The following is a 72,089-nucleotide window of genomic DNA, read 5'->3' on the forward strand; positions in this document are numbered from 1 at the left end:
TGTGACTGTGGTCGCTGGAAACAGCTCAAACCATTGAAAAAAAGCCCTTGCACGTGCAAAGTTATCATTTTTCACATCATTGTTTCGTTGGAAACATGAAGATGCCAGGAGCTTTATTAAGAATCAGTGCAAGATTGGCAGGTGAGTATGTTTTAGATAAAAAGCACACACATATCCTGTGGACATTTAGTGAAAATTTGTCATCTGCTCAGCAAAATTGTCATGTGTGAGCAAATACTTTGTGGCAAATATTTTAATAGAAACAGACAGGTCTAGAACAGTATCCGTAATTGGTGTCTTCAATAGTCATGGGATAATGGAAATTCAGAGGTCGACGAGGTTAAGTGCGCTAAGGTGCTCCTGAATGAACTTTACGTGGGCCAAATCCTTTCCTATGAGTCCTCTTCCTGTGGGTGAGGGTGATGGTGAGAAACAAATCTCTGGCAAGGTTGAAACCAGATATGAGGGATGTGAGAGAGGAGAGCACAAACCGCAATCGAAAAGGGATGAGGATCAGCTGCAGTGATGGTGGGGTAAATGATTGGAGATGGGCTCAACAAGTTGGGGCTATAAAAGTTGTTCAGAAGTTTACCTGAAGGAGAGTTTAATTGTTCTTCAGGGTCCAGTGGAGTGTGGGATGGGACACTGTGATTTTCAGTTTCTGGCAAGCATTATGAAGTTGAAGGATTCCTTTTATCTGTCAGAATGGGATTCAGCAGTCAAACACAAAGATGATAAGCTCTGGGGTTTTTTTTTTTGTTTTTTTGGAAAGCAGAATCAGCAGGGAGTGAAACCCGTAAGGCTGCAGATGCCGTGATTGTTGTAAAAACACAGTAATATATCCTTACCTCCTGTGGATGCTGTGAGACCATTTTACTCGATGGTCTCACAGCATCCATAGGAAATAAAAAGATATTACTGATGTTTCAGACCTGAGACCTTCATTAAGGTATGATTGGAAAGGAAAATTAATGGGAGGTGGTTGGATAACAGGCACACGCTGGGGGCACATAGAAGACTGCAGACGGGATTTGAAGCTGCACAATCTTCTGAAGGCATTTCGTGGGTGGGGCAGCATCATTTGGACAACATTGGCACAATAGAGTGGGCCAGAACCCTTTATCAGGAAATAAGGCTTGGTACCTTGAAGTGATGTGGGAAGGTGAGTCAAAGAAGTAAATTACTGAAAGTTGACTTACCTGCATTAAGTTTCTGTCAGCACCCTATGGCCTTATTAGGGAGTTAATTGACAAGAAATTATGCTTTGCACAGATCTATACTGTTGGTGCTGTGGAAGCCCACATTCATAACTGGCTTGTGGAACATACACGCACAATTGAAGATCTGATTAGTGACATCCAGATGTACATAACATGTGGTTTGATGGTACTGTTTTCAATTGTAATGTATAGGAAGCATAGAGGAAATTTTAACCAGAATTCTAACATGGTAAGTTTGTGAATTTTATGTAAACATTTTCAAAGAAATTACATTTTATTGGTGGACAGAAATACAATTGGAGAGTAAATGTTCACCAGGACACTTCAGAGAGAAACTTAACTTTAAATCTTATGCTTTGATTTTCAAAAGGGATAGTTGTTTCCATTTGACCCGTCATGGAGATGTTCAATTCAATAAAGCAGGGCTAGCTGTAACAGCCATGTATATCAAGGGGGTTATCCAAACAGATATGTGCAACTTGTAGAAAGCTCACAATGTATGTGCCAGTGATGTTCGGTATTTAAACAGCCTCATGGAACCATGGAAAAAAACCAAAAAAAAATCTGTCAACAGCAAGTCATGAAGGATTTGAAGAAGAGAAACAGTGAATGTTTCATGTCAGAAACACAGTCAGAACTGAATTGGAGACAAGCATCTTGTAAAGCTGCTGATACAGGGGAGTTTCTGATAGGGTAAAACAAGGGTGAACATGGGAACAAGGTGTAAACAAAGTTAATCTGGTCAAGGAGTGAATGGGAGCTGCTTGAGGGTGAGAATATGGACAAAAGAACCAAAAGAAAAGAATGGGACATAGGACTGGGCATGTTTTCCACTTGCAGAGAAAGAAAGAGGAAGGGGGGGAAAAAAATTAACTGAGCTCATGTGACAGATGGAGGACTGGTACTGACCAAAATATCGAGTTACTTGAAGTTGTAGACTTCACAGCGTCCCGGCTGGAAAGAGGTGCCTTCTTCACACTAATGTCACTGTGACAATGCAGGAGAGAACAGACACATAGGTAAGAGTGTGAGAGGGAAATGAAGTGGCATATTTCTCTTTACAGTAAAAATATTTATATTTGATTGCAGACTATATTTCTGTATTTTTCTCCTATCTGTATAACTTCTGCAGGGTTGGGGAATTATTTTCCTACCTATTGTCAAAGCTCCAATATCCAGAACCTTGAATCAATGATCATTTGACATACGGCAGACATAACTGAGTTTCTGTGGCCCGAGCTTGACATCAGGTTACCTTACAAACATTTTCCTTTGGCCCTGGGACAAACATCAGTCCCCTCCGGCAACCTGAACAATCAGCAGCTTTGGCTTGGAAAATTGTTTCGGCACTGAGAGAATAAGTAAATAAATTAAACCTTTATACAAAATTCATGCTTTTTCCACCAGGCATGCCACACAATGATGTCCAGATTTTAACATTTCACACAATGCATTTTGAATTTTTTCCAAATTGTCAGTTGTGGGTAATGCATGCTGAGTAATGACACTCACAATGAAATAATTGAGAACTACGGCTCCTCTTTTCACTTGAGAAGCAGCAGATGCTGGAATCTTGACCAGACAGAGAATTGCTGGAGGATCTTCACAGGTCAGACAACATCCATGGACAGAAACATTTCAGGTTTGAACCCAAAGATTAAACAGATGAAATTACAAAAAAAAAGGGGGAAAAAGCTGGGGGAGATGTCCAGAGGTGAAAGGATAAAAGGTGTGAAAGATTAAGAGACAGGTGGAGGAAGTGGGTGGACGGTGGTAAGGGGTGGGGCGGGGAAACGGTAGGGGAGGAAGTTAGAGGAAACCAGTGAGTACAGGAGAAGGTAAAGAAGAGATGAAAAGAGTGGGGTCAGATGGAGGTGGGAATTACAGATAATTAGAAAAATTAATGGTTGCGACATTAGTTTTAAGATTGTCCAAGAGGAATTTGATGTATTTTTCCTCAGATTTACTTTTATAAGTACTGAATGTGAAATAATAGATTAAAAATTCAGTTTTCTTTCAGGCCAGACCCCACAACTATGTTAAATATAACCTGTGTATGTGTACTCGGCACAGACTAGAAGGGCCAAATCGCCTGTTTTCTGTACTAGGGGAGTGCGAACCGCAATGGGTGACACCATCAGGGGGTGTGACACCAAAGTAACTATCTATAAAATTATTGCACAGTTTCAGCAGAAATTTATAATTAAAATATCCCACAAAAACATTTTTTGCAAGCCCAGCTTACATATACCTATAAGGCTAAAACTCTATGCTCATTTTCTTTTTGAACTTTCTAATGCACTCCGGTCAGAGCTGTCATTATTACCCGATTACAATGGTGCTTTGAATCACGTGGCTTCGTCTGCACGCGCTACAAGCATGCGCTGTTGTTTTTGTTGCTGCTAATGTTTTTATGGTTGCCGCTTTTGTCAAATTTTCTGGTGCTTTAGCTACAATATTTTGACAATTAGTATTTGTAAACCTCTATCAATATGTTTTTTGAGAATTAAGTAGTAATTAAAGGAAAAGAAGGAGGAAAATTTAAAAAGGTTTCTGCTCAGTTACTAATCATGTATTCTTACTGAATTTTCACTTTACCCACATGACACTATATAAATGGAAATACATTTAAAATGTGGGTATGACATTGTAATTTAAATGTAATTTTGCTAGATGTTTATCTCACTACTATTGCCATTACATTTAGTGATATATGGGAATTACAATTTACATTAGGATCCTGTATGGTCTGGTACGGGAGGAGGTTCATGGCGGGGGGTGAGGGGGTGACACCATGTGTTTCCACACTAGGTGACACCAACCCTAGCTATGCCACTGCTTGCAGGAATTGTTGGGGGAGCTAAAATCATTGCTGCAGGAAGGTCAAGTTTAGACCCACAAGCAGAGCACAGAATTTGGGCAAAAAACTATTGTATTTGAATATAATTCGGCATATTTGAGAAACTTGAAGACTTAATTCAGAGCATAATCAAAATTCTAAAGCTAATTGAAACAGAGTAAATCACAATTCGAAAAAGAATGAAGCAAAAACACACTCTTGGAAAAAAAATCACAGATAATACTCCCTGCTGGTAATAAATATTAACAATGCAGAAGTTATCATTTCATTCATTTATCTTTAAGAAGGCCACATGCAGGTGTAGACACCATTTGTTTCTCTGCTGTGTATGGGGCTTAAAGAAAGAGTCTGGAAGAGTAAAAGTGCAGACAAAGAAGGAGCCTGTGATTAAATAAAATAAAATTATTTAGTTGTTGTAAAATAAAGCCTAAACTAATCTCTGATTATGTTGGACAACAAAAATTTTGCTTCCTGAACACTTTTGGGTGTATTTTAAGAATTTTGAGTTGCTAGATCATGAAAAGCACCTGAACGATTTCTTATCACATATTGATTTTCAGATATAACATGTCTCTGATTTCCTGTCATACTTTAAGTCTACTAGTATCTTCTTCTGGTTATTCATCCCATAGGATAATGATGGTCCCCTTCAGTCAGTTTGTGGGAGTTTTTGATGTGTGAGTCCTAGAGTGGCTGTACTTGACAGGCACTGCTTGCCACATACTTGACAGGTGAGGCCTGGAGGGGCAGCAGTGGCAGAAACTCCGTTGTGGCGCCTCCTCTGTTGCCCCTTTGAGCTTGTTCTCAGCAGTGTCCACAACGTTTCTGATGGTGTCGCTCCACCGTGAAACATCTTGAGCCAGATCTTTCATGTTGATGGAGCAATCTCAGCATTCTCGAGGCTCTTGTGCTGAACATCTTTGTACCGTCTACTGGTATATTGCCCACAAAGCAAGCTGTTGTATTACTTAATTGTTTGTAAAAATATAACGCTGGAGAAACTCAGCCGGTCAGACAGCGTACAGTATATAGCAAAGATAAAGACGTATACCTAATGTTTTTCATCAAGGTATTAAGCATTGTGTATTTACTTCAATCACTTTGTTTAAGTTTTGCGTTTTGCCCTCCTCCCTTCATAGATCAGGTCATCTGTGTCCTGAGACCACAGCCCATTTGCCCCTCAGCCACATGGTTTGTTGGTGCAGTTGTCCATCAGGGGGACTGGTTCCTGGCTCTTGGATATCACCTTGCAGCATGTGTTTCTGCCTTGGCAGCCAGCTGCACTCACACAATGGCTTCGACAGCCAGCAAAGCTCTACTACCCCAGTCCACCAGCTGTCATTGAACAGTTGAGACCTGCTCTAATGAACGATTGTCCGAATTAGATTTTTACTTTTGATACATCAAGAAAAGATGCTTGCACTAAAAATAAAACAATTGAAAGCAATGAGACTAATGGAAATAAATTGCTTTTAAAATGTAATGGCACAAGTTCAGCAGAGAGGGAGGAGTGAAACACGCAGTGATTGAGTAAAAAAGCAGAAATGCTGGAGAAACTCGAGAGGCTTCTAGATTGAGAGCACCGAGGTCATGGCAGAGTCATAGAGGCTCATAGTATGGAGTCAGGTTATTTAGCCCATACCAACAGTGCATCATCCATTTACACTAACCATAAGTGAATTCCACCTTCCCTTCAATTCCTCCCAGATTCTACCACTCACGGACTAGGGGAAATTCACAGTAGTTAGTAAACCTCCCAAGCTGTAGGTCTCTGGGATGTGGGAGGAAACCAGTACACTTGCCTGACCCCAAAACATTGCAGGTTGTACGAGCAAACTCCACACAGTTAGCACCAGATGTTGGGACTGAACCTGGGTCACTGGAGCTGTGGGGGTCACAGCTCCTTTAGCTGTATTGTTGTAAGGTGTATGTTTTTGAAATGGTGGGAAGAAACCGGAGCACCCGGGGAACACCCACACAGACCCGGGGAGAATGTACAAACTCCAGACAGCACCAGATTTGAACCCCAGTCACTGGCACTGAACCTCTAACCTAACCATGCCCACCCTAACTATGAAATGATCAAATATCATAGAGACATGGACTTCAATGAAAAAGCACGGAGACTTTTTAAAAAATTCCTGATGAACATTCTTATCAATTTGATTTGAAAATACCAGTGGTGCGGAATAAAAGGGTGTTTGACTTCGTCATATCGAGAAAGAGGGTTGTCATCTTTAATAATGAGCAAGTTACGACAGACTCTCCAAACTTTTTCTAGCATTTTATTTGGGGTTTCATGCCACTTACATCGTTCTTCCTTCTGGGATTTCAAGACTTCTTGTCATTTCCTTATTGGTGAATATAATCAGTTCAAGCAGGCCTCTGCTTTTCAGACATAAGGTCATTATTCAAGATTTTGAATTAAGTAAGTACTGTTAATATAACCTGCTCATGGTAATATGTCATTTTATAATTATTTTTACACATTTCATTTAACGTGATAACCATATAGATTCTGTCACAAGTCAAATTGTAGCTAATTCATTTAAATTGTATTTAACATGTGAAGGATGTTGTTTAAATATTGGCATAAACACATGTTCGTGTAAAGTACACCTATTCATAATTCAACATTAGAAGGAAAATGAACCAATGCCAAGCCAAGCTCCCTGGGATGGATGCTCTAATTGCACTCAGATTACTCTTTGGCAGGCCACATTGTTCTCAGGCCCAATACAAGACTATCAAAACAGGCATTCTATTCTGAGCTCCATCGTGGTAATCTATTCCAAGGATAAAGGAAATACTTCAAGGATGGTGTCAAACATCCTTAAGTTTAAAAAAAAAGTGTCAGTCTCTGACTTGCGGAAATCTCTGGCCTGTGACCGCTCAGGTGTAGCCTGAGATACAATGAAACTATTCCAGTGAAAATTGAATGAAAATACTGGAAAAGTACATGACTCACCCATCTCCCCCCCCCCTACCCCCCCCACCCACCCCAATACCTCCTTATCATGTCTGTGCGAAAGGAAAGGTGGGTGGGGGCGTGGAGTTTTAATGAAAGCCAGACAAGTTGATATTAATGCCACCCAGTTGGGGGGTGCCCAGTCGGAAGATGAGGCGTTGCTCCTCCAGTTTGCAGGTGGTCTCAGTTTGACAGCGCATGAGTGCATCAGTGACAGAATGAGGATACCACATCAGCCTTCATAGTCACTAAAGCAGTTCCACAGAACTGGAATCAAAGCAAACAATGGAAAAGAAGAAAGCACCCTGATAAAAGTAAGTTAAATTAAAATAGGATATGCTGCAGAAATGTTGGAGGAACTCAGCCGGTCTTTTCAGCATCTATAGAAGACAAAAGGCACTCTCGTGCAAAGAAAAAGCCCAACTGTAAAGGCAGAGGTTCTCCGCCCTTACGTTGGAAGACTTACCTTCTTGAATGCGCCGTAACCAGCTCCAAGGCGCCGTCTGCAAACTCTCTCGGGGAAGCATAATCTTCACCGCCTCACATGAATGTACAGCCACTGAAATCAGCTGGTTAGGGGCGGGCTGATGATGCCGTCAGCCTGCAACCCATTCCCCCACTCACCCCTCTCCAATCATGACCCACTCAAGGCAGGGGCGGTCGCAGGAGCCGTCAGAGTAGGCGCGGTCGGCAGGAGCCGTCAGAGTAGGCGCGGTCGGCGGGAGCCATCAGGGCAGGGGTGGCCGGTGGGAGCTGTCAGGCGGCGTGGGCCATCAGGGGGCAGCCGGTGCATGCTGTGTCAGCCCTGCTGGCCACAACGGCACCACACTGGGGTGCTTCTGTCTTTGGGGCTGTTGTCTACGGCTCCAAATATGGCAGAGCAATGGCAGTCTTCCCTATGCATAATCCCCCCACACAGCTGGAACTGTTCTGGGAAACACAGAGTGGTTCCGGCTGTGTGGGGGATTATGGATAGGGAAGATGGCCATTGCTTTGCTGCATATTGATGATGGGTGGCGCTATGGCACCAGTTGCCCCACCTCCATCGGCTCTGGAGGGCGCTACGAGGCACCGCTCAACATGAATGCGGCACAGGAGCCACCTATCAGTGCTGCTCCAAGAAAGGCAAGTTTTATGTTTTCCCTCTGCAGTTGTTGGTGGAGGCCAGGCATGAAATGGCCTAAAGATAAATTGTATTCCTGAAATTTCAAGCCTGAGCCCTTCTTCTTTTTTTTTATATATTTTTTATTTTTCACACCATAAATCACGTTAGCCATGATATACACTTTTTCTTTTTCACACATATACAGTGTCTTTTTCTCCCCCCCCCCTCCCTCCTCCCAAGCCACCCCCCCCCACCCCCCCTCTCATCCATTTTAGGTATACAATCTAGGTTGCATTAAGCCAGTCAGACAATGTTGTCATTCAACAAAAATACACCAGAAATTCTACTGAGTCCATTCTTTTCTTTTCTTCTCCTTCCATCAACTTAGGTAATGTTTGTTCCCGGTAGGTTTTCGCTATTGTATTTAATGTAAGGCTCCCATACTTGTTCGAATATTTCAATGTTATTTCTTAAACTATATGTTATTTTTTCTAATGGAATACATTTATTCATTTCTATATACCATTGTTGTATTTTCAAATTATCTTCCAATTTCCAGGTTGACATAATACATTTTTTTGCTACGGCTAGGGCTATCTTAACAAATCTTTTTTGTGCATCCTCCAAGTCAATTCCAAATTCTTTATTTTTTATGTTACTTAGGAGAAAGATCTCTGGATTCTTTGGTATATTGTTTTCTGTTATTTTATTTAATATCTGATTGAGATCATCCCAAAATTTTTCTACTCTCTCACATGTCCAGATTGCATGAATTGTTGTTCCCATTTCTTTTTTACATCGAAAACCTCTATCAGATACTGTTGGGTCGAGCCTGAGCCCTTCTTCAAGGAAAAATCAGCAAAAGCAGGATTCAAACAACAGGGGGGGGGGGGGGGGGGGGGATGGGGTGGGGGAGAGGAATCCAGATCAACAGAAGGATATGATAAGGTGAGAATTTATCATGTCTGTGTGAAAGGAGACAGGGAAAGGAGAGACAACACAGATGGGGGAGGGGGAAGAAGGGGGTGGGGGGTAGAAGGGGGTGGTGGGGGGGTAATGAATGCCAGATATTAATGCCACCCGGTTGGAGGGTGCCCAGTGGGAAGATGAGGTGTTGTTCCTCCAATTTACAGGTGGTTTCAGTCTGAGACTAAGGTTTCAGTCTGTTGGCAAGGGAATGGGATGGAGAAATTGAAATGGGAAATCGATGCTTAAAGAGTTAAAGTTACTTAATTAAGTTAAAGAATGAATGCCACATATGAATTGATCAATTGCTTGATAACTAAAATGTAGGGTTGAAGATGCATGTATTTTTCAATGTACTGAGCAAATTGGATCCAATGAATATGACAACAAAAGTTCCAAGTGAAACACGAAAGTTTGCAGATGCTGTGATTGTCATGGAAGCAGAAACATGCTGGAGGATCTCAGCCAGTCTCGCTGCCCCCATCGGAGGTAAAGAGTCTGAGCCCTTCCTCAAGGTATGAGTGAAATAAAGGACAGCCATCTGTATTAAAAGGCTAATGAAAATGGAAGAATGGGCAGGAGTACAGACCGACAGGCAAGAGGTTTTAATTGGACATGATAAGAGGACAGGAGAGAGGAAAGGTGAAAATTGATTGGGGGGAGAGGGGCTATTTTTAGCATTAAAGGAGATAGAGGGAAAAGGCAAAAGATAGGCACTTTCAGGTGGCCAAAATACCCCGATGTAAAGCCGCATATTATGCCCCTATGAGGCTGTCGGGAGGCCACCTGAAAGTGCAGGAGGTGCCTGTGAGGTGTACTTTGTAAACCTCCTCCAGGAGCAATAAACGGCAGACCACTGAAGTTCCCCCCCTCCCACCCCCGGCACCTGAATGCAGCCGCCTGAAAGCGGCTGCTAAGGGAATGACAATCAGCTGGCGAGCGCCTGACAGCCCCCCTCCCCGCTGCCCTTGCCCCCCAGGGTAGGACGTCAGGGCAGGTGAGGCCGGCGCAGGCTGTCAACACTGGGGCGGCAGGCGTGGAATGCTGGGGTGGCCAGCCGAAGGGACAGGAGCCGGAGTGCGCTCTGAGGCTTTCCCTTTCAGGTGGCCAGCGCTGTGCTTTTAACACTGCCACCTGAACGGCAATTCCACAGGTTCGATTCCGCTTCTGCAGGCGCATTCTTGGTGGAGAATGCACCTGAAAGTGCCTGGAGAGAAAGAGAGAAAGATTGTGGAGGCTGGGGGTGGGGGGTTGTAGGGGAGGTGGGTCTAACAGAAAGCAAAGAAGTTGATGTTAATCCCATCCGGTTGGAGGGTGCCCAGATGGAATATGAGGTATTGTTCCTCCAATTTGCAGGTGGTATCAGTCTGGCGAATTTGGCAGTGTCAAGTAATTAAATTAATGTTTGGGTCAATACGTGAGAAAATACCTCTCTACAGATAAATCTGCAGAAGATGAGGGAAGGAAAGTTTAGGGGAGCTATTAGGGGTATGTTTTTGTGCGTGCCTGGAATGGTGGTGGAAGCTGGTGCAATAGGGAAATTTAAAAGGCTGTTAATAGGCATAAGGATGCAAGAAAATAGAAGGTTATGAGTGTAAGTCGGAAAGGTTTAGATTGTTGAGTAGGTCAACACAACATTGTGGACTGAAGAGTCTGTACTGTGCTGTAATGTTCCATGTTCTAAATTAATGTACTTGTTTTATAATTCATATATTTTATGCATAATTTAGGCTGGTTTTTTACAGACTATTTGGATGTTTACAACACTGATAACAGTCTGAGTGGTCCAGTGAGCCCTTTGACTGTGGCTGGGAGATAACATCCTAGGGCGGCACTGTCAGTGTAGTGGTTAGCGCAATGCTGTTACAGCGCCAGCAATCGGGACAGGGGATTGAATGCCACACTGGTTGTAGAGCTTGTACATTCTTCCTATGTCTGCGTGGATTTTCCCCGGGGCTCCAGTTTCCTGCAACCCTTCAAAACGTAGCGGGGTTGTAATTGGCGGTATGGTCTCGCGGGCCAAAAGGGCCCATTACCCTGCTGCATGTCTAAATGTATTTTTTTATTAGAAATTTAAATTTAAATTTAAAAGAAACATCTGTCATCTACTCTGACTAAGAGGCGCTCTCTCTATATTATACGTAATAGCAAAATTGCAACAGATTACTTCATTGTAAATACTCAAAACGTTCTTTGTTCTTCAATAACAAGCTATCCTTCAAACCTTGGTTAGCATCCACTTTTTTTCCTGGTTACCTCATGAGCAGTTTGTTCAGTCATTCACACAATAGATTATTTGCATATGGGAACAATCACTCCCTTTATGATCAGTAAGAATGCTTCTTCCACATTGTGAGATACAAGAGCCTGATCCAGGTGGAAGAATCAAATATAAAACGAGTAATGCATTTATGTAACAAACTGGGTTTTTTTTATGATTGTAAACATCAATTTAAATCACATAGGATGACATGGAATATGTCATTCAGAAACCAATCATTTGACTGAACTAATCCTTGTTGCTCTTGATCCAGTCATGACATCTAACATTCTCTACTCCATTTTCTCATCTATCAAATATGAATGCTATTTTCCTCAACTGCCCGACATGCTGGAGAATGTGCCTTATTAAAAATAAAGAAACAAAAATCAACTTTCTAACTAAAATATCTCCATATAATGGCCATATGTTAGGCAGTTCTTGGCCATGATCAGACTAGACATGGTAAATGTGCAGGTCAACTTGCTGAGCCTCAATGTTGGCTTTCGAAGAGGGGGGGGGGGGGGGGTTCTTCAGCCAAATTTACAAGGAAGGTTATCTTCCAGGAAATCTCAATAATCTTGACTAATTGTGACCATTAAAATGCGATTTCTGTTTCCTTACACAATCAGAAGAAGCACTTTGGCATAACAATATCCAGGGGTCCACATTTCTTCGTTGATTCACATCAATCCTTCTTTATGAAGAGCTAACAAAGGATTTTTTTTTGAGTGGGTAAAATTATTTTTAGTTTTCTTTTATCCTCTCCGCCACCTCTAATCAGAAAGAACCGTCATTCCTTATGATTGGGCTAAGGATGAATTAAACCATGGTTAACAATGCCAGACTGGTTCCAGTGACAGGATGTTCTGGGACTTGAACTCACAGCCATCTGGTTAGAAGGCAGGTGTTGTACCACCTGTGCTACTGGGCTGCCCAAGGCCAATTTTATTTTTTCCTCTCTTTTTTTTCCTTGTCAAATTGGGGTCAAGCAGCTGGACTATGTGTCATGCTAAATGATGCTTAAGAAGGGTGATCTCTCATATCCGAGATGGAAAAGCAATGAGTGCAATGTTGCTTTCTTAATTTGAGAGTACACTTCCCGTAAGCCTCAATTGGTGAAACATTATACTGACAATACAAAAGGCATTTTCTTCTTTAAACATTTAATTCTGAATAATAGCCAATATTTTGGGGGCTTACTTTGCAAAATATTCTGCGGCAAATTGGCGGAGAGCTTGAGAAGTTCAAGGTTACTTTATTGTCACATAGAACATGTAATATTACACAAAATTACTTTCTCTTACGTAGGGCAAAGAGTAACGATTAGTGTCGCCTGGCGCCCCTTACAATACAAGAGAAAGAAGTAGAAAGGGCAGCACGGTTGGCGAAGCAATTAGCACAATGCTTTGACAGCTCCAGCAACTGGGACCAGTGTTCAAATCCTTTGCTGTCAATAAGGAGTTTGTATGCTCTCCCCATGTTCTTGTTGGTTTTTTCTGGGGGCTCCAGTTTCCTCCCGCCATTCAAAACATACTGTAGGTTCATTGGGTGTAAATTTAGCTGGTGGGTCAAAATGGCCTATTACCTAAATATTAAAAAATTTCACATTAAAAAAAAATTTAAAAATCAAAACTTAGAGACACTTTGGAGTCGCAGAGTTCAGTGGATTCTCCTCCATTGCTCTCGTAGCCTCTGCAGTTGCGCAGACTCCTGTTCAATCCATCGGCCACCCAAGCTCCAGATCCGACCTCTGACACAATCAGAAAGCCTTCAGTGCTCAAGAGCTTACAGAAGCCCTCCTTGTCCTCAGCATCCTCTCAAATTCTGGTTCCGATACCCAGTTGCCACGAGTGAGTGTCCAGCAGCCTGCAACCCATGTGGAACCCCCAATCACGTAACCCATAGTTTGAGTAGGTCCCTCAGCCGCTGAGCCCCTCACTGGCCCGCCACCATGGTCACGATCCTATAAGGTCATCTCCTCTGCCTCTCCTCAAAAGGGGTAGTACTCTCCGATACTGGTGCCCTGATCCAGACCACTGCTTCCCCAAAGTCTGTAACCTCTCATAGCTGCTGCTGAGTACATGCACCACCATCTTGGGCACAGACCAATGGTTGCAGGATTTTGGTTTAAAAACACTATTGGTTCCTCTAACCAGCCAATTAACATGCAGTATCTGGCATGAGGACCAGGCAGTTGAATCCTTTGGAGCAGAGCTCTCTACTCTCTGAGGTTCACACCGGCTACCATTTTCTTCCCCAATACCTTTGTGGTGGCTCCTAATGGGATCCATGTTGTTAGGAGAAGAACTATTTGGAATAATAACCATTGGAGGAAGTCATAGATTGTAAAATTGCATAAATCTCCCTTTAGACATTGTGTATTGGGTGATGGAACAGGAAGGGACACAACTGGAACAGATAAAATATTTGTTGATTTTGTTTTTGAGCTATTGCTAGATATATGTTGCTGGAAATATGACCTAAGATTACAAATTATTTAAATTGATTCATACTTGTGATCATTCTCAACATGGCCCTGATCACTGAATGCTGATTTGGTTAAGGAAGTGTAAATCATTTCATTAAAAGGTTTATCAAGAAATTGTCGTCTACAAATACATGTGGTTCTGCGTTAGTGACTATTTTAGTGGTGGAGCCATGGCTACGATCTTCAGTGGGGGAAGTGGCAATAGCAAGTACAACACTCTGGTCTGTGTTTGCGTCCAGGGAGTTGAGGACAAGGGCCCACGTTTCAGCGATCAGAATTGATCGGTGCTTGCAAGGTCTGGAGGGCAGAGGCCTGATTATGGCCTGAGGTGATAGAACGGTTGGAGAATGGCTGCTTTCAGGAAGCTGGGAGGAAATTGGCCTCAATCAGGGAATTAGAGACTAAGTGAGATGAGGTGGGGGGGTTACAGTCTGATATGATTGTAGATGAGATAAGTTGGCAGGGATGTCCAGACTACTCTCAGGACACCCAAAGGAGAAAATATAAATAGTGTGAATTCAGTCCTGAGCAATACTTTTATTCTGGAGAATCCTAATGTTGGCTGTTTCCACATCACAGATTTTCTGGTAATGTTTGTCACACAGATAATGGCATCATTTAATATGTCAAATATGGGAAAAATAACACCAGATGTGCAATTGCGAATCCAAAGTGAGGTGACTATTTAAATTTCCAGGGGAGTTCAATTTGACCTGGAAATTTTTAAAATGTTTTCCCATCTAGAAAACATGTGATTATAGAATGAGTAGCTCTGAGTAGGTGGAATTCTATTATCATATTTCAAGACCATGATCTATTTCTTGTGACAATATTAATATGTATGGCCTGGAAGTCAGCCTGAAGGAAACTGAGGTCCTCCATCAGCCAGCTCCCCACCATGACTACCAGCCCCCCCACATCTCCATTGGGCACACAAACCTCAAAACGGTCAACCAGTTTACCTATCTCGGCTGCACCATTTCATCGGATGCAAGGATCGACAACGAGATAGACAACAGACTCGCCAAAGCAAATAGCACCTTTGGAAGACTACACAAAAGAGTCTGGAAAAACAACCAACTGAAAAACCTCACAAAAATTAGCGTATACAGAGCCGTTGTCATACCCACACTCCTGTTTGGCTCCGAATCATGGGTCCTCTACCGGCATCACCTACAGCTCCTAGAACGCTTCCACCAGCGTTGTCTCCGCTCCATCCTCAACATTCATTGGAGCGACTTCATCCCTAACATCGAAGTACTCAAGATGGCAGAGGCCGACAGCATCGAATCCACACTGCTGAAGATCCAATTGCGCTGGGTAGGTCACGTCTCCAGAATGGAGGACCATCGCCTTCCCAAGATCGTGTTCTATGGTGAGCTCTCCACTGGCCACCGTGACAGAGGTGCACCAAAGAAGAGGTACAAGGACTGCCTAAAGAAATCTCTTGGTGCCTGCCACATTGACCACCGCCAGTGGGCTGATATCGCCTCCAACTGTGCATCTTGGTGCCTCACAGTTCGGCGGGCAACAACCTCCTTTGAAGAAGACCGCAGAGCCCACCTCACTGACAAAAGACAAAGGAGGAAAAACCCAACACCCAACCCCAGCCCACCAATTTTCCCTTGCAACCGCTGCAACCATGTCTGCCTGTCCCGCATCGGACTTGTCAGCCACAAACGAGCCTGCAGCTGACGTGGACATTACCCTTCCATAAATCTTCGTCCGCGAACCCAAGCCAAAGAAAGAAAGAAGATACAGTAAAACCCCTGTTATCTGGAATGTAAGCAACGTAGCCTCAAGCAACTGGCAAAGAAATTGTGGAAGATAAATAGGTAAAAGAATACAAACGTTTAAAATTGGTGCGCCTCGCCATTAATTTGCCAATCACACAACACGCAATCTCAAGCAATCGGAAAATTCACTTATCCGGCATCTACCAATCCCCACAGGTGCTGAATACCAGGGGCTTTACTGTATTAATTTCAATTGCTAAAGCAAGAACTGCTATCGCGCATGATATACATGTGTGCAATGTTTATTCTCCAAAGCAAAATTGAGTACTTAAAGTATTAAGAAATTAGACTTGGCTGATGATGACACAGCAACTTGAACCCATTAACTAAGGCAAAGGGAATGCCAGAGCAATAAGGCACACAGCAATCTGATTATTTGACAAGCTTTTAAAATGCAGCAGTATTGTTGAACTTTATCCCATGTTGAACTACTTTCCTTCAAGTAATTTAACCTTTCACTTGGTAGTCTTCTACTGCAACCTTTGACCCCTTCCATTTCCAATTTAAGTTCCGTCTTCGACTTTTATTTAGTTATTCAAGAGATGGGGGTTTTGCAGGCTGAGGCAACATTTAATTGCCCTTAGGATTATGTGAGTGAACTATCTTTATGAAGCGTGGCAGTCAAGGAGATGTGACTATCCCCACAATGTTGTCGGCAAGAGAGTTCCAGAATTTTGACCCAGCGACAGTGAAGATAACGACAATATATTTCCTTGCCAAGACAGTTGTGACTTGGAGGGCAACTCAGATTTTCAGATTTATTGTCAGAGTACGTACATGACATTACATACAACCCTGGGATTCCTTGTCCTGTTGGTGAGGCAGAATGATCACATATTGGTGGTGCAAAAATATATTTATATATATATATATATATATATATATATTTTAAAATTTAGACATACAGCATAATTTCGACCCATAAGTCCATAAGTCCATGCCTGGTACATTTTGAATGGTGGAAGGAAACTGGAGCTCCCAGGGAAAACCCATGGCAGATACAGGGAGAACGTACCAACTCCTTACAGACAGCATGAGATTCGAACCTTGGTCCCGATCGCTTGAAAATAAGCAATAAGAGCAGAAGTAGGCCATTGGACCATAAAATCTGCTCCGCTATTCAATGAGATCATGGCTGATCTAATGATGGGCTCATCTCCACCTAACTGTCTTTTCCCCATATTCCTTAATTCCCTTACTATGTAGAAATCTATCCAACCTGCTCCTAAATATATTTACTGGTGACACTTCCACTGCTTCATTAGGCAATGAATTCCATAGATTCACCACTCTAATTCTTCCTCAACTCTGTCCTAAATCTATTATCCTGAATCTTGAGGGTATGGGCTCTAGTTCTGGTCTTCCCCACCAATGGAAGCAACTTATCTACTTCTTCTTGCAATGTACACATGTAAAACAAACAAAGAAATGTAAGCAAACTGCACAATACAGAGAAGGAAAGAAAAATCTATAAAATACAAAAGCAAGAGTCGCTGATTGAGTTTATTGTCGAGAAGTCTGATGGTGGAGGGGTAGCAGCTGTTCCTGAACCTGTTGGTGCAAGTTTTGTGGCATCTAGACCTCTTTCCTGATGGTAGCAGTGAGAACAGAGTGTGTGATGGTATAAATAGCTGATATATTTATCAGTGTATCAGGGGTAAAGAGAGTGAATGGTTATGGATGGGGTACCTATCAAATGGGCTGCTATGTCCTGAATGGTGTTGATCTTTTCGACTGTTGTTGAGACTGCACTTATCCATGCAAGTGGAGAGTGTTCCATTGCACTGCTGGCTTGATGGAACATAGGCCTTTGAGAGTTATCTGAATTACTTACCACAGGACTTCTCGCCTCCAGCATTTATAGAATGAATACTAGTGTAATATTATGTTAACAAGTACTTTGGGCATTACTGAGAATATCCATTTCGAATCATATAGATACATCTGTATTAATTAAAAATCTACCTCAATGCAGAATATACAAAATCAAATTTTACTTTAGTTTAGATTATTCAGCTAAATTCAAAAATAACTGTGAAATATGACCAGAAAAGTGGATGGAATGTGCTAGCTGACAAGGTAATATGTGATAGGTAAGGAGATTATATATCTGTAGACATGGTCTGTCAGCTTCACTATTGTGGGAACAAGTGCAACAAAAATAAAGGAGCAATTTAGCAACATGATTGAGTTTCACAACAAGCTGGAGTTAATCTGTTCCAGGTAACACATTCGTTTAATTAATTTTAAGCTGCAAACCAGGTAGACCACCACCACAAGAAATTAAAACTACATGCCTCTTTATTAACAAAACTCTTCACCTGAACAGTCTAATCCAGCGGTTCTCAACCTTTTCCTGCCCACTCGCATACCACTTTAAGTAATCCCTATGCCATCAGTGCTCTGTGATTAGTAAGGGACTACTAAAGGTGGAGTGTGAGTGGGAAGGGAAGGTTGGGAATCACTGCTCGAGACCCAATTGTTACTGAAATATTTTGCTTGAGAAAAATTGTCATTGGCCCATTTCCTTTGGAGTTATGAAACCATGCACATAACAAGTCAATGAGGTACGATTAAAACTGGGTTTCAAACTTTTTATTTCCACCCACATACCACCTTAAGCAATGCCTTACTAATCACAGAACACCTATGACATAGGGAAAACTTTTTTTGAAAATTTTATTTTTCATTTGCATTAATACGTACCTATAAATTCTTCACAGTACAATATAAAAATTATACAAAATTATATTTTTTTCTTTTTATCCCCCTCCCCAAAGAAAAAGAAAAGAGAGAAAAAAGAGAAAATGCCTAAATGTATTTATCATTCACTATTCATATATTCCTATCCTGTACATATTCATTGGGAGGAGTGGATGTTATGGATGATGTGGATGGACTCTTACTGATGAAATCCATATATGGACATAGGGAATACTTAAAGTGGTATGTGAGTGGAAAGAAAAAGATTGAGAACCACTGGTCTAATCATTCCAGTCAGTCCACATTGAATGGATCCAATGAGTTAGTTTTTATTACAATTCATAACTAACAAAAGATGACACATAAAAATTGAACATCTCTGGGCATAGGTGGGGGAGGGTCAGAAGAAGTAGCATTAGTTAGTGAGCTTTCTCAGTATATGTTTCATTCTGGAATTGGGGGACTACTAATGGGGTAAAGAATGCCCAAAAGGGAAGAGTCAATCTGTCAAAGAAATGCTGGTTGACAATCTGATATTCAAGTTTCATGGACAAATACAGTATTACTTGATTGCAACCAAGTATTTAGACAGTATCTTGATTCACAGAAGAAATGGCCAATTTGTGCCATTGTTTAACATTGTTCGTCCTATCTTCAAGGAAAAAGATAAAGGTATGCCTTGTCCATTGGGTGAAATTCTCTTGAAGAATGTCTTTAGAATTAGAACACAGTACATAGACTATTACTGCACACTATAGGCCCTTCAGCCCATGATGTTGTTCTGACCTGTACTCCACCACAATCTAATCCTTCCCTATGTCACACTCATAACGCTCTATTTCTTTTACATCCATATGCCAATTTGATTAATGGTTACTGCTGCAGAAGTGGAGGTATCTTTATGATCATGCAGGGCGACGACAGGTCAGCAGAATTGATTGCTTCCTCTCGTTAATCTCACGCTAATAAAACAAGGTTTTTAAAAAAAACCCAATTGAAAATAAGTACATAACCAACGTTTCGGACTTGAGCCCTTCATCAAGGTATAAAGTTATGTATCTTTATCCTTGCTACACTGCTTGGCCTGCTGAGTTTCTGCAGCACTGTATTTTTACTTCAACCAGGCTATCCGTAGACTTTTGTGTTTTACAATTGGAAATAATCTGGATGTCAGGTAAAGAGGGGGAATGATCCAACATTGAAGTTCCCTTGCATGAAAAGTCACTGAAGTGGGAAGAAGGAACATCTCTACATCTGGGAATTACACAGGAGCAAATCTGAATAATTTCATGGGAACAAGCACCAGAACAGGCCGTAAGATGATTGGCTTTTGGTGCTGTAATCACACTGTGATATAGTACAGATTCTATCACCAATGTGTATATGCACATATGTACAGATGGTCGTATAGGAGACAAGTCCATTAATAACATCATAATTTTCAAAACTACCTTTCCAATCAGAGTGATGTTTCTGAAAACCTCATTTTGTGAGATGAACTTTTAAAATAAGGTAATTAGTCTGATGTATACCTTTTTTGAAATTAGCTACAACATCAGAGAGGACAAACACCACCTGATATACATTTAAAAATGTGCAGATTGTTAATTGTTGTCTTTGCTCTCTTTGGAGTATCATGTTTGAGTGGAAAAATTGTGAGTTCAATTTGATTCCACAATCTCACATTAACTAGGCTGATGCCTCAGTCCACGTCCGACATTGTGCTATGTAGCTGAAGATACTTTTTGCTTTAATTGTTGCCATTATATTGTCCGCCTGAGGTAACGGCCGCATCGCGGGGAGAGACAGCCAGCTGAGACCGGGCCTGCCCGCACCACTGCCCGAGTGCCGAACACAGGCTGCCGTTGCCAGGCAAACCCCAGCAGCCCGCACAGCCCAACCGTTGGCAGCCGAGCCCCGGGCCGGGAGCGGTCAATGAGAACTGTTTAGTGTATTTCACACCTCAAAAATCAGTAGTCTAAACACTAACAACTGTGAACTCCATTGCAGAGTTCTCTCCAGTCTTAAAAAAATTTTTTTCTACTAGAACTTTTCTTTCTGATCCTCAACTAATGCTGCATCCCCTTTACTTGGCCGCGGCAGGAATAAACGCACGCAAGCTGATTCCAGGGCGCACCACTCCATAACTGTGGACAGCGGTCGTAGATCTCCAGAAATGGTTCGACCTAAAAGGGGAGGCAGGCCTCTTCAGCCCAGTTAAGCAATCTGCATAGGAGAAGGTCACTCCGATATAAAACCTACGACCCAAGGATCTTGCTGCCACGTCCCAGCTTGCTTGGCCACGCACACGAACCATGAGTGTAAATGGTGGGGCCAGTACTGTGCACACTGCACTCCACCTAAAAGCTCCTTTGCGTAGGCCCAAGGACAGGTCCACGTCCTCCCCCTCAAAAGATGCACACAAACTCAAGCTAGCATGCTGGAACATCAGAAGCATGCTAGACAAGGCTGATAGCTACCGACCTGAATGTCGGTCTGCCCTCATCACACATGATCTCCTCAGACTCGACCTCGACATAGCCGCTCTCAGCGGTCCGCCTTGCAGATGTAGGCAGCCTCCAAGAACATGGCGCGGGCTACACACTCTACTGGTCTGGCAAGCCTCAGGCTGAATGATGCCTATCTGGTGTTGGCTTCGTGGTCAAGAACTCCATTGCCTCCAAATTCGAAAACCTCCCGAAAGGCCACTCTGACCGGATCATGTCCATGCGACTCCCCCTTCAAAACAAGCGACACATCACTCTCATCAGTGTCTGTGCTCCAACCCTTCAGATGGAACCAGCAGAAAAGGACAAGTTCAACACTGATCTGCGCAACCTCATCCAACGCACCCCTACAGCCGACAAGGTTGTCATCCTCTCTTTGGAGAGAGTCTTTGCATTGGCAAAGACTCAGAAACCTGGCCAGGAATCCTGGGCAAGCATGGTGTCGGCAAGTGCAATGACAATGGGCGCCTCCTGTTGGAACTCCGCGCAGAACAGCGGCTTGTCATTACTAACACCCTTTTCCAGCAGAGGGACAGCCTGAAGACTACCTGGATGCATCCCCGATCCAAACACTGGCACCTCCTTGACTACGTTCTGGTGCGAGGAAGAGACAAATGAGATGTGCTCCACAGCAGGGTCATGCCCAGCATGGAATGCCACACTGACCACCGCCCATCGCTGCAAGCTCAAGCTTCACTTCAAGCCAAAGTTCAAGAATAGTGGAGCCCCCAGAAAGAGGTTCAATGTTGGAAACTTGCAGTCAGATGTAGTGAGAGGAAATTTCCAGGCAAACCTCCAGGCAAAGCTCGAGGATGCAAACTGCCTCACGGACACGTCTCCTGAAACCCTCTGGGATCAGCTGAAAACGGCCATACAGTAATCCACTGAGGAGGTACTGGGCTTCTCCTCCAGGAAAAACAAGGACTGGTTTGACAAAAACAACCAGGAAATCCAGGAGCTGCTGGCAAAGAAGCGATCTGCCCACCAGGCTCACCTTGCAAAGCCTTCCTGGCCAGAGAAAAAAATGAGCCTTCTGTCTCGCATGCAGCCACCTTCAGCGCAAACTCCGGGAGATCCAAAATGAGTGGTGGACTAGCCTCGCCAAATGAACCCAGCTTAGCGCCGACATTGGCGACTTCAGGGGTTTTTATGAGACACTAAAGGCTGTGAACGGCCCCTCACCCCAAGTCCAAAGCCCTCTGCGCAGATCAGACGGCAAAGTCCTCCTCACCGACAAGATCTCCATCCTCAATCGATGGTCAGAACACTTCCAATCTCTTTTCAGTGCCAACCGCTCAGTCCAAGATTCCGCCCTGCTCCAGCTCCCTCAACAGCCCCTAAGGCTAGAGCTGGATGAGGTTCCCACCCTGGATGAGACATATAAGGCAATCGAACAACTGAAAAGTGGCAAAGCAGCAGGTATGGATGGAATCCCCCCAGAAGTCTGGAAGGCTGGCGGCAAAACTCTGCATGCCAAACTGCATGAGTTTTTCAAGCTTTGTTGGGACCAAGGTAAACTGCCTCAGGATCTTCGTGATGCCACCATCATCACCCTGTACAAAAACAAAGGAGAGAAATCAGACTGCTCAAACTACAGGGGAATCACGTTGCTCTCCATTGCAGGCAAAATCTTCGCTAGGATTCTACTAAATAGAATAATACCTAGTGTCGCCGAGAATATTCTCCCAGAATCACAGTGCGGCTTTCGCGCAAACAGAGGAACCACTGACATGGTCTTTGCCCTCAGACAGCTCCAAGAAAAGTGCAGAGAACAAAACAAAGGACTCTACATCACCTTTGTTGACCTCACCAAAGCCTTCGACACCGTGAGCAGGAAAGGGCTTTGGCAAATACTAGATCACCTCGGATGCCCCCCCAAGTTCCTCAACATGGTTATCCAACTGCACGAAAATCAACAAGGTCGGGTCAGATACAGCATTGACAACGGCATGAAGCAAGGCTGCGTCCTCGCACCAACCCTCTTTTCAATCTTCTTCAGCATCATGCTGAAACAAGCCATGAAAGATCTCAACAATGAAGAAGATGTTTACATCTGGTACCGCACGGATGGCAGTCTCTTCAATCTGAGGCACCTGCAAGCTCACACCAATGCACAACAGCAACTTGTCCATGAACTCCTCTTTGCAGACGATGCCGCTTTAGTTGCCCATTCAGAGCCAGGTCTCCAGTGCATGACGTCCTGTTTTGCGTAAACTGCCAAAATGCTTGGCCTGGAAGTCAGCCTGAAGAAAACTGAGGTCCTCCATCAGCCAGCTCCCCACCATGACTACCTGCCCCCCCACATCTCCATCGGGCACACAGAACTCAAAACGGTCAACCAGTTTACCTACCTCGGCTGCACCATTTCATCTGATGCAAGGATCGACAAAGAGATAGACAACAGACTCACGAAGGCAAATAGTCCCTTTGGAAGACTACACAAAAGAGACTGGAAAAACATTCACCTGAAGAAACACACAAAGATCAGTGTGTACAGAGCTGTTGTCATACCCATGCTCCTGTTCGACTCCGAATCATGGGTCCTCTACTGGCATCACCTACGGCTCCTAGAACGCTTCCATCAGCGCTGTCTCTGCTCCATCCTCAACATTCATCAGAATGACTTCATCACCAACATCGAAGTACTCGAGCTGGTAGAGTCCGCAAGCATCGAATCCACGCTGCTGAAGACCCAAGTGCGCTGGGTGGGTCACATCTCCAGAATGGAGGACCATCGCCTTCCCAAGATCGTGTTATATGGCGAGCTCTCCACTGGCCACCGTGACAGAGGTGCACCAAAGAAAAGGTACAAGGACTGCCTAAAGAAATCTCTTGGTGCCTGCCCCATTGACCACCGCCAGTGGGCTGATAACGCCTCAAACCGTGCATCTTGGCGCCTCACAGTTCGGCGGGCAGCAACCTCCTTTGAAGAAGACTGCAGAGCCCACCTCACTGACAAAAGACAAAGGAGGAAAAACCCAACACCCAACCCCAACCAACCAATTTTCCCTTGCAACCACTGCAACCGTGTCTGCCTGTCCCGCATCAGACTTGTCAGTCACCAACGAGCCTGCAGCAGACGTGGACATTTACCCCTCCATAAATCTTCGTCCGCGAAGCCAAGCCAAAGAAAGAAAGAAAAAAAGTGTAGGATGACTGTGATTGGCTGAGAGCATAGCCACGCCTACTGGCAGGTCTTAAAGGATTGCTCCTAGCCAGACCAGGTCATTCTGGACTGGTCGACCTACTTGTGATATGCTCCAGTCTTTTAGTTAATAAAAGCCTTGGTTTGGATCAACAAGTCTCTGGTTCTTTTTCTGCGCATCACAATTTTATTAACTAAAAAATTTTGAAAAGTCTGGAGCATATCACAAGTAGGTCGACCAGTCCAGAATGACATGGTTTGGCTAGGAGCAACACTTTAAGACCTGCCAGTAGCTGTGGCTACACTCTCAGCCAATCACAATCAACCTACACTACCATATGTACATCTGTACATATACACATTGGCGATAGAATCTGTACTATCACACATACATTCTATAACTGCATGCCTACCTGTACAATACCCAGCTTTTCAGTTTCATTTAAATTTCAATTTCCAGAACATCAATGAACCTGGAATCTCTTACAATAAAAGTTGCCTGTTGAATAGAGACATTATAATCATGTGAGTCACTTCCTCTTCCAACTTTATAGGTTTTCTTCCACTGTTTAAAGATAAGGGCGTAGGATTGCATCTAAATCAGTCAAGAATGTGGGGGAAGGCTCGTATTTAGAAGTCCGACATCGGATAAAGTTGAAGTAAAACAAATGAGTTTTAAAAAACTCTTGCTTAAAGTAATGAAGACAAACATTGCCCCTAAGATTATCTTTCATTAGACTTGCAATATGTAAACATGGAGCTAGTTTGGAGCATTAACACCCTAGGAATGCTGTAATTTTTCAGATCTGCACTCCCAACAAGCAGGAGTTCCTTCTTGGAATGCAAGCTGATAACATTAACACTTAATGGAAAATAATTAAGAATTATTAAGAAGCGGAAGGGTATTAAATAACTGAAACTGTTAAAAAAAATAAACTCATGAGATCTGCATTGGGCACACCTTATGACATTCAGCCAGTTAAAGGTGGGCCATCAACATCAATCTTTGAGGGTGGTAGGTGTGGTTTAAACTTCATTTAATTCACAGCTGGATGTTACCCAACTATATATAAAATACAACTGCAATCTATTAGTTTTGACATTCCTCCATCAATAATTTTTCACATCATCTGCTGGCATTTATTCAAGGGTTTTACTGATGTACTGCCAAAGTCATTAGCCTGTTTCCAATATGAGCTCGTTTTTTTCTAATCCAAAATCATGGGTCTTCATATAAATGAAGTTTAATTGACTGAGGACATTGCTAAAACCTGCAATAAAGAGCCTGCCTCAGTCCCACAACACTTTATTTAATCAATACTATTGGGCAGTAGAATATGAAAAATAAACTCTCAAATAAATGAATTCCCTCAAGTAATTTATTTTTTGTCATCCGTTTTATTATATTTATAGAACAACTTCCGTGCATTTCTCAGTTGGTTTCAAAATGCAGAATTTCATTATAAATACTGGGACTTGACTGTTGCTGGTATTTCACCCGCTCTGGCAACAGAAGGGTTAGAAGCTGGATTCCAGTGATGCATTTTTACTGCAACCCAACTCTGGAGAGCTTGGCTCCCAGAGTATTTACTGCCTTTAAAACATTTCTTTAGCAGTAGGGGACCTGATCTGCAACTGTGCCAGTAGCCACTGAAGAAAGGTTATACTGTTGAACAAATTTTTACTGAGAATTTCCTGCGATTTTGGATTCTGGGTAGAAAAGATTTTGCTAACTTAAATGACCCACCACTGTAAAGAAGTTGCCTGGTGCATGTTGATACAGATTGTATGGCTGTGATACTTGGCAGTCAACATCATGCCCTCAGTCTGTGAATGATTTTAGAAGTGACATGTGCAGGTAATTAAACCACTGCTGAACGACCAATACATGTGATGCATAAATATACGATGACAAAACCTATAAAGCCATAATCCAACATCATTAATGATAGGGATCCTATGATGTTGTGGTATACTGATATAAAGTGACATGTAAAACCCATGGTAATCATTATAATCAGTTTACCCCTACCGTGATAATTGCAAACCTCGGCAATCAAGATAATTGTGATAAATCAAACAGTTAAAACAACCATAGCAAGGTCTTATTTAAAACCTGTGTAAATAAAAAAAAAGTTTCACAGGATAATAAAATACAATGAGAAAGCTTTTATCCATGAACTGTTGATTTTTTTAACTTACAAAATGATGGCTATAACTTTTGAGACGTTCTGATCTGATTTTTGTCTTTAATGAACACAGTAATGTCAACTCCTTGCATGCCAGTTTGGCTTTTACACCTGGATTTATTTTTAAATAATCATGAGGGAGGACACACAGACAATGAGACTGTATCTCTGCAAGCACGTGCAGCCCAGATAGAAAAGTAGCCAAATTTAAATCTGTGGTTAATAGTCATATACGAGTTGCATCTCTGTTCTGATTTGCAATGAAGCTCCCTCAATCCTTTGTTCAGAAGACAACTGCTCTGCAATGAATACTTCAGTCGAAAGTGCAAAATAATATATATGCTTGTTCCAGCAAAAAAAAAGATTCATGTTGCAGGGCTGGAGATTGGTATCAGAGACTAGTCTCTATTCATCATCATCTGGGCAGGGAAACCTTTGAGCCTCTTTGTTCCCAGAGAGGAAAGTGAGTTGGGAAAGTGTCAGGAAAGTGTAAAAGCTGATATATAGGCTGCAGTTGTTTGTCTCAGTGACCTTTTGTGGGGACAGGGGTGATCTGTCAGGCACCCTTCAGCAAAAGTCATGCCCTGAGGTTGGACACCTTTGACCTCTGCAGAGCAACAGGTCAGACTGTGAGCAACTGTGCGAGCGCCAGTGCTAGGACTACAGACCAACGAAACAGAAGAAAAGGCGCCTGAAAGAAGAAAGGAGACGGTGGGAAAAAATCCTAATTTATAGAAGTTGAGTACATATTTCACAGTGCCACAGTGGATCAGCTGACGGTAGAGGTTATAGGCCACAGTTAGTCTTGATTTCCTGAGTGTGTTACTGTAACATCTGTGTGTAAAGAGACTGCTGAGACCAATGTTCTGACCCTAAGACATATAAAAAGGGTAAAGTGGGAGATTATAACTGCAACCACTGTTTGACATAACTTTAACCACCTCAGGGCCTTCAGTTATTCACGTTCCTGATAAATAGAATTCATACTAGTAAATGAATCCCAAAATCTGTGCACCCATTTATTACACTACCCTTAATTCGGTAAAGAAGCTATTATTTTACTTTAAGGGGGGTCCCTGATAAGCATCAACAAATTTATTTAATGATCAAAATACTAAATCTGTGTATGGACAATAATAGAAATTGTAATGTGTTGTGGAATTAGCAATAGATGTGTAGCAGACACTACAATCACTTTGCTTTCCTGTTATCCAATCATTTACTTGCTAAACTCTGATTAATTATGGCAAGAAGAGCTAATCTCAAGTAAATGAAACGTTGAGAGCCTGTTTGTGGTAGCAGATTGAAGCAACTGAAATGTCAGTCCCAAGAGAGAAAGATCATATTAAAGAAAGCAGTAACTCTTCCAGCACTAATACACTAATGCTTTTAGGACTTAAATTAAGCCTACATTTGATCTGAGTCAAAAGGCCAAGAAGCCCTTCAAGTCCTCCAGATGCAACTGTAACAAAATTTGTCCTTTCCGTTGATCTATTGTTTTACTGATTTTTTTTCTTCACCCTGCAGTTAACAAGGAAAATGACAGTAAATGTAATTATTTACAAATAGCAGCACCTTCCACACTATCCCCCAACCTCTCCTTCCAACTCCAGATTTCAGATTTATTGTCAGAGAACATGCATGTCATCACATGCAACCCTGAGATTCTTTTTCCTGTGGGCAAGGCAGAATTACCCCTTATTGGTAGTGCAAAAAAAAACTGTACACTATGTACTCATGTAAAAAATAAAGAAATGTAAACAAACTGTCTGTGCAATACAGAGAGAAAGAAAAAACAGTAAAATGCAAAAGTAAGAATCCTTAAATGAATCCCCATTAAGTTCATCGTTGACAAGTCTAATGGTGGAAGGGTAGCAGCTGTTCCTGAACCTGGTGGTGCGAGTCTTGTGGCACCGGTACCTCTTTCCTGATGGTAGCAGCAAGAACAGAGTGTGCTGGAAGGTGTGGATCCTTAATGATTGCGGCTGCTCTCCGATGGCAGTGTTCCAGTCCAATCAGAACTTCATACCACTCCCAAGGAAAGCATTGCACAAAATGCCTTCGGAAAATATCTGTGAATTTCAATCAGCAATGCTTGGCTTTTCTGGTGATAATTCTCTTCACCTCCAAAGATCATCTATTTCTCAAGGATGAAGAACATCCATAAATATCCAAGAAGGCTGTTGTGAAAACTGAAGCTAGTAAAGATGGAAAAAAGTTTTTATTGATCACTGCAAGCAGGAATTCCTTTATGAGACGCATTCTGTAGAATTTAACCTGTTGTGGACACTTTCTTGATCTTGATTTGATGTAAGCCAATTATCAGAGAGACTGGATGTAGGCTGGGAAAGCGCTTCACTGAGAACCTTCGCTCTGTCTGCATCAGTGACAGGGATCTCCCCGTGGCCAACCATTTCAATTCTGCGACCCACTCCCGCACTGTTAAATCTGTCTGTATTGTCAAACCATGACCACCCTCAAATTGGAGGAGCGACAGCTAATTTTCCATCTCTGCACACTCCAGCTGGATGGCATTAACATTGACTTCTCCAGTTTCTGCTAGTCTACTCCCTGTTCTTCCTCTCCTCCGTCCCTCTGTCTTTCCTCCAGCTTTCCATCCCCTTCCCTCTCCATTCATAGAGCCATCCCCCCTTGTTTGTTGCTGTGCCCTCCCTCCCTTATCCACCTATTATCTCCTGTCCACTGGAGTGTGCTCCTCCCCCTGCCCCTCCCCAACCACACCCCCCCCCCCCACAATTTTGTTCGGACACCTCTAACATGCATTAGAGTGAGTTTTATTAAGACATTTCTTAGTAATGGTTCCATAACCCATTGCACCTGAATAATCACTAAAAAGAGCACACCTTTCAGATATTTATGACATCTTTTTTTCCTTTAAGAAGGTTTGAATACAGGGCTAGTGATGTCTCACCGCAATTAATTGTACTGGGCCTTGATGAGGCCACAACTGAGTCTTGTGAACCTCAACTTCAATTGCAGAGAAAGTGTAGGAAGAGCTAAGTTACATCAGGCATGGGCAGGTTTGTCAAATAAGAGAAATTCACTTGACTAAGGCAATATTCTCTGGAGTTCGGAAGAATGTAAGGGCTGATTGAAACTTAAAACATCCTTATGGAATTTGTCAGGTTGGATGCAGATAGAAAGTTTCCTCTGGCGTAGAAGTTTAGAGTTGGAGGTCACAGGCTCAGAATGACTGGAAGACTGTTTAGGACTGAGATGAGAAGACATTGCTTCACTTAGATCAGTGGTTCTCAACCTTTTTCTTTCCACTCACATACCACTTTACCCTATGCCACAAGTGCCCTGTGATTAGTAAGGGATTGCTTAAGGTGGTATATGAGTGGCAGGGGAAGATTGAGAATCTCTGCTCTAGACCATAATTCGCAACCTTTTTCTTTCCACCCACATACCACTTTAAGTATTCCCTATGCCACAGATGCTCTGTGATTAGGAAGGAATTGCTTAAGGTGGTGTGTGTGGGTGAAATGGAAAGAGAAACTTTGAAAACCACTATTTTAACCATACCCAATTGACTTGTTATGTGCATGGTTTCATAACTCCAAAGGAAATGGGCCAATTTTTCTCAAGCAAAATATTTCAGTAACAATTGGGTCTAGAGCAGTGATTCTCAAACTTCCCTTCCCACTTGCATTCCACCTTAAGCAATTACAGCATTATTTGGATTTCAATTCTCTGATGAGGATATGTACCTTTATTCTCTCCTGACATGACCACAATCATGGCATTCAAATGACTTCTGAAAATACCCCAATTTGAAGCACTTCCTCCTCACTGCGCAAGCCATATCGGCAAATATTGTGCAGATGCCTTGCACAATATTTTCCTTGCACATTGGGAGAAAAGGAAGAGAGAATTTTGGGGGAAGTTTAAGTGGCATGTTTCTCGTTCACAACAGAACAAATTAAATGTATTTAAATTATGTGTATTTCTATGCACAGAGCAGTCTGTTGGAAAACAAGTGTAGATTACATAATATCATACGAATACATATGGAAAACTTGGAAGTACTATAATTCTGAAACAAACATAGGAATGTGTGAATATTCATCTCCTGGCATCACTAGGCAAATATAAAAGCACTCCCTCTCCATAGAGTCTTCCTTTTATTTTCCTTGCAGAACATTTAATGTACTAAGTGTATGGAAGGATAGTGTGGCTAACTCTTTAAAACAGAATGGGTAAATTATTAACTCCTCCCCATGAACCGTTCGTACTATTGTCATTGGTTGGCAGGAAGCACGAGCTGAAGAATACTAGGGTTAACCTCGCCACCTCATCCTCGGCCCCTGCCGACCCCCGTCTTCACAAGCCCTCCCCAACGCTGGAAAAGAAATGTTCCAATCGCGTGCCATAGATTATTGCCAGGAATTGAATAAGTTCACTCAGGTAAAAAAAAATAGCTTTGAGTGACAAGGCAGCCACTGATACTAAATCCATGGTTTTCTGACTGGGAGTTAATGCTGAATCTATGGTTTATAGACCATCCACCTAATTTTAAACTAATTTAAGAAATTGTGACTCTATTATCTTTTGTTAATTGATTCATACTTCGAAGAAGAGGTAGAATCACCAGTAAGTTATCCTCAACTTATTTTAGTACCAAAGTCTTTTTCAACTCTTCAGATTAAAGGTATTTAAACAAATTACAGAGTCTGAGACAAATATATTTCAAGTAGAAATCTCTGTTTTAGATTTGGAAAAAGCATTATATCCTGAAGGGAGGATTTTTGATATATCGTTTAACTTAGTTTGAGTAAAAAGCTAACTTTTTTCCCTGTTTGGTAATAATTACTTTTGTTATTAATTAAATAAGCAATAATTGTTTATTTAATCAAAGCATAAATATAACAGTCATTCAAAAACATATTCATTTATGTCTAAAATAGTAAGGCACTTCATTTGGGATGGCACAGTTTGATATTACAACATTAGTGATATGGGTTCGAATCCAGCACTGTCTGTAAGGAGTTTCAACCTTCTCCCTGTGTCTGCCTGGGTTTCCTCTGGGTGCTCGGGTTTTCTCCCAGCCCTCAAAATGTATGGGGTTTGTAGATTAATTGGGGTATTTGGAAAGCACATGCTCATGGGGAGGAAGGGCCTGTTATTTGTGCTTTTGCCAAAAAAAATTAAACAAGTAATAATGCTTAATATCCATTTTGACTGAAGGCAAAATTTGAATCCAGTCTTCATTCCATTAAAACTCAGCCAAATATTTTATTCTTCCCAAGATATGATTCATATTAATGAACATGAACATATATCAACCTGCATCGTAGAAATGGGATGTTATAGAGTGACATTGCTATGATAGGTCTCATTCCAAAAGCAAGATGTTAAGTGCAGCTTAGACCGATTGTAGCACACACCTCTGGAATTCCATTCAAACATTTTTAATAGGGGTCACAACCGACAAGTAAAGGGCTTCTCCATGAGTTCAGTGGGGAAAAAAATGTCTCGCTCCAAGTGAATTTGATCCTTCTTTCATTCATCAGGCGCCCATAAACAGGCTGAGCAATTTTCCAGTACATTAACTGAGCACCCTCGATATCCAAGGGGGAAAAGTGGACACAACAGGTTGGAGGAAGATGGATGAGGATGGGATAGGAGTGGGCAGTTTTCCCACTGCCCTAGTCAGGGCCCTGGACAAAGCGCTCATTGACTGAAATGCTTGACATGAGCATCATAAACTAGTACGGGGTACAAAAGGTCTGACACCTCAAAGTACCAGGCACTGTCCAGCTCTATACAGCAGGCCTAGAGGGGCTGGGCTCAACAGTTGCATCCTTTTGTGTCTTGGTTCGACAAGAGCCGAAGATGAATAGAGCTAAACTGAATGCTTATGTGCAATTTTTCATCCCCAAAAGACAACATTTCCTTACCGGCATGACATTATTGCAATGAGTTGAAACATCTTTGCTTTCTCGCAAGAGGCTAATTTCATTTGTACCTTTCACAGCGAGGTGAGCTGGTTTATTGTCCTTTTTGTTTGTTTTGGAATCTTTCTTTCTCATGGGAACCTTGAGAACAGCGAGACAGAAAAGACAGTCAAATTAGTCTTGAATTAGTATTTTTTCTAGGGAAAGTCTGTGCACATTTTGAGATCAGAGCTGTTTCCCGCATTAGAATGAAAAATACAATTGGGGTACACTAATTTTTCAACCCGTAATTCCCGTGTCTCAAGTTTTGAACTTTTTTGTTAGTATTAGATTCAGGAACCTTATTAATTCTGTGATGTTGATCTGTCATCTTCTTCCAGGCAGATAAAGGTAAGATTTCAGAGTCTTGTTTGACGACTCCGTGGAGTTTAAGCTGTTTAACTGTTTCTTGGAATGAGCTGGAGAAGCCGGAGGATCTTTTGTTTCCCTCGATGGTCTGGAATGCACTGCCTGAAAGGGTGGTGGAAACACTGGATAAATACACGAAAATAAAACATTTACGGGGCAATGGGGAAAAGGCAGGGAGATGGGACTAATTGGCAAACCATCTGAGGAGCCACTTCTCAGCAAAAGTAGAGAATCAATGATTCAATTCACCGCCGTTTCTGGTGTACCAGCATAATATTAATTGACAAAGGATAAGACTGTTTCAAGATCAAGACCCAGCAATCCTAGCAAAGACCACTAGGTTTAATGGCCACCAGTGATTCCAGATTCAAAGGTTTAGGAGATGTACCATCAAATACTCTTACCACAAAATGCGTGAAAACATGTCAGCCCAGCATCGAGCAACTAATTGTACTGTCATCTGGCTCTATATATATAGAACAGGCCCCTTCTGATCCTTAAGGGGACCTCAGACTTTTAGGTTTCACTGCCTGAATTTCTTATAAATAGTAAGATTCCCTGTTATCCGGAATTCAAGCAACCAGCAGCCTCAAACAACTGGCAAAAAAAAAATTGCAGAAAGTAAAAGGGTTAAAATAACAGAAGCTTAAAATTGGCGTGTCTTATGTTAGTTCACCATGCAACCTAAAGCAAATGGAAAATTCACTTTTCCGGCATCTACCAATCCCTAAAGGCGTCAGACATGTATAGAGGTGGGCGTGTAGAGCTCGTCGAAAGAATCAAAGACTTGTTGATCCAAACCAAGGCTTTTATTAGCAAAAGACAGGAGCTCTTCACAGGTGGCCGACCAGTCTGGAATGATCCGACCTGGCTAGGGACACAACCCTTTAAGGCCCAGACAATAGGCGTGGCTTAGCTCTCAGCCAATCGTTGTAAGCTCAGTCTAGATACAGTAACTATATAATATGTACATTGATGATAGATCTGCACTATCACAGGAGGGGACAAGAACAATTGGTTGTATTTGTGCACAAGGGGCTCATGGGCCAAAAGGGCTGTTTGACTAGATTTAAAAATTTTAATACCAGTGAGTTTACTGTCCCTTCTTTATCTTTCTGATCTACATGCCGTTACATGTCCAGTTTATTGTCATCTGATTGTACAAGTACTCCGGTTCAGCAGTCCTCAGTGCAAAACATTCAAACACACAACCAGACAAGACATGCACATACAGACAAATAATACATAGGCAGGACAAGTTTTTTAATCTATAAAAAATTATTCTTTTGTACAAATGAGTGTGTCTGATGGTTTAGTGTGAGCGGTGTCTTGTTAACCAGAGTTCATTTTTGGCCATTTCTGCTCTTTACCCTTTTGGGAACATGTTGGTCCTGGACCTTCCTTATCACACTCTTAAACAGTTCTCATTTGGCATTTATGCTATTTGTCTCTAAAATTTGCATCTACTTTACTATAACTCACACCTGCCTGATCATGTCAAAATTGGCTTTGTCGCAATTTAGAATTTTAATAAATTATCCTTTCCAATAAAAGATGAAAATTCAACTTTATTGTTAGAGTACAAACATATTGTTAGAGTCACATAAAACCCTGAGAATCTTTTTCCAGCGGGCTGGGCAAAATTTCTACTTATCGGTAACAAAGAATGAAATGCAAACAAACTGACTGTTCAATACAGAACAAAAAACATTCAGCAGTAAATAATGTGCAAGTTAAGAGTCCTTAAACGAGTCCCTGATTGAGTTTGTTGATGAGGAGTCTGATGGTGGAGGGGGAGCAGCTGCTCTTGATCCTGGTGGCATGAGTTTTGTGGCACCTGTACCTCTTTCCTGATGACAGCAGCAAGAACAGAGAATGTCCTGGGTGCTGTGGATTCTTGATGATTGCTGCTGCTCTTTGACGGAAGTGGTCCCTGTAGATGTTCTTGATGGGGGGGGAGGGTTTGGCCCCTGATGTCCTTGGCTGCATCCATTACCTTTTCCAAGTCTTTACATTCAGGGATATTGGTACCCCCATAACCTTGATGCATTCGGCCTGCATGCTTTCCAATACACTTTTATAGAAGTTTGCCAAGGTTTCTGATGTCCACAAGCTCCTGAGGAAGTAGAGGCACTGATGTGCTTTCTTCATGATGACCTTAGTATGTTGGGGCCAGGAAAAGGTCCTCTGTGTTAAAAAAAATGTGTTCCCCTATCAATACCTCAGTTACCTGACCAACTTCATTCCCCAGTACAAGGTCCAATATTGTCCCTTTCCTCTCCATATATTGACATAGAAAGTTCTTCTGGAGACACTAAAAAAGTTCACCTCATCCAATCGCCTCACACTTTGCAATTCCCAGTCAATCATGGGGAAGTTGAAATAGACAATAGACAATAGGAGCTGGAGTAGACCCTTCGGCCCATCGGGCCAGCACTGCCATTTTACAGATCATGGCTGATCACTACCATCAGTACCCCTTTCCAGCCTTATCCCCATAACCCTTAACTCCTTTGCCCACTAGAGTCTTATCTAACTCTCTTTTGAACAGAATCTGCCTCTACCACCCTCTGTGGCAGAGCATTCCACAGATTCACACTTCTCTGGGTAAAAAAATGCTTTCTCATCTCCGTCCTAAAGGGCCTACCCTGTATTCTTAAACTATGCCCTCTAGTCCTCGTCTCCCCCATCATTGGGAACAAGTAATCCGACTTCACCCTGTCTATCCCCCTGATGATTTTGTATACCTCAATCATGTCCCCCTCATCCTTCTAAACTCCATCGGATACAAGTCCAGTTTTTCTAGCCTTTCAGCATATGTCAACCCCGCCATCCCTGGAACTAACCTTGTAAATTTGCGCTGCACACAGGTTGGTTTTTTTTTAAAACGGTCATTAACAAATCTCCCTACATATTTCATCCTTTAACCCCTGGTGATTGTTTAGTGGTCTATAATGCACCCATCGGGGGGTACTCTTTTTTTCCTCTCACACTACCTCATTTTATAGTTCTCTCCCACTGCTGTGTCACCACTTTACAAAACTAGAGAGTTCTTATGGAACCTTTCATAAGCCGGAATGGCGCAAAGCGAAGATTCATTCACTACTATTGGAGGCTATTTTCGAAAAACTGAACACCAATTCAAAACCCCATTCAAATTCTTACGAAAAGGCAAGCACAGCTTTCTTCCTAAAAGGACATTTTCATAATTCGAGGATTCACAAAGCGAGATATACCTGTATTCTCTATAATGACCATTGTGGTTCTTTGACCAATATTGCAACCCCTCGCACCCACCCCCACCACATCGTTGCTATCAAACCTCTCACTATGGTATGATGGAATATTGAGCTACCAATCTTAGTTTTCTTTTGACCACTTCTCTCTTATGGCTACAATATCTCTTTATCTCATTGTCCTGTGCCTATTCACATTCTAAGCATTCACTTTTTCTGTTAAGCTTTTTGGCATTAAAATAAATATAATGAGATTTATCAGTTTTACCATCTTTATCAGCTTATCTATCTTTACCCGTTTCAATGCACTTACTTTTCTTTTCTCATTATCCGTAATATTTCCAGTTGTAGTTACTCCTTCATACCACAGTGACAACAATGCTGCTAAATAGAAATTTATGTAACAATAAACAGTGTTGGAAATATATCAGAATCAGAATTTATTGTCATGAACAAGTCATGAAATTCAGTGTTTTGCGGAAACATCATGGTGCAAACATTCATATTATAACCACCTTACAACATTACTATAACTTAAAAGAAAATAAAAATAAATGTGCACAAAAAGTAAGGCAGTGACTTTGGTTCATTGATTATTCAGGAATCTGATGGCAGCGGCGAAGAAGCTGTCCTTGTGCCGCTGAGTGCTCGTCTTTAGGCTTCTGTACCTTTTTCCCAATGGTACCAGAGTGAAGAGGGCATGGCCAGGGTCTTTGAGGAGAGAGGCTGCTTTTTTCAGACACCGCCTCTTGTAGATGTCCTCGACAGACTGAAAGCTGGTGCCTGTGATGTCATAGGCCTCTGGAGTTTATTCTTGTTCTGAGAATTGGCACCTCCATTCCAGGCAGTGATGCAACCAGCCAGAATCCTCTCCCCGGTATACCTCTAGAATTTTTCAAGAGTTTTCCGTGACATTCCAAATCTCCTCAGACACCTCACAAAGTATAGCCGCTGGTGAGCCTTCTTTGTGATTGCATCAACGCAGAACAGATCCTTGGAGAAGTTGATACCCAGGAATTTGAAGTTCTTGACAGTCTCCACTATTGAGGCCTCGATGGGGTCTGGGTCGTGTTCCCCTGACTTCCTCCTGAAGTCCACAATCATCTCCTTGGTTTTGCTAACATTGAGCGCAAGGTTGTTGCCGTTACACCATTCAACAAGCTGATCTATCACCCTCCTGTACCATTGCCTTCCTCATTGCCATTTGTGATTCTGCCGACAGCAGTGGTTTCCTCGGCAAACTTGTAGATAGCATTGGAATTGTGCATTGCAATTATATGGATACAAAACTAAAGGTGAGAAGAGATTTTCAATGGTTTTATGTCTGTAAATAATCTATTGTGAATAAAGTCTATTTTTGATTTTTAAAAATCTTACCGATGACAGAAAAGGGAATGGGATGAGATCCTGCAAAACAAAGATTGGGAGGTAGGAGGTCATAGGTTGAAAAGTAGGACCTCCAGGTGCGGAGAATCTCTAGATTATTATCACTGGTGGTAATCCAGGGCTCATCATATTCCCCATCTATGTTATTGTTATTAATGTGTACCGTGACTTCCAGTTGCTTACCCTCCCCTTTAAGAGTGCTGTGTATGTGATCTGAGATGTCCCTGACTATCCAGGTGTCTCAATCTTGGTCACAGAATCTCCTGTAAGTTCCTCTGACTATTGAGCCCCCTATCACTAGCACTCTCTTTTGCTTCCCACTTTCCTTCTGTGCCTCAGAGCCAGACGTGTTGCCAGAGACACGACTGCCGGTGGGCCATTCCACCCCCCCCCCCCCCCAAACGGGATCCAAGACTTATTAACACAGAGGAACTCAGCCTGTTTCGCATTATCCAAAGAAAGTAAAGGTATATTACTAACATTTCAGTCCTGAGGCCTTCCTCATAACAAGAAGAAGGGCTCAGGCCTGAAACATTGGTTATATATCTTTACCTCTTATGGAAGCTGTGAGACTGCCTGACTTCTTCCAGCATTTCTGTGTTTATACCACAATCACAGCATCTGTAGACTTTTGTGTTTCACTCCCAAACTTATATGTTTATAATATCAAACATTGTGATCTTTTAAAACTGTCTGTTGCAACAGCATGCCTAAATTTGTTGGATATTTTTTAACTTAAATTTAAAAAAAAATCTAACTGCAAAACCTTCTGATCTACAATTTTAAACAATAGTGGGTTCCAGTACACATGCATGGAGCTTCAAGGGTTAAAATAAGCACTCCATGCAAGTGCAAGACGGACAGTGAGTCTGGCCACAACCAAGAACGTATGAATGTTGGTTGGTGATCCGAGCTGCCTGCCAAGTTACTTGGTGCATGCAGCATTTTGCTGCGTGACAACTGGCAGAGATAAAGCTGTGCTTTGTTTGGTGTAACCCTACTGTCTGCCCACTTGATCTTTGGAATTAATGCTAAGTGATCGAACCCTTTGAGGCCTGCTGGTACAGCAGCTATCCGCCACTGCAGCCCCACCGAGCAAATAGGACCAGGTGGTTGAAACATGAAGAAAGGATGTTGAAAAATTTGTTAAAGGTGTAGCAAACTGATGGAACTTATTGAAATTTAAGCAATCACAACGGAAGAAGTTATATTAAACAAGACTATCAAATCCATAAAAGGCTTCCAAAATTGAGCAAAAAATAAGCTTTGCCTAATTTAAAGAAATGACAAGCAATCCTTTTTTTAATGACAGACTCCTGGAACATTGGAATTATTTTATTCTGACTTGATAGGGAAAGGAAGCAAATGTAATTAAATACAAGCTCCCTACATCTTTTTACATGAAAGCAGAAATGTTTATTAATTAGTATTATGGTAAAATTACTGTAATATTGCATTTGATTATAATTGGGGTGGTCCAGTGGTAAAGTTCCAGGCCACTAATGACTCTCCATATGGATTCCCTGCAGAGACTAATGACCATGGACATCTGATTAAAATAAACCATAAATCACTGGACAATGTTTATATTTGTCACATTATCTTTGATATTTTGTTGGCTCCACTGAAAGATGAGAAGTTTCCTTTATTGCAGGATAAAAAGAAAGATAAAACAAAGCAGGTGATAGAAAATTGATTGGATATTAGTGAACATGAGCATATGGACAAAGAGTGGCAGAAAACCTCCCACTGAGAAGATACTGAAATTATTTCAAAATGGTCCAAATGAGCCATTAAGAGGTTTATCATTCTGGGTCATACAATACATACCCGCAAGTAAAGTCACCACTATGAGATGGAGTAGCAAAAGAATGAATGACAGAATTTAACATTTCACTGTTGGACTGCATTTATTGGAGTACAGAAGGATGAGGGTAGACCTCATAGAGACATTTTGAACTCTGTACAGAGTGAAAGTTGTAAGGTTGTTTCCCAAGGTGCAAGAGGGCACAACTTCAGGATAAAAGGGCATCAATTCAAAAGGGTGTGGAAAGATTTCTTCAGGGTTGTGAGTTGATGGAACATGCTGCTACAGGCGGCCATAGAAGCGAGGTCATTGTGTGTATTTAAAGCAGAGAGTGACAGGTATTTGCTTAGTCAGGGCATCAAGGGATAGAGGGAGAAAGCTGGGGAATGGGGTTGAGTATGACGATGGATCAGCACGTGATAGAATGGTGGAGCAGACTCGATGGGCCTACTTCTACTCCTATATCTTGTTACCTTGTGAATGTTTATCTCCTTTATTCCAGCATACATCATCAATTGGTCAAAAGTCTTTCCTAAGAGTTTTGTACTTCTATTTATATATATATAATAGAAGCTGGAAGCAAAGCCACAGACATTTTGTCTTTGAAGGAACTTGATTTTGCTTCTGTAGGGCACTACCAGTAACCACTAAGCTGAGGGAACGATAGGCTTAAATATGCAGAAGAGCCTTGCTGGCCCGGATCCAGGTACAGGAATGGCAGGAAGGGAGAAGTGGCTCAATCTTTATGGCCCAGGACCACAGGGGAGGAGTCATAGGGTATGAGTCATCAGTGGGCGGGCCAGCTCCATATATACAGTAGTCAACAATAACTATATACAATGGAGGAAGCATATCACCACAGCTTCTCTTTCTCTTATTGTTGGGGGTCGGTTATGGGGTGTGGTCTATACTCATGTGTGCCGTTACAGCAGACAAAAAGATGGCGGATTTTGTATATTGTTGCATTTCGTGTTTAGTGCGCAACAATCTTGAGATTTAGAAACAAATATTAAACTGAGCTTTGGTTACCACTGAACTTATTTATGTGCTTCCATACCTTGCCATTTACTGCTGCCTCACCAAGTGGAACTGGCCTTTTGACACGGTCCTGACCAGCCCTGGCATGTTATACTGACATATTCTGGACGATATCCAGTTCTAGTAATAACATGCAATTATGGTTGTTTTTCCAGAAATTCACTCCAGTCTCTAGGCATGGCAGGGAAAATCTCCCTTCCCCAAGAGCAACAGCTGTTTTTTAAATAATGTGCCTGTTTTGTTTTCTTTTCAGTTGGGTCCGAATTGGGACCTATACATCACAAAGCTAATTTCAGGCTAATTGCAACATTGTTTAAAGGCCTACATCTGTCCGAAGCAGCCTGACTGGATTTATTTTGTTTGTTCAGCCTCAGTCTTTTAATGCCAATTGGATAGAGACTATTAAAGCTGCAAGTTGTCTTACCTGTCTCAATGAACTGTACAGGTACATCCATTGTGACCTTTCAGCTGTTAATTTGATGATGGATGTGCTTTATGCTCTTCCAGAGTAGGGCACAAAAGAGTAAACAAAAGACACTATGAGCCTCAGGGCAATAGAAAGGCAGCAAAGTCAACATTCAGCACACAATGGGAACAGAAAATCAGATCAGGATAAAAGAAGAGCAACCTTTCAGTGCAAGCTTACACTGACATCTGTATAGCAATGAATGTGAGAATCTTTAAATTAGAAGAGGAAAGGAGTGATTGTTGTAATGCTATTCACACTGTACCTGGTTTTAAATTATTATCAACAGTATTTGTGTGGGATCCAGTACAATCTTGCTCATAAATAACTGTTGTTGAACAATTTTTTTTGTAATTGAAGGCACTGTATAATGTGCATATGTGGGAGAGTCTGGGGCCAGATGGCACTGCCTCAGAATATAAAAACATCCCTTTAGAAAGGAGATGAGGAGGAATTCCTTCACCCGGAGGGTGGTGAATCTATGGAATTCATTGCCGCGGACAGCTGTGGAAGCCAAATCAACTGGTACATTTAAGATAGAGGTAGATGAGTTTCTTTATTTTGAAGGGTTAAGGTTAAAGGTTAAGTGAAGAAGGCAGGAGAATGGCATTGAAATGGAGCCATGCAGGAATGCTGGGGCAGGCTCAAGGCCGGGTGACTGCAACAACACTTGAGGGCACCTTGCCGGTTTCAAAAGAAAGAAACCCTTCCAAACTAAAGTCGGCACAGAAGTGATAATTCCTCTATGGCACTTGGAACCGTTGACAAATCCATCAGGCTATTCAATGATTCCAGTTAGAATCCCTGCAATATGTCTCCACACCTCCAAGCAAACAGATAAAAATAACAGCATCCAGAGGGATGTCAAGGAAGGAATAGGGAAATGCCACTGAAGGATGAGAATGTTGGGTAAGGAGTCCTGGATCTACTAGTGTGAAATTAAGGAATAACTCAGTTTGTAGGACTGACATCTATAATATACTGCAACTTCAAATGGTTTCAGTTGAAAAATACATTCATCACCATACCTAGGACTGCACAGTAGTATGGAGTGAAACACGAAAGTCTGCAGATGCTGAGATTGTAGTTAAAACGCAGAAATGCTGGAGGAACCCAGCCGGTCTCGCAGCGTCCATAGGAGGTAAAGATATATTGCCGATGTTTCGGGCTTGAGGCCTTCCTCAAGGTGTGAGCAAAAAGCAGTCAAGGGGCCTATATTAAAAAGAAAGTGAAAAGGGGGAGATATGGGAGGGGAAGGAGTACAGACCAACAGACAAAAGGTGTTAATTGGATATGATAAGAGTACAGGAGAGGAAAAGTGAGAATTGATACGGGGGGTGGGGGGTGGGGGGTGGTGGTGGGGGGGAGAGAGAGAGGAAAAGAGACGAATGGTTTTTTTGCACAAAAGCTACATTATTGACCGCTTATTTTTAAAAAAAAATGGCTAATTTACCTTTTATACAGAGGACATAAAAGGTGGAGAGCGCAGTCCTTTTATGTAGGCCAGAACAGTGCAAAAGGGGACTTGATGTGAGGTGAAGCAGCGGCTGCCTTGTGACAGCACCACCATCCCACAGCCTGACAGCTCCACCCGCTCCGCTGCCTGACAGTCCGCCCCTTCGCTGCCTGACAGACCCCTCCTCCTCCCCGCGCCACTGCCTGACAGAGAGAGAGAGAGAGAGAGAGAGAGAGAGCGGCATGAATGAGTGAGCGAGCGCAGCCTGTCAGCTTCACCGGCCGCTCTGTGACAGTGCAGTGTGGCTGTTAGCACAATGTCAATCATCTTTCCTCCTTGTTTGGAGCTGCTTTTAGCAGCAATCCTTTTATGCAAGAAGTGGAGCGACTTCACTCTACCTCTAAGTGTTCCCTACTAGGCAGATGGAAAATGGAATGTTTTCAAGCAGGCAATCCACCTTTCGACCTTTTATGGAGGTAAGTGGAGCGATGTAAAGACGGCGAATCTTTGGCTTTACAGTCGCTTTTTATTCTCTATAAAAGGGCATAAGGAGGGAAGGTGGGGCCAACCTAAACTGGAGAAGTCAAGGTTCATTCTTTCCATATGGAATATGAGGTGTTTTTCCTCCAATTTGCAAGTGGTCTCAGTCTGGCAGTCATGTTGGCAAAGGAATGGCATGATCCATATTTTGTGGAACATAAAAATAAACAATTAACAGGAACTTACAGCATTGATGGCAGTCTTTATCTTAGTGCAATTGAATTTTTGAACATGATTACTGAGATGTTTGAATTGGCCTATTCTATCGACACATCTCTCCATCATCAACAGTCTTTCTCAGTGTTTGCGTGGGGAGTGCTTGACTCCAAGAGGACTTTGCTGCGCCATTTGTACCCTGTGACCGCAGGAAATGCTCCACTTGAGCCTACACCTCCTCCCTCACCACCATTCGGGGCCCCAAACCGTCCTTCCAAGTGAAGCAACACTTGTGAATCTGCCGACGTCATCTACTACATCCAGTTCTCCCGTGGTGGTCTCCTCTACATCGGAGCGACTGGACACTGACTGGGAGATCGCTTCATTGAGCATCTCGGCTCTCTCCACCACAATAGACTGGATCTTCCAGTGGCCATCCATTTCAGTTCCCCATTCCATTCCCTTACTGACATGTCATTTGTACACTGCCAGGCTGAGACTACCTGCAAATCAGAGGATCTACACCACATCTTCCATCTGGGCATCCTCAGACCGCATGGCATTAACATTGACCTGTTTCTGTTAAGAACTACTCCCTTCTTCCCCACCACCTTCCCTCTAGTTCTCTCACTCTCTTAGCCACTTTCAGGTGCTCGGATGCAGATAATGCGCTGGCAGATGTGGCTGGGGGAGTGCAGTTGGGTCGTTCAAGTGGTCATGGGGAAGACACCTGTCACCTGAACATGCCGACTGAAGGAGAGCCACATCCAAGTGAACGCTGGCTCCTGTGGACTATGACCGTAGTCCCACTGCTGCTTTCAGGTGCAATGGGGTTCTCCGAGCCGAAGAATATACCTACTGGATGAGGGTTAGGTAAGTGCTCCTCCTGGCTGAGTTCTCCACTTTCAGGTGGCCACCCAACAGCCGCATTGGGGTAGAATAGGCGACTTTATAGTCGGGTATTCTGGCCACCTGAAAGCAGCTTCTCTCTCTCTCTCTCTCTCTCTCTCTCTCTCAACACACAGCCAAAATCAATTCTCACCTTTCCTTTTGGCTGTTGGTCTGGATTCCTCCCCCACCAATTCTTCTCTTTTTCTCTTTCTTCTTTAATTAAGATGTCTGCATGTTTTTTTTTGCCTATAGAAGGGGTCAGGCCCGAAACATCGATAATATATCTTTAGCTTCAATACCAGATGAATGTGTTTTTGGTGTGTTTTTGCTACAATCTGAGCATCTGCAGTCCTTTGTGTGTTCACACTATCTGTTCCAATCTTTGAAAATTTGGGAAAATAACTACAATTTTCAGATTGCAAGTGACGATTTGCAAGTTATTACAATGTTCTGAGTGAAAAAAGATATTCAAATTTGTTGAAATTAGAAATAGAGAAGTCCTAACTCTCTCATATTTTTCAATAACCTGTATCTGTTGATGCGATTTTCTTCGCTTGTATGTTGTAATTTAAGATAATTAAAAAAAAACAATACATTTCCAAAACATGAGTGTGTTGGGGAAATGCTGATAGATCCAAGACTAGATGAATCCTCTGCAACCTGGGATTCAATCTTGTTCTGGCTGGGTCAAAGAAAACTGCAGCAATGGAGACTTAATGGATGACATTGGGCTTCCAATGTCCTCGACTTCTTAATGACTGACTTTTAATGAAGCTCAAATTCTCATCAGAGCTGATACCTGACTGCTTTGTTTCTCCACCTTAGTCATGGAATGATAAAACATCGAAGCAGGTCCTCCTGCCCACATAAAACCAACAAGCGACCATTATCCACTAATCCCAGTTTATTGTCCTCAAACTCCTATCAATTCCCCTTAAATTCCTCTGAATACATTCACACCTTTGGGATGAGAGAGGAAAGCAGAGCACCCGCGTGGATGCAGGGAGCATGTGAAAGTTCCATAAACGCAAACGCAGAGGTGAGGATTTAACCTGGTAGCTCTACAAGAGGCATCACTGTCCGGTCCTCTTGTTCTTATGCAAGATTTGCGTAAGACTAAACCTTGCAGGATGGAATGTCAAGACATTCGATTTCACTGTGAATTTCATTGTATCTAAATTAATCTTTGCCAGGGAGAGATGAGATTGGAAAGTGAAGGAGAATTGTAATGTAAAATAAGAATTCTAAACTTTTTTTTTAAAGTAAAATTAGCAATGATTAACTGAAAATGAGTTTGGCTTGCATTACTGTGTTGTAAATTACAAATATTTCAGAAATTACCTCTCCAAACTAAGCTAGCTCGAAGGGTCACAACATGAGAAATGTACAACCAGAACCCATTCACAAAATATTTAGGACTGAACAAATATATGTAGTAAATGTTATCAAGATGTGAAACTTACACTCCAGAGGGATGGTATTTTCATTGAATCTTTAGTTGCTTATAAATATTTATACGAACGCAGTGTTGTTTTTCTTGATAGATTGTTAATGGTGTATTATAGGTTCAGTTAATTTCATGATTGCCAACATATGTTCTACAAGTGGTTCAGTTTTGGAGGTCTTTGGGGAAGACTCTGTTTGCCACATGAAAGGTTCAGCAATTTAGTTATTTAACCATCCTGAAACATTTTGCTGTATTAGATGTGCTATGCAAATGTAAGTAGTAGTTGTGGCAAAGGCTGGAGCTATTATTTGCAGAGTTTACATTTAGGATTTGGTGGTCATGGCTGAGCTGTCCAGATCAATCTGAAGAGCTCTACTGTCTAGCCAGCTTGAGGGGTTGTGTTAGTTGAATGCTATTTATTTCACCTTTCAAAGGGACTCCTGTTTTTTGAGGAACTCACAGGGTAGAAGAGGTTACTTGGGAGAACTTTGTGCCAGCTGCTTAACATCTGTTTGAAGGAAGATGTAATTTGTGGCCTTCACTGTTTTGTCAACAGCATTCCTCTAAAAATCTAAACTCAGTCATAGAACACCTTGCTCTTCTACCGAACTCACATCTCTGCCATCTTCCAAGATGCTCTCCTACCATGGTTTACAACTGTTGTAAGAACCATCAGAGAGAATGAACACAGACTGGGAGATCATTTTGCTGAGCACCTCAGCTCTGTTCGCTGCAAGATTTCACAGTGGTCACCCATTTCAATTCGCTGCCCCATTCCCTTGCTGACATTTCTGTCTAGGTTCTCATGCACCGCATTACTACGCCCACCCACAAATTGGAGGAACAACACCCCTTCTTTCAGCTGGGCACTCTCCAACCATTAACATCGACTTACTCAGTTTCGGTTAAACCACCCCTTCCTCTGTCACCTTTTTTTTGCTCTCCCTCTCGCTTCCCCTTTTCCCACTGTCTCCTTTCACAGAGCCAAAATAAATTCCACTTTTCCTATTATTATATCCAATTGACACCTTGGTGTGGAATCCTCTCCCTGCCATTCTTCAGTCTTTAATCCGATGCCTTCCTGTTTGTTGCTTATACTTTGAATCCACGCTGCTGAAGATCAAACTGCGCTGGGTAGGTCACGTCTCCAGAATGGAGGACCATCGCCTTTCCAAGATCGTGTTCTACGGCGAGCTCTCCACTGGCCACCGTGACAGAGGTGCACCAAAAAAGAGGAACAAGGACTGCCTAAAGAAAGCTCTTGGTACCTGCCACATTGACCATCGCCAGTGGGCTGATATCGCCTCAAACCGTGCATCTTGGAGCCTCATAGTTCGGCGGGCAGCAACCTCCTTTGAAGAAGACCACAGAGCCCACCTCACTGTCAAAAGACAAAGGAGGAAAAACTCAACCAACCAATTTTCCCTTGCAACCGCTGCAACCGTGTCTGCCTGTCCCACATCGGACTTGTCAGCCACAAACGAGCCTGCAGCTGACGTGGACATTACCCCTCCATAAATCTTCATCCGCGAAGCCAAACCAAAGACTCAGTTTCGGTTAAACCACCCCTTCCCGTCACCTTTTTTTTTCTCTCCCTCTCGCTTCCCCTTTTCCCACTGTCTCCTTTCACAGAGCCAAAATAAATTCCACTTTTCCTATTATTATATCCAATTGACACCTTGGTGAGGAATCCTCTCCCTGCCATTCTTCAGTCTTTAATCCGATGCCTTCCTGTTTGTTGCTTATACTTTGAAGAAGATCTCAGGCCCGAAACATCAGTGATATACGTTTACTTTCCATGGATGCTCTGAGACCAGATGAGTTCCTGTGTGTGTTTTAAGAACCATTTTATTTCATGGAATTCTCAGTCTCTTTCCATTGCTTACCATGCCACTAAAACCTCTTAATCTACGGCTACTGAATCCTAATTTCTAATTATTTTGCTGGCCAGAGGTTGGAAGAGATAGTTTTGTGCCATGGATTAGGTCTTATGAATTTACTTCTCTGCTCACTTCGCTCCAACCTATATTTGTCCAATCCGATCCTTCAGTTCTGCTCTCTCTACATAAACATGTAAAATTCTTATTTCTCTTCCTTCCTCTTTGAGGCTCTGACATGCTAACCTCATCTTTGAATCTCTATTTCCTTCTGTTAATCTGGTCCTCTGCCAGCACATTTCTAAGCCAGTGCTTGCTTTGCTCGGGCAACCATTATATCAGTGTTCATTTATTCCCCATCTCCTTGAAATAACTTACTGCTCATTTCCATAGCTCCGTCTGCAACAGGTTAACCCCAGGTGCAATCATACAGTTGAAGACAAATTCTCCATCAGTGACTCCACATACTTTTAAGCAGATGCCCAAGTCCGACTCTGGTATTAATGGCGGTGTCACTGCAAAGTTTGAGTGTGTTTCCCCCTAAAGCCTTGGCATGTTTACTCTACTTTGGCATTTTGCCTTCATTCTTGTCTCTCCAAATGCTGTTGTTTCCAAGAGAGTCTATCATTTAACTTTTGCACTGCAGCATCTGAGTTCCCTGGTACTTCTTTTCCCAAATGAAGGCTGGCTACTCTTCTGTAACTGTAACGGAAAGAGCACAGTCTGTTCAGGTTGGTAGCAGAACGTCAAGCACTGGCTCAGCTCAGCATTGTGTACTCAGCCTGCTCCTGTTCATGCTACTGACCCACAACTGCATCACCAGCTCCAGCTCCAACAGTGTCATCAAGTTTGCAGATAACTCAAAGGTAGTTGGCTCCATCAGAAAAAATGATGAGTCGCACTACGGAGAAATGTTGGAAAATCTCGTGAAATGATGCCTGAGCCTCAAAGAGAACAAGATGAAAGAGATGATCGCAGACTTTAGTAGGACCAGGAATGGCCACCCTGCATTATGCATCCATAGTAGAAAGTGGAAAGCACCGAGTTCCCCTTAAAGTTTACTTAGTGACCTATCATGGACATTCAACATCTTTTTACTTGTCAGGAAGGTGCAACAGCGACTGCACTTCCTGACAAGTCTGAAGCAAACAAGGCTACTGGCTACTATTATGACAATCTTCTACAGGAGCTCTATCAAAAGTGTCCTGGCTGGCTGGATCACAGGAAATGCTGTTTCGCCAGGTTGTACTTGTACAATCAGATGCCAATAAACTTGACTTATTAGATCTTGGAGATTTTTCCAATGGTCATGACCTTCAAATGCATCAAAAAGCCACAGCCATGGATTTGCTCCTCTTTGTGGGACCTCATGCCTTTACACAGTATTACACTTCCAACCGGCTCTTTGACATCTGTGCAACCAACTCTTCTGAGCTACTGATGCATTTCTCAGAAAGGATTTGCTGCAGGTGGCCCATTCCTTGCTCAGTCACTCCCTTTGTAGTGCCTTTCAGATGCATCGCCGCTGCAGCCACTCTGCTGCCAACTTGCATTTTCACTTCTGAACCACCCAGTCTTTCCTTTCTGCTCTTTTACTACCATCTCACTTGGGTGTCTCTCTCTTCTCGACTTTCCCTTGTATTGGAATCCAAACCAAAACAAGTGGTTCTCCAGAAGAAGGCCTGTCTGTTTGCTCCTCATCTCTCCACCGGAAGTAGGATATGTTTACTCCAAGTATTCTAATAAAGCCCTCCTTTGTCGGGTTGTGATTATGGTCTGCTACATTTTTCCTATTACTTTAGAACAAGGAGCATTTATTTCCTACCAGCATTGGAAGCCCTTCTCCTGAGATTAATTTTCATTAGTGGTCCATAGTTGTGCCTGTCACCACTGTAATAACTAAACTCATTATAATCTTCTGACCCTTTATTTTAATGTTACTGGGAACTTGCTGCAATCCACAGCCACATTGCTTCCATGGCATGGATACTTTGATTCTTCAATATCATCAGTTGTTTCAATGACAGTCAAATCACCACTCTGGGTATATTTGTTTGGTTTTGTTCCTTGTCTCTGAGCAACCCATGGACTGCAATGCCTTGTGTCAACTCTGTTTTGTTTGCTTCTCTCAAATGGTGCCAGCTTAGTCAAGTTATAATGGCAAGCTGCTTTCTGTAGACAGGAGCTATGTGTTCTCCCTGACATCCCACCTGTTTTGTGATCACATGATCCACAGTGTTCCCATCTCTCAGGTTTCAGTTCAATATTACACAGTAAAGACCAATCTCGGTGCTTTATGAAGAGCATAATTTAAACATTCATTCTCAATGGAGCTTTCACAATCCAAGCCAGCGCAATCAACTGCTTTGATCCAAGTTAAAAAAAGGATGTGACCAATCTTGTGGCTGCTGTGTTTTCAAACTCTTTTGATCTTCGTGGGTTCTCCCTTACCAATTCCTTGCCAATGTTAGCCAATTTGTGCAAAATCAGAGCACGCATTTTTGAAAGAGTTGCACAAATGGCAGTCTGTAAAATTATAATTGAACATGACCAATATATCTCACCAGGTTCAATGTGACAGAATAGAAAACCAAACAGAATCAACGTTTATTACTGCTGCAAGTACACACTGCAATAAATTATCTGAATTTATTTCAGTCAAAACCTTGAAGTCTTCTTGTATCTTTAGAAATCAAATGTATTAATGAGGCATAATGTGGGAATGATCATAGTCTAAGGATTTGTGATTGTGGCATAGACTATCCAGCCCATTAAGCCCCACCATTTAATCATGAACTGATCCATTTTCCCACTCCACCCTACGGCCTGGCCTTCTCCCCATAACCTTTGATGCCCTGGTTAATCAAGAGTGGATCAATCTCTGCCTTAAATACATCCAATGACTTGGCCTCCACAACTGCCTGTCACAACAAATTTTGCAGATTCTCCACCTTCATTCATCTGCATCTCTGTTCTAAACAGACACTCTTTGATTTTGAAGTTGTCCTCTTGTCCTAGATTCTCCCATCATGGGCAACAACGTTTCTACATCTACTTTGTCCATGCCTTTCAACATTCACAATGCTTCAATGCGATTCCTCCTCATTGTGCTAAATTCCAATGAGTACAGGCCAAGAGCTGTCAAATGCTCCTCATACGATAACCCTTTCATTCCTGGAATCATCCTTGTGAACCTCCTCTGAACACTCTCCAAAATCAGCACACCCTTTCTTAAACGAGGAACCCAAATCTGCTCACAATACTCCAGGAGGTCTCACCGTTAGACAATAGACAATAGACAATAGGAGCTGGAGTAGGCTCTTCGGCCCGTCGAGCCAGCACCGCCATTTTACAGATCATGGCTGATCACTACCATCAGTACCCCTTTCCAGCCTTATCCCCATAACCCTTAACTCCGAATAGCACTGTTGCCTTACAAATCAACATCATAGTTCATGATACTTCAGCACATTATTTAAATAAATATCAATAATGGTAGCCATGAAACTAAAAGATTGTCATAAAATAAAACAATCTGCTGAAAGAATTCAGCGGGTCGAACTATATCAGCAGGAGATAAAATATGGTCACCATTTTAGGTCAGAAACATTCATCAGGACTCATTGAGATGGTCTTGATTAAAGGTTCTGGTCTGTAACATTCTTTTGCTCCCACTGACCGAGTTCCTCCAGCAAATTGCTTTTTTGCTCGTAATTTCAACCTATTATGTGCCCTCAGATAGTTTTAAAACATTTCTTTTGATTCTCGATTATATTCTAGAAAAGGAAATCTATTGCCCTTGGCCTTGAGTGACCAAACACACAAGATATTTGACTACTAACAATATTCTGAACTTACCAAGCATGTCCCTCATCTGCACTAAGCCACTGATTCCTCATCCAACAGGTGTTGTGGGAGTCTGCAGGGAAGACAAGAGGACAATTGGTGACCACTAACTTCTCCAAGATAATTACAGACAGATTAATTTAGACACACAGCACAGCAACAAGCCCACAAGTATGTGTTGCCCAAATACATCCAGGTAACCTACAACCCCCACCCCCATACATTTTGAAGGGTGGGAGGAAATTCACGCAGACAGGGGGAGAACGTACAAACTCCTAACAGTCTGCACTGCATTCGAACACGAGCCGCTGTAACAGCATTGCAACAATACCTCACTAGCCATGCCACCCTAACTTTTACATGAGGCCCCTGTAAACGTGAGATTATTTAACTGAGTGAAAGTAATTTCTACACCACAAGTTATAAAATATCTATCAAAGTTATTATTTGCTTTTCCCAATGAGTTATTTGGAGTGAGTAATGAGGACAAGTGAAGATAGCCGGATTAATTTTATGTTGGGGCATTTCAGGCGGGGAACATTGTATAATAGTAGACATTACAGAATCGTAATGTGGAAAAAGACCACTCCACCTATTTAGTCCATAGAGTTCATATGTGCGAGATCAATTCAGCTAGAACCACTCCCCCACCTTGTAGTCCTGGAAATTCTTTCCCTTTAGATGCTTATCTAATTCTCTTTTAAGATCTACATTTGAATTTGCTTTCACTGTCATCCCTGCCGGTATATCTCCTGACCCTGATCACTCACCATGTTAAAATGAATTTCCTCATGTGCAATTTTCACATAAGAATGGTCTGAAGGCATACATTTGTGCATACACTTCAACGTTGGTATTATCTAGCAGCCTTGTGACAGTTCTGTTTAATGACATTACGTACTCACAGATGCTATTCAATGCACTTGTTCATTCGACTGTTAATTGCCTATCTTTTACCACTTATGTCACTCATGTGATCCTCAGTTTCTAATTCCACAATTGCAACATTGGGTCTCAAATCCAGTGATGTTTATAATGAGAAATAAATCTGTAAATGAGTTGTCTGGTCTGAAACATAGACCACAAGTCTTGTCATATTAATTTTCTCCAGAGTTGCTTTAACTGCTTTCATGACTCCTCCAAGGAATTAATCCCATTGATTGTCTGATTTCAGTGGATTTGATTAGTAATTTCATCCCAGGCCAGCTTCATTTTCTTTCTATTACAACTGTGTTTTTTTTTTACCCCCTGTTCTTACTGTTTTATTTCATTCTAATCAATTTGTTTTTCCTCATAAGAAAACCTCCATCTCTTTGGCTTTACACTGCCTTCAATTTTATGTTTTTAATATGTAAAATTGGGAGCTGTAAGTATATTATACTTACCCAGAGTACAACAAATTCCTTTAGTTTAAAAATTGTGCTTGTGGCCTAGTTTCTGAGTTCATTGGTAGGTGTTGTGCATGACATCAAATTAAATGAACATTAAGAAAAATAATGTGGTTCAAAATAGAAAGTCAGAATGGGGGGGGGGGGGGAATATGGAGTCAGAGAAGGAAGAAGTGGAGATAGTTCAGATGAGTGACGTTAATCAAAGTGGTTGGTTAGCAATGGTGGAAAATCAGTGGCGGATATAACTCGGTTACTAAGAGAGGAGGTTGATAAATCGAGGAACAGGAATGGCTGTGGTAGTCAGCAAAGGGGGAGACCAGCAGTTGTTTAACAATTAAGTGGTGATAGATAGAAGTGTTAGTTCCCCAGTAATTAGCAAACTGGCTGAAGGGGCACCATGCATCAGAACAGGGACGTGAGAGGATGCCGAGGCTTCCTGATCATGTCGGAGTTTGCAACTGGAGCCTGGTGCTGATGGTTTGGACTGCAGGTTGTGAGGCTGAGGAGATTGTGGGAATGGACACTCAATTGACTGTGGGGGGACACTTTTTGCTTCTTTTTTCTCTGACAGCAAGGAGGCAATTTTTAATGATAGCAGATCTTTGTCTGCCTTATAGCAGACTAAAGGAAATTTCATGTAACATCACATTTTCAGTTTTATCATATGACAATATAACCTTGAATCTTGAATTAGCTGGCATCTGTGGTCAGTGAGAGGTCAGTATAAAGGGTGTTGGCTTAATTAAAGGGAATAGAAGGCTAGGGCAGTGGTGGTATTGTCCTCTGACAGGTTTTGAGAATTCAGGGATTCTTCCATTATCTTTGATGATTCCACTTGCAGGAAGCACGTCCAGCTCCAACTTCTGGCAGTCTACCAAGAGCAACCGGAATAAAAGATGGCCTCATCGGGGAGCACACGGGATGCAGAGGACGTAGTAAAGAATATATATTCAGTGAATTGGTTACACCAAAGGCACGGAAAGAGCGGAGCTGGTTTGAACAGTCAGAAGGGCAGGCAGATAATGCAGGAACACCCACTGGCCATTTCCCTCACTGACATGTATACTGTTTGGGAAGATGGTCTTCCGGGAGAGATCTGCAGCAGTCATGCAAATTACGGAACCACAGTAGGTGCTGCTGTGGGGTCGGGGGAGAACCAGACAGAGATAACCATAATGACAGGGAAGAATCTGTGGCTGTAAACCGGACTCCTGGTTGAGATGTTGCATCTCGGGATATTCCCTGCTCCAGTCGCTTTCTGAGGGTTCACTCTCCGGAAGACCAGTCCGACATCTGTGGCAGGGACTGTAGAGGCAGGTGCGCTCAAAGTTGGAGAGGCTTCCTGGTGAAAACACTGAGTTTATATGGGAGGGATGCACTGTGGCTTACTGTTCTGTCCCAGTTTTGCTTTGTATGCCTGCCATATGAGTCTGGTTTTGGTAAAGTTTGTCTGGGATTCGAATCTGCTTCAGCAGACAAGGAATGAATAGAAATTTATATCCTGAAAAGAATGTGAATGTCACGCATTTTTATTCTGCTGAGATTTTATGTCACAGTCATACACAAATGATGATCACTTGGAGCCATTGTTGCTGTTGACCCAATTGTAAGTGACAAAGCCCGCCAGGCAATAAGCTGTGGCTCGATATAATGTCGTCACGTTCACACCCATAATGAACCCAACATCAAAATAATAGAGCAAAATGCAAATGTCTGCAGACACCATGAATGAAGTTAAAACCCAATGCTGGAGAAACACAGCAGGTCTATTTCATAACCAAAGTTTTGGGCTCAAGCCCTTCATTAAGGATGTAGGCATGTGCCTGAACAAAATGACAGAAAGCTGTCAAGTGAAATGTATGGTCCTGAATGTACCTGACATTTTTTTTAAAGAATTTGAAAATATTTGTTTAAATTATTAGCATAATAAAATATTTGAATTAATTGAAAACTGTAGAGCAAACTTAATTAATTCCCAAAAAGTAAAGCTTGCTTCTCCATTTCAATTTAGTGCAGATTTTACAGCCAGATTTGGAGGACAAAGGAAGTACATTGAAGAAGGGGTCAGGCTCAAAACATCAGTTATACAGTATATCTTTACCTCCAATAGAGGCTGCGAGACCGGCTGAGTTCTTCCAGCCCCTCTGTGTTTTAGTACATGCTCATTCACCACCAGATTTAGGGCCAAGGTCAGAACACGGACAGGAAATCACCAGCAAGATTTTAGCTGGCAAGTTTGACTCCACGGGGAGGGGGAATCTTGGCGAGAGGGGATGCTAGCTATTTAGCCATTTAGCCAGGATCCAACATTGAGCTCCATATCCATTTGCTTGCACTGGCTTCGCAGTATGAACCAGAAGGGATTACTGCTAACATAGAATACCCATTTATTTCATGTTTCTGAAAAACATTGGATTCCACTCTCCTGCAGTTTCCCACTTTTCACACAATGCCATCACCAGTTCTGGCAGTATGGCACTGCCCCTTTAAGATTATCTCTAATACCATACGTTAGTCCTAAACGATGCTGTGATGTTGATCTGAGCTAACAATTTAGCTGCACATAGTTAATATTGGAGCCAGCTGTAGTAATCTTGCTCATTAGGAATCAGTATAAACCGAGCTTTCTGCCTATATTTCAGGCTATTTGTGCAGTTAATCAATAACATAATAGGTGATGTCAGTTCAGTAAAACTTTTCTGGCTCTTTAAAAAAAACATGTCCTGCATTAATCAAATAGTTTTACTAATCTTTCTTGTTCAAGTTTATTTCTAGTTCCTTTTTGAACGTCATCACTGAATCTGGGGTTGAATCTGCCACCATTTTTTTCCAGAATATAAAAATTGCCAGTGGAAACATTTCCTCCTGATTTGCATGTTCAAATTTACTTATGCAATTGCACATATGGTAAAATCCCTGGTATCTGGCACCTATGGGGATTGGTAGATGCCAAAGAAGTGAATTTTCTGGTTGTTTGAGATTGCATGTTGAATGGATTGGGAAATGAATGCCGACATGCCAATTTTAAATTTCCATAATTTTTACTTATTAATGTTCTGCTTTTTCTTTGTGGTTACTTGAGTTTGCCGATTGTTTGAATTCCAGATATCAGAGGTTTCACTGTGTTTGTAAAATCTCCCTCTTAGCATCAGCTCAAAGGAGAAAAATGTCCAAATCTCCTTTCATTCTCTACCCTGGCTCCTTTCCAATAAATGACATGCAACCCATACATGGTTGTACATGCTTCCTAAAGGTTGATGTCTGCTTTTGGACACAATTTTCCAAATGTGGAATTCATAACTGTTTAGAATAACTGACTTATCTTTGTGCTCTTGTTCCCAAAAAACTTCTTTACCATCAAAAGTCCAGTTGCTTGATTGGTGCCCTTCTTACTGGCCTAAAGATCCACTCCTTCTATAAAGAGCTGTCTGATTTATATGTGTACATTTACATGATGCACTGCAACAAATGAACATAATTTCTTCAGCTCTGTTTTCCTTCCCTTAACAGGGAATAATATTCTAAAGTTTGTATATCTCCAATCCCAAACCCCCAAGTCTTATGTTCCTCCATAAATTATTGAACCTTTAATATTATTTCAGAATGTTCTGAAGGACTGTACAACAAAAATGTAAGACATTAACTTGTTGGAAACAGCCAACCTAATTAGCCACACATCAGCCAATTTGCACAGGGCAATATCCCATTATGAGGTAATGGCCAGATGGTTTGCTTTGTTAATGAAGGGGCCAATACTTTACAGGACAGTAAACCACCTTGGTTCTTTTAGATATAATTCCATGGGGTCCTTTATATTTACATGAAAGACTGAAAGCTTTCAATATAATGGTTTTTCCAAAGAGAAGCAGTCTACTAATTCTACTAGAGCATAAGCATTTTTTTCAAGCCTATGGAATTTGCTAATCAAGAAGCAAACATATTAAAAATTGAGCCAAAGCTTGCACTAGGCCTTTTCAAAATGTAGCACCTGGGTAGCCCTCCTAGGACCCAGGTGAGGTTACCAGGTAGTTGGCACCTCCTGTAATTGTTGATTTAACTCCCTGGAATTCTTGGTCTAATTGTGTTTGTAGAAATATGATCATTACAAGAACTTCAATAGTTTAAGAAAGTTTAGGACCAGCTTCTCAGAACCACCTTTACCAGAATTTTGCAGGTTTTGAGAATAAACCAAGAGGTAAAGTCAACTTTTTCATATCTTTATTAAATATTTATTTTTTCATTGATTATTATCAAAACAGCTGTAGATAAGTTTGTCCCCATTGAATCATTCAGGGTTTTCTCCAATTAAAAGTCATGGATGAACAATGACATCTGGAATCTGCTGAGAGCCAGATCACAACAGAAGGAACAGGTATAACCTTTGGAAAGCCATTTCCTGGATGAAATGGAGTTACCAGACAAAGATAGAAATAATGGAGGAAACTCATCAGCTGTAGTCGGGTCTAAATGTCATTACCTGCTAAAAATCCAAATCCAGTGCAGTAGAAGATGGCAAAGTTTCTCTCCGAGATAAACTCAATGCCTTCTTTGCCCAATTTGACTGTCAGAACAAGGCACAGTCATCAATGCGCTCTCCCATGTCCCCTGATGCTCCTCTCCTCTCCGTAACCCAGGATGACGTTCAAGCTGCCAACAGGAGAATGATGCTGAGGAATGCATCCGGTCCAGATGGAGCGCCCGACCGAGAATTTAAAATCTGTGCTTACCTACTTGCCAATTTATTCATGATACCTTCCACATCTCACTCTGGCAAGGCATCGTACCCACCTGTTTCAAACAGGTAGCTATCATAACCTGCCTAAAGGACTATTGACTCATCAACACTGATGAAGTATTTTGAAAGGCTGATGTTGAAGCACAACAGCTCTTGTCTGAGTAGCGACACAGATCTCTTCCAATTTGCCTATCATAGCAATGGGTCTATGGCGGATGCCATCTCACTGGCTCTACACAAAGCTCTGAAAACTCCAAGACCTGGGGGTTAACACCTCACTGCATAATTGGATCCCGGATTTTCTCACCTCCAGGCCAGAATCAGTGGAGATTGGTAAGAACATCTCCTCCTCAAGCTGTGTTCTTAGCCCCCTTGCTCTACTCTTTTATACCTACGGATGTGTAGCTTGGTCTGACAGCAAATTCACTGATGATACTACAATAGGTGGATTGTATTAAAAAGGGGGGAATGAGTCAACATGCAGGAGGGAGATTGAAAACGGCTGAATGGTAACTTCACCTTTAATGTCACCAAAACCAAGGAGCTGATTGTTGACATCAGGAAGGTAAACCAGAGGTGTGGTCTAGTGATTTTTGGGGATCAGAGGTGAAGAGGGTGAGCAAATTGAAGTTCTTGGGAGTCACTACCTTGGAGTGCCTTTCCTGGATCCAATACACAAATGGCATGTTGAAGAGAGCCTCTACTTCCTCATGAGCTGGTGGAGGTTTAGTATGACATTGGAAACCCCAGCAAATTTCTACAGAGGTGTTGTGGAAAGTGTGCTGACCGGCTGCATCACGGTCTGTTATGAGGACACCAATGCCCTGACTGAAAACCCCTGCAAAATGTAATGGACACAGCCCAAGACATCACGGGTGAAACCCTTCCCACTATCAATATCATCTACAGGGAGCGCTGCTGTCAGAGAGCAGCAGAAATCATCAAGGATCCACACCACCAGCACACTCTCTGTTCTCGCTGCTCCCATCAGGAAGGAGGTTATAAGTGCCTCAAGACTCACACCATCAGGGTAAGGAACAGCTGCTCCCCCTCCACCATCAGACTCCTCAATCAGGGATTTGTTTAAGGACTTTGACTTCTGCACTTTTTTTTCTGTATTACACAGTCAATTTGTTTTCATTTCTGTATTTGTTTACATGTGTGCATTGAGTGCAGGGTTTTTTGTTTCACTGCCAATAAATGGTAATTCTGCCTTTCCACAGGAAAAAGAATCTTAGGGTTATATGTGATGTCAAGTATGTACTCTGACAAGAAATCTGTGGTTTCAGGATTATGCTTTACTCTGTGTAAATATTAAATGCATATTAAATGTAAAATGATTTTGATCATCAAATCACCCTGAATTTTAAGTCAGTTCTAAGATGGAGTTTGGGAGATCAAGAACTGCAAAATCTATAGCTGAGAGCACCAGATATTGCTAAAAACTTGGTGTTCCTTTCTTTGGAAAGTATGATAGGATTTTATAGACCGTTCAAATCTATCATGTAGCAGACAGAATGAGAATATTCATGTCGTGGGAGGTAGGGTGCAGTTATTACAAACTAATTGAGAATGAGGGATTACCATTTAAGGTGAAGCTTTCAGGAGTTGATAGGGAAGGATTGACAGATTCAGCTTTAGTGAGGGATGTAGTGAAACCTCTCTATCGCCGAGTTTACCAAGATCTGCACTTTAGTTGGGGGAGGGGGAGGGGTGAAGGTCAACACTACTTTAAATCTGCTGGCACACTCCATGTACCCACTGGAGACAAATCAGGCGTAGAATAAAGGTTGAGATGTGGTCATTTTGTACATTGGGAATGTGACAGAAGTGCTGCCTTGCCATGCAGTGAAGTACATCAGATTCATTAGCTATCCTAACATCAGCAATAGAGACAGCTGCACTTTTATTGCCTTGCAAACTTCCCCAAGGTGCAGGATATAATTGACTGCAGGCAGACAGCCATTCGAGAACTGAACACCAATCAGTAGAACTATCTTCCTTGGGATCGTTGTCTGAAGAGGGCGCGCAAAATCATTGAGGGTGCGCGAAACCACACCGCAAACAGGGTCTCTCAGCTGCTCCCGTTGGGAAAGTGGTGCAAGAGTATCAAAGCTAGCCCCATCAGGCTGAGGAACAGCTTCTTCCCACGGGCAGTGAGATTGGTGAACGACGAGAGGAACTGCTCACACTAACCATCTGAGACTCTCATATTCAGGAAGCAGTATTGGTTTATTTATTAGTATATATGAATATTTGCCCTGCATATGTATTTATTGTCTGTATGTGTGTGATGTCTGGTTGTGTGTCTGCATGTCACACTGAGGACCGTAGAAGGCTATTTTGTCGGTTTGTACTTGTGCAAAACGTTGATTCAATGTGACTTGACACACAGATCAGCAGTGTCAAAGTGAATTGAATGCACGTGAATACAAAGTGATCAGACAGTGTGTGTGATCTGTTCTGGTGTATCTGGGGTTTGAAGGGAAGCAAAACATTCCTGCAAAGGTGCAGGGAGATGGAACATTTCCAATTTTCTTTTGGTGTGGTGCACCAAAAGTCTGCTTGTTTCCTCAGAGTAAACATCTGCTTTCAAGGACAGAAAGGGAGAACTTTGCTGTGGCACTGATGACAATGTACATTTAATGCAGGGTCTCAGTTGGGTACTTCAGTGACCATCATGGATGAAACCGTCATCAGGAAACACTGGAGGTGATGATATCCGTGTCATCAACAGCCGTTGATGTTGGTGTCAGTTATTTGCTCTTGTGCCTCCATATTTGTTGTTCTGACTGTCTGAACCTCAATATGGCTATGACTTGACTATCTTCCGATGACTTCTACACTTAATAAGTGATAACATGACTGTGATGACTAGAACTTAAAATGCTTTTCCAATGGTTTTAGGGTGTACAATCTCTCTGCTCTTGTATTTTCTTGTCTCTGATTCTAAAGTTAGCATTTTCATGTCTTTAATCATATTATTGAGGCAAGGAGGAAGCATACAGAGGTGAGATGGATTCGTTGGTTGAGTTGTGCCAGAATAACAACCATGTACTCAATGTTAGCAAAACCAAGGAACTGATTGTAGTCTTCAGGAAGGAGAAACCAGGAGAACACAAACCAATTCTCACCAAGTTGTCGGCAGTGGAAAAGGTAAAGAAATTTTAATTCCTGGATGTTAACTTCTCTGAAGTTCTATCATGCACCCTTCCCTGTGGATAAAATTATGAAGAGGGCTTGCCAATGGCTCTAATTTGTTAGGAGTTTGAAAAAAATTTGGTAAGTCACCAAAGACTTGCAAATTTTGACAGGTCTACTGTGGAGAGCATTCTGAATGGTTGCGTCACTGTTTGAAATGGAGGTGCCAATGCACAAGACAGGAAGAGGCTATAGAGAGTTGTGAACTTGGCTAATGTCATCATAGTGCTATGGACCATGGGTTGGCCTTTTGGACTGTTGACTGTCATTATAAAGGACGTGTTTTTGCGAAGAACTCTGTACAATTTGTGGTACAGCTGACTTACTTGACTGACTGGCCTGGGGTTTTTGGGGGATTTTTCCTTTTTTGAATATTGGACACAGACGGTAATAGTCTGGGTTTCTCACAAACACACAGTTTATAAATATATGATGTGTGCATATTTGCCATAGATACTGATAGAGGGGTTAACTGTGTTAAGACATAATGTTAATAGTCATTAATAAATAGAGTTCAAATTTAACCCTTCTGAATTGCATCTTCTGCTGTTTCTGGTCTGAGACGTAACATTGGATGGCAATAGATTAAGAGATGGGGAAGTGCAGAGAGACCTAGGGGTACTTGTACACCAGTCTCTGAAGGCGAGCATGCAGGTACAGCAGGCGGTTAAAAAGGCAAATGGTATGTTGGCCTTCATATCAAGAGGGTTTGAGTCTAGGAACAAGGATACCTTACTGCAGCTGTACAGAGCCTTGGTGAGACCCCACCTGGAGTATTATGCGCAGTTTTGGTCACCTTATCTAAGGAAGGATGTTCTTGCAATGGAGGGAGTGCAGAGGCGATTCACCAGGCTGATACCTGGAATGGCAGGAATAACTTATAAGGAAAGATTGTGCAAATTGGGATTGTACTCGCTGGAGTTTAGAAGATTGAGAGGGGATCTCATAGAGACATACAAAATTCTGGGAGGACTGGACAGAATGGATGGAGATGGGGGATGTTTCCAAGGATGGGAAAATCCAGAACCCGAGGCCATGGTTCGAGGATAATAGGCAAACCATTTAGGACCGAGATGAGGAGGAATTTCTTGACCCAGAGGGTGGTGAAACTGTGGAATTCATTGCCACAGAGGGCAGTAGAGGCAGGTTCATTAAATCTATTTAAGAGGGAATTAGATCTATTTCTTCAATATAAGGGTATTAAAGGTTACGGAGAGAAGGCGGGGACGGGGTACTGAACTTTAAGATCAGCCATGATCTCATTGAATGGCGGAACAGGCTCGAAGGGCTGAATGACCTACTCCTGCTCCTATCTTCTATATTTCTATGATTCTATTGGTCTTCACTCTACAAGAGGCGGGTCTCCAAAAAGAAACCTCAATCATAAGGACTCTCACCACCCAAGCCATGCCCTCTTCTAATTGTTACCATCAGCGAGGAGGAACAGGAGCCTGAGGACGAACACCCAATGGGTCAAAAACAGCCTCTTCCTCTCTGCCATTTGATTTCTGAATGGACAATGAACTTTTTCTATTCTTTTTGCACTGTTTTTTTAAAAATGTAATTTATAGCAATGTCTGCACTGGGGATGCTGCCTCAAAACAACAAATTTTATAACACATGTTCATGGCAATAAATTCTAATTCTCATCTATCCTGCAATCAGAACTGTAGAGCATAGAAATAGGGCTTTTGGTCCAAGCTGATTAGATGCCTATCTAAGCTTTGTTCCATTTGGCCAACATTCTCTCTCAGCCTGTTTTATCCATATACCTGTCCAAATTTATTTTTTAAATGTTATAATTAGACTTGCCTTTTTCACTTCCTATGGTAGTTCCATATATCCACTGCCCTCTGCCTGAATGTGTGTGTGTTTGCATATAAACAAAATTCTGATCAAAACCCCTTTCACACTAAACCTATGCCTGTTAATTTCAGGCTCCCCTCTCTGAGGAAAAAAACAGCTTTCCAATGATCTTCATAATTTTATCAATCTCTATGATGTCACCTCTCTGCCTCAACTGCTCCAGAAAAAAATAGTCCCAGTCCATCCAATCATTCGCTCTAACTGTCAACTTCCAGTCCCGGCAGCAACATCCTTGGGAAAGACTGCAGATGCTGGAATCGAGAGCTAAAACCAAACTGTTATAGATTAAAGCAGCATCTATTTGGATTGGCGGGAGCATTGTGCTTGGTGGGGAAGGAATCATCTGCACTTCAAGTGGAGACCCTTCAGCAACCTTTACTTCATATTTCTTTCCTTTGGCGACCAGAACTGCACACAATGCTACATGCTGGCGATGTTTGTTTTGGTAGCATCTTCCACTGTTGCATGTGGAATGTCCATCATATCTCTACACAAATAGGCATTCTCTGGGCAGAGGGTGGCATGGCTAGTATGGCGGTTAGTGCAATGCTCTTGCAGACAACAGCGACCCGAGTTTGAATCCAGTGCTCTCCGTAATGAGTTTGTACGTTCTCCCCGTATCTGCGTGGGTTTCTGCTGGCTGCTCTAATTTTCTCCGTCCTTCAAAACATACTGGAGTTGGAGGTAAATTAACTGTAATTGAGCGGCATGGGCTGGTTAGCCAAAAGGGCCTGTTACCATGCTGTATGTCTAATTTTAAAAAATAATTTAAATAAAGCAAGCTACATTTAATTTCTATTTAGCAATCATTATCTGTAGTAAACAAATGGATTGAATTGAATGGTTTATTTTCATTCAGCGAATAGCTTTGTTTTGCATGCTATTCAGGTGAGTCAACCTGTACTTATGTATAGCCGATAGTTCAATAATTAAACAACATGGATTCAGAAGGATTGGAGGACTCTCCGTGGAGCAGGGAACCAGGATGTGGCAAACATCAAATATCAACAGAGCGACATGATGCAATGAAGTGACATACCATTCTGGGTTGAAGGCTTCCTGATCATGTCAGAGGAGTGCATCCGGAGCTCAGGTTGCCGTGGATTTGGACTGAAGGCTGTGTGGCTGCGGATGTTGCAGGGGTCCTGGAGGCAGATCCATGAAACCTCAACGACTCTGTGGGGACTCTCTTTTGTTTCTCTGTGTCTAACTGTAAGGGGAGCTGGGAAATTTCTACTGATAGTCAATCTTTGTCTGCCTTATGGTAGACTAAAGGAAATATTGTGCAATATCACATTTTCTGTTTTATCGCATGGCTATGAAATAATCCTGAATGAATCTTGAATTGTCTCCTTGCTCAGCTGGTAGACAGGGTGGACAATAGCCAGTGTCCAGGCAAACACCATAAAGCTTTCTTTCTACCGCAGACTGCTCTGCCATCTCTTCTAATGAACCAGAGAAGAGGGCACAGGGCAACAACAGTTACCAGCTGATGGCATGTTTAACTGCAGTGTGTGATCTTGGCAAACATTCAGAAATTGTAAGCAAAGCTATTGTTGAACAGGCTACAGACATGTGAAATGAGAATTTTACTGTTGGAGCCGTTCAAGTGATCCAGCAGCACTTGGCGGAGCAGATGTCAGATTTATCATGGACTGAACAGACTTGTAAGATTGCAGAGGTTGCTGTAGATCAGCCATTCTCAATGGGAGCCATTTTCAAAACAAACCCCTCCCCCCCAAAAAAAAGTCCCGGGAACCACAGCACATTCAAGGGAGAGCCACAGGCCACAGAATGAAATCATAAAATATTTTTATGTTGTCGGTCAGAGAGAAGAACAGAAGAAACCAACTAAATAACTGCTTCACAAGGAAGGAAGCCCATAAACTTTGAGAGCAGAGTCCTAAGAGACCCATAGCCAACAAATAAAAAAGGTTGAGAATAGCTGCTGCGGAGCAGAATGTGGTGGAGCTGGAGGTAGAGACCTGTGAACCTTTGCCACCCAATTATTCATGCAATCACTATTTTCAGAGTCTATCCAATTTTGTTCCCAATGCCTCTCAGTTGGACAATGGTCGGTCATAATTTTCAGTGACTTGCATACCCCATCTGATAATCCCAATGTCTGGGTTTGCAGCTGTACAGATGTTAAAATGGTAAAATTGTTATGAATTTGTATTCAAAAACTAAACTCCATCAGGGTCAGATACCTAAAAGTATTTGGATACCATGATCTAGACTTTAAAAAAAAAATGATAGGTAGGTTGTCTGTAGGTCACATCCACTGTGGCTCCTGGAAAGGAGTACAATCGGGTGTCACTGGGCTGCTTCGTTCACTCTGTGTGGGTCACTTCTGGCCACACTCATTAACTCTTTTTTTTGCCCTTGAATGCGACCAGCCAGACGTCCCCTCTCTAACTCCCACGAGCCTTTGAGGATGGCAGTGGTGTAAAGAGTCAACAGGAAGGTTTCTGAAATCCTGATTGATTTGTTCATATTGTGTCGGGAAGGGGGACTGATTACCCTCGACTTTGTGATCCCAGTGTGGCACTGCTTTCCTACTGCTGAATGCCCTCTGGAATAGCCAAATGATTCACTTGTTCCATAAATGAGGGCTCATCAGATTTTCCCGCTTCCTGAGAAGAAAGTGAACAAAAGTGCAGTGATTTTGCTGACACATCGTTTTCTTTCATCATTATGCTCCTAATGAGCGTGGTGAGAAGCAGTTTATTTAGCTTTCGCTTCAACTGAACGTGATTTGCAAGTACATATACAAAGCCTGCTGATTCCTTACCCTTTAGCCACCATGCAGAGTTCATAGGGAATTTCCCTGAAGGTTATGGGGTTCAGATTTATTGTTAGAATTCATGCATGTCTACAAGAACTCTTTGGTAGTGTAAAAAACTGTATGCAATGTGCACATGTAAACAAATAAAAGAAATGTAAACAAACTGGGTAATGCACAGAGAGAAAAAAACAATAAAATGCAAAGTAAGAGTCCCTAAATGAGTCTCTGATTGAGTTTGTTGTTGAGGGGTGGTGGGGGGCAGCTGTTCCTGAACCTGGTGGTGCGAGTCTTGTGGCACCGATACCTCTTTCCTGATGGTAGCAGCAAGAACAGAGCGTGTGCTGGATAGTGAGGATCCTTGATGATTGCTGCTGCTCTCGGATGGCAGTGTTCCCTGCAGATGTGATTGATGGTGGGGAGGGTTTTGCCTGTGATGTCCTGGCTGTGTCCACTACTTTTTTGCAGAGCTTTTGGCTCAGGGGTATTGCTGATCACAGCCCACTTTTGGACTCCAGTGTTGAGGGTGTGATGTGATCCAGATGAACTATTAGACACTGGTCCTGTCTGCCTTCACAGGTTCTTGTAAAAGATCCAATGGCACTATCTTGAAAAAGAACAGAGGAGTTTTTCCTGAGATCCTAACCAATATCCTTCACCCAGTATCAATGAAACAGATAAGATGCCCACTATCACAAAGCTGTTTGAGGTTGTGTGCAAATTGGTTGCTATATTGTCCAGATTACAGGAGGTGACTGCACTTCAACCTAACCTCATTTATTCTATCGCATTTTAGGATGGGCTCAAATTATAAAATGCACATTATAAATCCTGGCTTTTCTTTCTTCAACTTTTTATTTGCAAAGTTGACCTTTATAACCCTTCTGAAGTCACAAAACTTATTCCTTATCTCTTGCCAAGATTTCTTGTGATGAATTGTGTGTTGATATTTTCCATGACCACTTTCCACACAGCAACATTTCTTTCATTACTCTCTCTCCATTACCTAACTCCAGTTAACTGCTTTCAGCTTGGAAAGATGCCATTTCAAGGTTTCCATCAGCAAAGCCTTCTGCAGTGCTCACTCTTTGTGTTAAAGGGCCTGAGCCCACATGAAAGATTTATATGTTAGTAGCTGCCTCAGATATTTTTTTAAAAAAATGCTTGTTATTTCAGTCACTTCCTGATTCGATATTTACTGCTGGTGGACTGGCGAGATTTGTTACTCTCAGAAACTACATTGGACATTATTATGTACATCTGCACTCACGTTCAATATACTAACAAATCAATTTAGACAGTAACTGTAGGCAGAGGAGAAACTGACCACGTGTTCAATATTGGAAATTATTATGTCTAGTTTGCTTAGATATATTGAGAATTCTGGCAATCTCCAGTCATCTTACACTTGTTTTCTTTCTCTAAAAATTGTAGTAGATTCCTAGCAAACTATTTGCTGGATAATGGGTCTTACTAACTAACTTACCAAGAGAGATAACACTATTATTGGCAATCAAGACGTTCCCTTAACAAAATTAGAGCTCTCATTCATGAACCAGCACAATACTCAGTTCATTTTTCCCTTGGGATTATAAAAACCATAATTTAAAATAAATTATAAACCTATGTGGAAAAAAACCCACCAGAAAAGAAGCCACTTTCAATGCTAAATATTAACTGATATTAGTTGAAAAGAGAATTACATTTTATAATGCCACAAATTATTATCAAAATTATAATTCATCCAGAATTTTTAAGAACACCTTTTTGTTCTTAGAACATGCCGAAAAACCTACTTTTCATGTCTTCTTAGGAGCTGATATCGGAAAATATTTGAAGGGGGGGGGTGCAAAATAAGAAATTGGAACACTTAAATGGGGTGGCACTTAAAGGGGCTGACTCTTAAAGGGGATGTCATAAATAGACTGTTTACAAGCCAGCGAGTTACTGCACACTGTAATGATTTAATAATGTTGCATGAGGAACCGGATGCTAAGTCTGTCAATATTAGATAGATACAACCCAATAATATTGAATTGTACTGCCAGCTTTAGATCCTGGCAAAATTCACCATCAACATCGAAAGTGGAACTTGAACGTTAAAATGGAAATTTAACAAGTTTGCTTTTGGATTTGCCGTATTTAGTGAAAGCAAATGTGATTTTAGAATTTACTGATGCAGGAATATGAACTTGGCTTTGTTTGTATTTTTAATTTCAATGCACACAAAGCTTAGAGTAGCTAAATGGAAAGGGTTGAGATTCATGTTCTCACTTGCAAAGACTCTGCCCCAGCAAATGTGAACAAAAGATACACCCAGTCTTTGTGTCCTTTTAAATCATCGTAGTCCAAACTTAAGAAGAAAAAAGAGCTGTGAAGAATGTTTAGAGTTTCAATATTTCCAAAGTGTCATTTGTGTCAATATACTAACAAATATACTAGCTCCAAGGATAAAGTAACTCTGTTATCTTTAATGGTGTTAATTATTTGTAGCAACAATGATGTTAAGTGATATTTCTTTCAAAGTTTGTGGCTTCAAGGTTAATTCATGGCAAACAGCTTTTTTTCTGATCCCATTGCTGAGAGCAGAGTGCAAGCCAAGTGAAGGTCAGGCTGCAAAGTAGGATTCAGTGGGGTATGATTGCTGCAGAGAATTGGATCAGTGGGTAATCCACAGGACCAGAAGAGTGACAAAAAGGATCACTGGGATCTCACTCCACCTATACCACCCCAAACATAAATTTTTTCAGTTGCTCCCATCAGGAAATTGATACAGGAGTATCAGAGCCAGCACCACCAGGTTGAGGAACAGCCTCTTCCCGCAGGCAGTGAAAATGGTAAAAAATCAAAGGAACTGCTCACACTAAACATCCAAGATTCTCATATTTACAAAACAATATTTATTTCTTCACTTGTATATAGGAATATTTGTCCTGAATATGTATTGTTTGTCTACATGTGAGTTATGTCTGCGTGTTTTGCACCGAGGACCGGAGAACGCTGTTTTGTCAGGTTGTACTTGTGCATCTGATGACAATAAACTTGGCTTTAATTGACAAAAGAGTGTTCAAAAAAAATTCCAATTTGTAAAAACTTTGCTGACTCTAACTTCATGTCCTTCATGTTCCCAATCATTCGTCTGTTCTTAAAAGGCCAGCAAATTTGTTGTCAGTGCAAAGACACTGCAGTTCAGTTCTGACCGTTGGCCTAGACCAGCCATTGTCAACCTTTTTTTTTTGTCTCTGGCCACCTTTGGGCTCTGCTCAAAGTTTATGGGCCTATTTCCCCGTGAAGAAGTTGAGTTTTAGTTTCTTCCATATTTTTTTTCCTACCAACTGCACAAAAAAATCCTAAAAGTAGTCATGTTACGTGAGTTGAAAAGAATCCAGCAGAGCAGGGGTGGCCAACCTTTTAACTTTTAATTTAGACATACAACATGATAACAGGCTAATTCAGTCCTTGAGTCTGTACCGCCAAATTAACCTACACCCCCAATGCGTACTTGTAGGCTGAAATGGCCTGTTTACTGTGCTGTATGTATAAATTAAAAATTAAAAGGTTGGAGAGCATCCTAGAATCCCAACCACAGAAATCTTTAATATGCTTTCATAAATATTGCCACACTTAAGAAGTTTGTTGACCAACATCCTATCATCTTAAATAACTTTAGACATTGGGAAAAAAATGTTTTCATGGCACAATAATTGTAATGCATTTGAAAAGGATGTTCTAGAATGCTGTAGGAATATTTGTAATTTTTCTTTATTGGATAGAAAAGAAGGAATAAGAAAGGAAGGAAAATGTGAAGCTAATGCTATTGGTATGACATTCTGTCACAATAGTTTTTTCAATTATTTTGAATTCACTTTTATCTTTTCCTCACTCACAGCTTGACCATGAATTGCTTTCAACAGGAAATTTTATTTTACCTAGAAAAAAATATCAGACAGGATTCGGGTTATGTTTATATTGCTGTCTGGAAGGCCCACCAGCGGCTGCACTTTGTGAGGTGCTTGAGAAGATTTGATATGCCATCGAAGACTCTCGTAAACTTAGTAGAAGGAGTACTGTGGAAAGCATTCTGATGGGTTGTATCACTGTCTAGTATGGAGGTGCCAAATCTCAGGACAAGAAAAAACTCCAGAGGGTGGTTAACTCAGCCTGCAACATCACAGGCACCAGACTATTCCATCGAGGACATCTACATGAGGTGGTGTCTTACAAAAGGAGCCTTTACCCTCAAAGACCCCCACTATCCAGGCCATGCCCACTTCACTCTGCTACCATCGGGAAAGAGCTACAGGAGCCTAAAGATGAGCACTCAGCGGCACTGTGACAGCTTCTTCCCTGCTGCCATCAGATTCCTGAATGATCAATGAACTTACTTTTCATGCACTACTATTTATATTTTTTTATATATAATATTGCTGCAAGATTGCACTGTGATACTTCTGCAAAACACCAAAACTTATGACTTGTTCATGACAATAAATTTTGATTCAAATGCTATGTGACACGAAATACTGTGACTGTTTGACCATAAAGATCTAGCAGTTACTCAAATGACTGGATCAGAATGAACTTGGCTTTTGGATTACAGTGGAGGATCAGGCAGAAAGCTACTGAAGGACAGGTTTACTGATGTTGAAAGAAAGCTCACCTGGCCTCTTACAGAAACACATAACACTGGACAACAAAGGGTTTGCTTCCTGCATACTTATAAGTATAATTTATGGATTTTGGGTTGTCACGAAAAGCACCTTAAAAATTTCCAATCAAGTACCTTTTTTTTTCATTTTCTGCATTTGCACTTAAACTTCCCTGCTGGTATTGGTGCAGTCGGTGACGAGCATGGTGGACATGGCGACGATGGAAAAAGTGGAATCAGGTCAACTGGAATCCATCAATGCTGGCTGACTATTGTTGGACTTACAAGAGAGGCATCAGATGTTGAGTACAAATGAAAATCAGTGGCAAAACATTTTTGGGTCAGTTGAACTAAGATGTCAGCATTATTATATGATTATACATGCTAAATTCAAGAAAGATTAATTTAATGTTTCTACAACTTCCTATGTGATAAAGCAAATCTGAGATTATCTTTGCGTTTAGCTTGATGTTGTCTATCATAATCCCTAATTTATTTTCTGGAAGCAAACCTTTTATTAAAAAAAATTGTTGTCCAGTACCACCAAAGACAATGAACGTTTCCTTTTCCAACGTTGTTTTATGTCACACATGAGCACAATGTCCCGTAATGAGGATGACATCGAAGCAGGCTGAATTTCATCTGTCTCAACCTGTGGCTGGCTTAAAGGAACAGACCATTAGATAGGGAAAGAGATTCCATTCTCCCTTTGAATATCTGGTTAGGTCGCAAATATAATATTGTGTCCAATTCATTACACTTCTTGAAGAAAGTCGAGGTTTTGGCGAAGGGGTGGAAAGACATTCATTAAAGTGTTTCCAGGGATAAAGGACATGACCAAAGTAGACACAGTGATGGGTTGATCTCCTCGCAGAAAATAAGGCTAAAAAGGACATTCAATGGAGATGTAGAAAACCTTACGGGACCATCAGAGTACAATATTTTCCATTTTCAGTGGGATTAATACTTGTGAAAGGTTATTGTTACAGGTGCTAGTGACCCTGGTTCGAATCCGGCCCTGTCTGTAAGGAGCTTGTATGTTCTCTCTGTGACCTGAATGGGTTTGCTCAGGTTACCTCCCCCTCTCCAAAAACTGTGTGTAATTGGGCGGTATGGTTTTCATAGACCGGAATGGCCTTCTACTGTTCTGTACCAATTAAAATTAAAATTAAAAAATCCTTAATGCAGGTATGATATGGGGTAAACTTTTACATGCAGTATGATGACAGCTTGAAGGTTCAGCAGATTCAATTGTATCTTTTTCAAAAGGGGTGGAATTCATTCATTGGATCATTGAGGTCCTAGGAAATGTGGAAAAGAACAGACCAGTCATACAGATAATTTTTTTTGTGACTGAATGAAACTTATGAAAATGTTGTGTTGATTTTAGAGCAGGGGTGTCAAACTCAAATTCACGGAGGGCCAAAATTAAAAACTTGGACTAAGTCGAGGGCCGAACTAAATACTTATTGAAAATTTTCAACAACATCTGCATGTTTTCTCTTCTTTCAACATATGTAATGTTAAACTTTAGGATATAACTTTAGGAGGATAATGTTACAGGTCAGGAGTAGGTAGCTCAAGTTCACCCTTTACTTGACCTGAGGGAAACATATTTGGTCCCTGTGGAGATGTAGTCAACATTCACAGGCTGTGTCCATTTTGGCCTGCATCAGGACTCAGTATTTCCTGCTCACTCCTCAGGCTCTAGGTCTCTATTCACCCTTGACCCACCATCCCTCTACCTGACCAGTTCTTTACCCAACCTCTACTCACCCCTCACTCCACTCGCTCTGCCTCTACCCACCCCATCCTATACATGCCCCTCTACTGCCTCTCCCCTCAACCTGTTCCTCCCTCTACCCGTCTCTCACCCTCTAATCACCCCTCCCCTACTCACCCTGCCCCTCCCCTTTTACCTCTTCCCTATCCACCCCTCCTTCTACTCATCCCTCCCTCTAACTGCCCCTCGCACCATCATAACTTCCCCTGCCCATTACTCCTCACCTACACCCTCTGCCCACCCCTGCTTACCCACCCACTCAGGCCCAGCGTGCTGCCGATCAGCCTTTGCGGACAGCCACCATCTCTCTTCATGTCCCTGGGGTCCGCGCAGGAGCAAGCGCTGAAGGCCGTGGCGACCAAGAGAAGTGCGCTCGCGCTGTGGAAGAGCCGTCCGGTGCCAGTCGCGCGGAGCTCGCGCTATCCTGGAGCCATGCGCAGCCTGCCATGCCCGTCGCGCCGACAGGAAATCACAGGCGCTCGCCAATCCGCCGCACCGCTCGACAGGTGGGAGAAGTTACTGGTTGTGCGGGGAGCCTTCCAACTGGCTTGCCGGCTGATGACATCGACAGACTTCTCGTGTTACAATTTCTCGTGTTACAATGGGGAAGGATATGCAATGAAGGGGGAGGATGGTGGGGGTGACATTACCAAAAAACAGCATCGGCTCTCGCTGCAGGGCGGGCCACCTCTAATACATTTTTGAAATGATCTTGCGGGCTAAATATAATTATATCGCGGGCCAAATTTGGCCCGCGGGCCAGAGTTTGACATGTGTGTTTTAGAGCTTTTCAGCTGAAAGGGTTTCCCATCCGCTTTGAGACCCTTCAGTCGAGTGGGATAGCTCTGAGCAGAGTAGATACTAGCCCTGAATGCTGGAGAAAATCAGCTGATGCAGCATTTTGAGTTTTTTACTTCAACCAGTGTCTACACGACATTGTTTAACGGGTTTAATGTATCATATAGATTGAACTTTGAATAAATGGGAAGGGGGGCTGA

General features: G+C 42.0%; 1 long non-coding RNA gene across 1 annotated transcript; it reads right to left on the minus strand.

Moving 5' to 3' along the window:
- Positions 1 to 32,133: 32,133 nt before the first annotated feature.
- On the minus strand, positions 32,134 to 40,496 carry LOC138749417 (uncharacterized). The gene is made up of 3 exons (XR_011348623.1): positions 40,428 to 40,496; positions 32,469 to 32,638; positions 32,134 to 32,269 (listed from the first exon to the last, which is right to left on the minus strand). It is a non-coding gene; the product is annotated as an uncharacterized lncRNA (long non-coding RNA).
- Between the last annotated feature and the right edge of the window lie 31,593 nt (positions 40,497 to 72,089).

The sequence above is a fragment of the Narcine bancroftii genome, chromosome 14, assembly GCF_036971445.1.
Source record: "Narcine bancroftii isolate sNarBan1 chromosome 14, sNarBan1.hap1, whole genome shotgun sequence".
Taxonomy (NCBI): Eukaryota; Metazoa; Chordata; class Chondrichthyes; order Torpediniformes; family Narcinidae; genus Narcine; species Narcine bancroftii.